This window comes from Tenrec ecaudatus, chromosome 6, assembly GCF_050624435.1.
Source record: "Tenrec ecaudatus isolate mTenEca1 chromosome 6, mTenEca1.hap1, whole genome shotgun sequence".
NCBI classification, from domain to species: Eukaryota; Metazoa; Chordata; class Mammalia; order Afrosoricida; family Tenrecidae; genus Tenrec; species Tenrec ecaudatus.
Window position 1 is genome coordinate 123663048 of NC_134535.1, and position 72089 is coordinate 123735136.

Sequence of the window (72089 nt, forward strand, 5' to 3'; positions counted from 1 at the left end):
ATTTTGTTTGCACTTTGTTTTAATGGCACAAATATTTGACTTATGCATGTTTTTTCAGCTATTTTATTAAAATCCATCTTTATGTAAAGCAGTCACCTGAACTGTGCTCTCATTATTTTAAATGTATTCAGGACATTAAGATGAAGATAATGAGCTATTAAATTGTAGTTGTTTGGATGACGTCAATCACTAAAGAAAAAATGTAAACTGTCCAGGAAAACACCTTATGGTGTGGACTTTTGTAACTTTCCTCTTGCCATTTTCTTCTATTAGATATACCTATGGAAAACCTGTGGAGGGGAAAGTTCAACTGAGCGTGTGCAGGGAGCCTCCTTATGTGTATGGTTCTTGTCGATTTCCTCTCAACTCGCTCTGTGACAATTTCACCACTCCGGTAAGATATTTAAAATTATCAACAAATTTGCACTAATCAATCCTCACCTTCCATCCACTTTTCTTTCTCTTTGTTCCCCTCATTAGATCACAAAATCATATTTTCTACATCCCTATTCCTATTCACAATTTTTTTATCTTCTGTCATGCTAGTCTTAATTTTTATTCACTGACCAAAAGAAAATTTTACTACTGAGCTGTAAATCCACTTTATAAAATTCATTTATGATTTAATATAATTCCAGACTGAAGCCTACATACACATATTACCAAAGTACTAGAACATATGTCTTCCACTTCACTTAATAACTTTGTGAATTTTAATTGAGGAGGTGTGAGATGGTTATGTCTATTTGGTATCATAAATGCGTGGTTATGTTATTTTACTCTCACTGAAAATAAGTGTGAGTAGCTGTTCCGAGAGGGACATGTAACAAGATTCTTAACTCCTAGCAAGAAAAAAAAAATCAATTTTTTCAAACTTCCAGATGGAAGCAATTTCTGAAAATGACTCACTGGAAAGGCTTGTGAAAGACCATCAGAAATGGGACACAGAAAAGCAGGGGCTAATTGTAGCAAGGGCTCTTTCCAGCGACAATATATCAGAGTTCGACGGGCACATTCACATATACAGCTTCCATCCACCACTTTACAGACAGTGCGGTACTGTTTATCCGCCAAACCAAGCTCACTGCCATTGAGTTGATGCCAACCAATAGCAACTTACAGGAAAGGGTAGAATTGGCCCTTTCTGTCTCTTACATTAAAAAAAGAAATTGAAAACCCAATACAATAGTACCGTAATTGTGTTGTCTTAATTCTCTACTTGATCTCTAGATCTAATAATGATTGCAATGACTACACAGAATCCAAAGACAAAATTTATGACTAAAGCAATTATTAAGGACGTTAATGAGTTGCAGTGCCAGTGGGAAATGCTCAGGAGAGAGTTGTTCATCAGGACACAACACAAACCTGTTCCAAGGTTCCTAGCAGTTTTCACTCCCTTGGAAGCCCCAACCCGCAGGCATGCAGCTCCAGTGCTGTGTGTCAGTTGAACCCAGCTCACAGAAGCAAGTGTCCAGGGGCACCCCACTCTAGGAAGCTTCAGTGCCAAGCTCAGCTCCCCCAATTACCTAAGTGCTCAGAAGCACCCCACCACACATGCCAGCCTCCTGCCCCCAAAGCCCCTGCCTTTACTTTCTCAGGTGGGCTGGCAAATCGACCATTCTGTCCCATGCTCTGGCTCCGAGTCCTGCTGCTGCTTTTGATGTGACAGCTGTGTTCTGGATCTCCGGAAGTAGTCTATGAAGCTATGAAACCATCCATGGTTATACTAGGACCATTTTATCTGTTTAATTTGTTTAGCAACGGTAAAGTTTAAAATTTTTTACTTCATAGAGGATTTGAACATGACTGACAAATATTATGAAAACTAAAAAGAAAAAATATCTGCTACTTATTTAATGTGTAGCATACGTAACTAAGCTAAACACTTTCTAGTCATTATCATATTTACTACTAATGACCTATTATAAATTAATAATGAACTCTTTATTACTATCCCTATCTTTTTCAAAAAGTAATAATAAGGACAAGATTCAAATTTGGGTTTTTTTATGCTAAAGTCAGTGCCTTTAGCCCTGTGTAAATTCTAATTCTACAAATATTCAAAGCATAGGAACCATAAACACATATTTCCAAACCACAGTCACTAAATTGTAAAACTCTGCCTCAAAATTGAATTAATAATATGACTGGAATTAACAAAATTTTCATTATGTTATTGTGAATAGATGTGGTTAGAGACAGACTTGTTCATTATTTTGTGGATCAGCAAAATGATGACACCATACGGACTTTTCAGTCAGCATTACAGCAGTTAATACCTGCTAAAATTATTATGAAGTCATAGGTAAATACATAAATTAGACATTCATAGAATCACAATGCATTATTTTATAAAATTTGAATCTTGATAAGACAACATTCATAAAGTTCCCAGAGGTTACACATTCCCCCCAAACCTTTATTTCTTATAATCCTTTAAATATGCAATCGTTATTTTATTGCTATTTTTATAACTTTTCAGTTAGGAAAAACCGGCTGCAGCTCTCATTTTATTAACACAAATACTTTTGAGTTATATCGGGAAGGATACAGAAGCTACCTTGAAGTACATGCGCTTGTCACGGAACACGGCACAGGTAATGATCTCTAAGCTGTTATATTCACCCAAATGGATAGCACTGTACAGTCTGAATTGCCAGCTGATGGCCAACTACACACTATTAATATAGTTAATGTTTTCCACGTCTATCAGGAGTTCCTCAAATCCCAGAGTTGAAAGTTTCTTACTCTAACTAAAACTTATTTGAGGGATGATAAAATATAGTTGCAAGTGTGAAAAATGTTGATTATAAATATTCTTATTTATATTTTTACATTGATATGTTTTTCTTAAATAATAACCTCAAATGGAACATATTCAGAAACACATATTACTAATTATATTTATTAAATATGTATTTAAAATGTTAAGAAATGGCTTAAATATTACTTGTCATCTTTGAACCTGCTCATGTTGCACAATCTGTATTTTTCTTTTAACTTTTCAATTTAGAATAAAGTGCAGATATTATAATTCCTACTTATGAACAGATTAAAGCATATGTTTTAACCAGATAGAGAGCAAAGGATGCCAGTACACAATTGCTTAAGGATAGTGAGAAATGAATGAAGAGGTCACTGAAGATAGGGGTGCTATTGCCAAGTGCAGTGAAGAAGAAGTCAGATGGTGACCGGCTATCAGAAAGAATACCATCTGGGGTCTTACAAGCTTGTCTCAAAACAAGAAGCCATCTCAGTGAGACACCTAAGTCCACACAGGAGAAGCACACCAGCCTGTGGGATGCAAAGATGGTACATAATAAAGTCCAAGAGCAGAGGAGAAAAGAGAATTAAAGCTAAAATTCTGGACACCCGGTATGTGAAAGGCTATGGGTGACGTGAAAGCCCCCAATTCATTTGCAGCATGTTCACTTGCATGAAATGTCCAGTATTCACCTCGGACCACTGAGCACAATGTCCGTAGCCTTGCTGTCAGGCAGAGGCATTGAGAAGTGAATTCCTGTAGAAATAGTTATGTTAACATCTAATATCTTATCACTCTTCTCCCTGCTGACCCGTTGTAATTTGTTCTAGTTTTTAATTATTGGTATCTTTTCAACTGAGGTTTCTCTGTTTTATTTAGCGATCGTTACTGGGGTTTTCTGGTTTGTTTTTGTATGTTTTTCTCTATAAGAAACCCAGGGTAGGTAAACCTATAGAGACAATAACTGGATGAGTAGTTTCTTTAGGTTATGGCAGCGGGCTAGAGGGAATGTGGAACTAATAGTAATGGGCACAAGAAAGAAGAAAATATTCTAAAATTGATCGTAGTGATGATTGCATGCTCTCTTTCACATGTGTGGAGTCTTGAATGCAGGATATGTGATTTATATGTCAGCAAAACTCAAATTTTCTAAAAAAAAAAAAAGACTTTAAAAAGAGAAATAATGAAAAATAGCCAAGTGACTAAGCCTTCAGGATGAACAGATTGGATCCTTAGCAAGGTGCTGAAGAGCAGCAACTCTGGTTGCAAAGGAGGACTGTTCATTTTCCCTCCTGCCAGCTCGCTTCTATACAACACACACCTGAAAAACCTGTGTACTACAACTGTGTAGGAAGAGAAGCCTTTGGGAAGGAGTGATGAGATTTGATAGATATATTTTAACCTATAAAATAACTGTGTGGCTTTTGGTGATGTTTTTCCTATTATTACTTATTTGCCTGCAGGCGTGCAGCTAACAGATTCCAAGTACATAAGTATTGATTCGGCAATGGCGAGGATTCAGTTTGAGAATATGGATACTGTCTACAAACAGGGAATCCCTTATTTTGGCCAGGTAAGAGAAACCCCAACTTCATTACGTGAACGTTCACTCATTTACTCACTTTTGTCCATTAATTCATTCAGTCCAGCAGCTATTTCCTGAGAAACACGACGTGAGGATCTCTCTGCTCTGCCTTGTGGGGTGATCTACACTGGAGATTTTCATAGGCTTGTTCGGGTTTATGCCTTTTTATCAAGATGTAATTATTAATACTAAGCTTTTAATCTCAAAGGTCCAAATTTAGAGAAATTATAGCATTACCATATATGGGGATACAATGATAAGCTCAACAGACAGTATTCCTGCTCTGACCGGCATGAAACAAATTGTTTTATAAATAATTATTTAATTGTAGATGTTCGTGAAATAGAGCATTTTATGACATTGCATGAGAGTCAGAAAACCACAGTCCACAGGCAAATCTGGCAGAGACGTGGTTTCACATGGCTGTCAGTGATTCGGTTTTGCTTGCCTGCTTGCTTTTCAGCCCCTGGTGCCCATTCATCTTTGTCATGAAAAATTGTCTTCTCCAGATGGTTCATATAAGTGGGATCATATGTGTTATTTTGTGTCTAACTTATTTCACTGAACATGATTAAATGCTGGTTTTAAAATAGTTCATACAAAGAAGTTTATTATTCTCTATGATTTCAAAAAATAATGGTCATAATTTATTCCCCTTTTTCTAATTTCGTTCATTTCTTCCTTTCATAATTTGCTTTGGTTTTGTAAACTCTTTTTATTTTTAAGTTATATTGAACGTTTTGCTGTACAAGTTGTTACTTTTATTGGTGAGTATATTTTTTATACACTTTCTTTCATTTCTTTAGAGTGTGTTATTATTATGCTCTGTCTTCTTACAATGAATACATAGGTGAACTTCACATGTCACCGAGACAAAATGGTATATTCCATGGCCTGTGATTTGCTTGACCCAAATCAAGATTTTTGTGAGTTTAGGGCTTGAGATGAAGCAGAATTTAGGAGCCACGTATATGGTGAAAAAGAGGCACCAATCTGGAAAACCAACCATGGAAAAGAATAATTTCAGTTGGAAAGTTAAAGGGGGCCAAAGATAAAATGAAATGCTTAAAGCAGACAATGTTGGGGAGAAATACATGAGCGGAGAACAGTGTGTATTTGCATTAGGGAAACAGAATTAGATGTGTGTGTGTAACAGAGAGTGTTTGTGCGTGTATGTTAGAGAGAGATGGAGAGCATGGAGAGAAAGCCATTGTTGGGTGGACTGATGCATTTTTGAGAAAGTAACTCATGCAATTGTGGGGCTGGAGAGCCTTAACTCTATAGGTCAAGTGACAGGCTGAAAATCCTGGCAAAATTTCTCCAAATCCCAAATCAGTAGATCAGGTGGTGAGTAGAGGAAGAAAGAGGAATTCGGGGAATATGTCGGTTTTAGTGTGAGCAGATTTGCCCTTGGAAAACCTCCTATTTTGCTCTGACACCCTTCAACTAATTTGATGAGGACACTAACAGTCTGAGCTGAGAGAAGGATCCGTTTGTATTAATTCCAGGTAAATATTTCATAATAGCATCTAGACTAAAATTTGACCAAACAATTGTGTTCTATATAGACTACTCAAGTGGACACATAAATCTTACCACCATGATTCAGAACAACATTTTATTTTCACTGTGATGTTCTTAAAGGTCCCATACTGGGATAGAGATTGATATTGTCATTATGTGCAGTACGAATAAGTCAGATTGGGGAGGGACTTCTGTTTGTTTGTTCGTAATTGAGCTTGTTTGTCACAAAAGACTCCAAGTCCATTTCAGTTTTACTCCTTTTTTTCTTTTTTTTTAAAGTTTAACATTATAATGTTTTATTTTTTTAATCTTTTAATTGGGGCTCATAAGGCTCTTATCACATTCTGTACATACATCAATTGAGCAAAGCACCCTTATACATTCGTTGCACTCGTCATTCTCATAATTCGCCTTCCACTTGGGTTCCTGGAATCAGCTCGGTTTCCCTTTTTTTCCCCCATCCCCCTCCCTCCCTGGTCCCACCCCTGGTCCCTTGATAGTTTATAAATAATTATTATATCTTATCTTACACTCCCCGGCGTCTCCCCTCACCCGCCTCCCCATTGCCCATCTCCCAGAGAGGAGGTTACACATAGATCTCCGAGATCGGTTCTCCCTTTCTACACCCCCTTCCCTCCTGGTGTCGCCACTCCCACCGCTGGTGTTGAGGGGTTCGTCTGTCCTAGATTCCCTGTGCCTCCAGGTCCCCACTGCACTGCTGTACATCCTCTGGTATAACCAGGTCCGCAATCTTTTTGTTCAGTCTTTTTTTAATTTGTTTTGCTTTTTACCTTGTAAATTTTGTATGTTAGTGGCTTTTCTGCTTATCAGCGTGTCGATGTTGCTTCTGTCAAAGGCATGTTCTTATGTGCCACTTGGGCGCAGTCAAAGTCATATGCATTTGTATGCACATATTACTATGTCAGCAGGTCCACCTAGACAAGATAGGCTGGACAAATAATGAGAGAAGAAAACAACAGGACCAACGGTCCTGGAGGGACATGAGAGCGTGGGAGGTAGGGGAAGGGAGGAGGTGTCGCCCAACACAGGGACAAGGGAACAGCCAGTGGTTCAAAACCAGAGGAGGGAGGGGAGGGGAGGACTGGTAGGGAGTGACCAAGAGCAAAGTAAATGAGAGGAATTACTGAAACCAGAATGAAGGCTAAACTCCTTTTTTCTTTTTAAGCTACTCAGACCCCTATGTAGGTTTGAGAGACAGGGAATGTGGAGGGATTTTCTTTTTAAAAGAAGCACACTCTATATGGTTATAAGTGGGGGAAGCTGAGCTGGGGAACAATCTTTTTATATCCCACAGTTATATACAGCTCCTCTCAAGAAATGAAATGAACAAGATCCTGTTCACCCCCTGCATCTATGTGGTTCTCTGGCTTTCTCCACCTCCACCCTTCCTCCCTCCCTCTCAATATCCTATCCCTCCTCTCTCCCCAGCCTGCCTCATCAGCCATCAACGTCTTGTCTTTGGGTGTATGAAATACGTTCCTTTTTCCTCAGTTTTCTCTTATAATGATGCTGTTATTAAATATCTGTGATTATAAGATTGACTGTTTGCTAAGTATAATGTTCGTCAGTTTTGTCCACATGTTGCAGTGTTTGAGAGTTGCCATTGTTTTTCATTGGTACATGATATTCCATTGTGTGGATGGACCAGAGTTTATCCATTCCTTTGTAATAAGGGTTTTTGGTTGTTTCCATGTTTTTGCTATTATGGAAATTGCTGCCCAAGTATATGTCTGTTCATGTTGTAGTCTTTATTTCTTGAGGTATATACCCAGTAGAGAGATTGCCGGATCAGTAGGTACTTGTATTTATATTTGTTTAAAAAGTGCCATCCGGATTTACATAGTGGTTGTACAAGTTTACAGTCTCATCATCAATGTAAAAGCATTTTGCTTTCTCTGCACCAGCTCCAGCATTTATGATTTTATGTTTTATTGAATTTTGCAAAAAGTGTCAGTGTGAGTCAATACTGGGGAGGATTATTTGGCGGGAGAGAGGGGTCTTTTTAAAGCTCTCATTGCATGTACTAGTAACACAATGAAAAGATAATCCTAGGAAGTAAATTATTTATTAGTCTGTCATGAAAGCGTTTAGGAAGACAGATTATATTTTGCTTTCTAGAAAATTTGTTTTGATGCCAATATGAAGAAATAACAGACAGTGACAACACAAGGCAGAGATTAGGTAGGAGATTATCACAATGTACAAGAAAAAATGGGAAATTGGCATAAGGCAATAGCAACCAGAATCCATATGATCTGTTGGAAAGAGATGATGTTAAGTGGATAAAATTGAGAGTGTTTTATCAACAATTAAAAATGTGGGTGAAGGAAAAGCCCAACATGTCCCAGATAATTGACTGGAAAACTAAATTAATGGTTTGCCTCTGAGATAAATAAGAAAGAGAAGATTGGATAGAGTAGAAATAATTCAATTCTGTTGGTTTCTGTTGTCATTAGACTAAAACATATTCAAGACTGAGTGAAATAGTTGGTCCTTAGTTTCAAAGAATGTCCTAGAGGGAGGAAATCGAGTTTAGGTTCATCAGGATACTGGATGTGTCTGCCCTGCACTTAGACTAAGTCGATGGAACTACTCAAGGAGCGAATGTACGCCAGGAAAGTCTACTGCCGATGGCAGATGTGGTCCACAAAGAGTAAGTCCCAAGTTCACTACGTGCTTCAGAAACATGTTTTCTCTCTCTTGTACAGATCAAATTGCTTCATCCAGACAACACACCTATCCCACATGAAATCGTCCAGCTGCACGTAAAGGACAAAGTTGTGGGCAACTATACAACAGACATCAAGGGCACTGCTTGGTTTTCCTTGGATACATCTAAGATTACATACCCAAATATCACTTTGAAAGTAAGTTAGTCAAGGACAGAAACACCGTTGAGTAGCTAAAGTTGGGTCTATGTTAAATTGTATTTATGGAACAGGCAAGAGAATAAATACAAATTTTGGTGTGAATCAAGCATCTTTCAAAATGGTTAAACACTAAGGCAAAAACCCTATGAGAAAAAGAATTGTTTCATGAATCCTGACACGAGGCAGAAATGTGCCATGCATATGTATGAACCTGAAAGAGAAGTGTCACATGGAAATCAAGCTGCTGGAAAGACAATTATATTCTCCTCAAAGGACATATTTGAGAACCCTCACCACCTATCACCACAAAGTAATGCATTTTTCTGGATGTGTTGAAGAGGGAAGTATCTTATTATCTGTAATAATTAATGATCAAGCTCTCTCAGGCATTTCTTAAAGGATCCTTAGACCTTGGTGTTGAGAGATACTCGTGGTTAGAGTGCTCTCTGTCATTGTTCATAAGAACTTGGCCCTCTTTCAGTAAAACTCTAGACCATGAACTTAGTGGCAAAAGAATCATTAAGGACAAAAACCAAACCCTACTGATGTCCAGTTAATTCTGATGCACAGTGACGAGATCACAAGTGTGTTACAAAGGAGAACTGCTGCTCAAAGTTGTTCATGACTGTAATCTTCATGGAAGTCCATGGCCAAACCTTTCTTCCTTAATGGTGGAGTTTGAACTGCCGAGATTTAGGCAGTTACAATAAACAACAATAACACACTTGATTGCTACTGAAAATGAAGAAGCAGCCAGTTGCCTTTCTGACTCCTGTGACGCCCTGTGTTCCTAATGAAAGTAACAAAATAAAATATGGGTAATCAAGTTCTTGATAATATCAAGCCAGATCTTGAATAGAAAATGAATCATGAAATCTATCTCATGGTCATTCTAGAGATTGTAAATGAAATGCATGAAATAACTCATTGTCTTCTGGTCAATTCTGACTCATAGTGCCCCTTTCAGAGAGGCCACAACTGCCCCCTGTGGATTTCAGAGACTGTAACGTCACAGGAGTAGACTGCTTTATCTGTCTCATGCAGACCAGCTGGTGGTAATTCCCTGTGCCACCAAGGATCACCAGGATACTGGGGACTTCAAAAAGTTTGTGGACCAGTAGACTAAAAAGACAATGGGATTTCCATGAATTTTTTAGACCTGTGTGTTTCCAAGACTGTAACTCTTTACAGCAGTAGAAAGTCTCATCTATTTCCCACAAAGGGGCTGGTGGTGTTGACCTGCTCAACTCACTGTTGGCAGGCCAACATGTAACCACTACTCCACTAGGGCTCCTTAGTAGACTAAGAATTAGATTTCTTAATGAAGAGTGACCGGAAATGTTCATGTAGAGATGGAGAAGCACGGCACGAAAGCATCCAATCAGATGTTATTTCATCTCTCCTTTCTCTTATCCTAAAATATCTATCAATTTGATTCTTTGTGTAGGCAACCTACAAGGACAGTGAAAACTGCAAGGTCAATGGCTGGATATTACCTCACTACCCACAGTCCGAGTACTTTGTGCAACGATTTTACTCTAAGACGAAAAGCTTCCTCAAGATTGAACCGGAGGTGGGAGAACTCAGATGCAACCAGAGGAAGTGGGTGAAGGTTCACTACCTTCTCAATGTGGAGGGCTTGGAAAGCAACACCTACACGGCCGCCTTCAGTTATGTGGTAGGCACCAAAATATTCTCCCGCCGCGAAAACGGTTTCCTGACCCTCAAATATGCCCTGACACATAACACGATGAAGTTCAGAGTAAATATTACAGCTATCACTGACATAACTTAAATTTACATATTCTTAAAAATATATACCATATTGAATGAAGGGGGAAGTGCAAAGTGGAGACCCAGGGCCCAAGTGTCGGCCAATGGTGATCCCCTCACAGAGGGGTTTAGGAGAGGAGATGGGTCAGTCAGGGTGCGATGTAGTACCGATGAACACAGCTTTCCCCCAGATCCTGGATGCTTCCTCCCCCCAACTACCATGATCCGAATTCTACCTTGCAGGACTGGATAGGGCAGAGGTTGTACACTGGTACATATGGGGGCTGGAGGCACAGGGAATCCAGGGTGGATGATACCTTCAGGACCAAGGGTGTGAGGGGCAATGCTGGGAGAGTAGGGGGTGAGTGGGTTGGAAGTGGGGAACTGATTACAAGGATCCACATGGGACCTCCTCCCTGGGAGAGGGACGGCAGAGAAGGGGGGGAAGGGAGACTCCGGATAGGGCAAGATATGACAAAATAACAATGTATAATTTACCAAGGGCACATGAGGGAGGGGGGATCGGGGAGGGAGGGGAAAAAAAGAGGACCTGATGCAAACGGCTTGAGTGGAGAGCAAATGCTTTGAGAATGATTGGGGTAGGGAATGTGCAGATGTGCTTTATACAATTGATGTATGTATATGTATGGATTGTAATAAGAGTTGTATGAGCCCCTAATAAAAAGGTAAAAAAAGGAAAAAAAAGTGACTCGGTAGGACCAAGTGATCACACCTTGATGCACTGTCTCATCCTTCCCTCTTCATCATCACCCTTTGCCATTTGGACCCACCTGGGGTCGCACCATCATCCCAACACTCACCAGCCACGCAGGACTCTAGGTTGTTCTCCGTGGCTGTGACGTTGGCTCCCACCCACAGCGACCGTGCGCATCATCACACACAATGTTGCATGCACAGTTCTGCGCCTTCTCCAGGATCTCTGAGATCATTGAGTCAGTCCATTGTTGAGCTATTGGATGAATCCATCTCATTGTGGGTTTCCTCCATTTCCTCTGATCCTCTCGCTACCAAATATGGTGCCCTTCTCTAGTGGTAATATGATTGTTTAACCGTGGGCTGTTTAGAGAATTAAGTGCAATAACATGCATGAAGTCCTTTGATCAGTATCATCTGACACACGAAAAGTACTAATTGTAGTTTTTAGTCTAATGGATTACTCACTGCTATACTATGGATGCGTAGCCCTTCATTAAGATTGGTGAGGATGGTATAAATGAATGAAGCATGAATTTCAATCCGCAAACATTTGTTGAGTGATTTTCATATTCTAGACACTGTATTGCACACAATGGAAATGGAAGAAGCAGAGCACTGTAACACTGGAGACAAAGCACCGCGTCAGAAGGACATGAGTGCGGCGATCGAGCACACACCTTCACTAAGGGGGGGCGGAAGAGCCAATGATTCGCTCTAGGCAGAGTTCAGGACAGGAAGTCTCACAACGTGGTTCTCAACTAGCAATATCAACAGCAGATGGAAACTTGTTAGAAATGGGAATTTCTCAGACTCCACCCTAAACTAGGAAAATCAGAGATAATGGAGCTGGAACCAAGCAACCTCCCTTTGACAAGTCCACTGAAACGTGGTCAGATGTTGCCAATCAGGTATTTGGAGTGCTATGACTGGTTTTCTCGTCAGCATTCATTCCTCTTGAAATAGCTTAGGTTCGGCCCTCACCTGTTTTGATAAGACCCATGCAACTACTTCCCATGCTCCTTTTTTGAACAATGGATGATAATCCCTAATGTAATTTCATGATTCCTAATGTAACTTCACAGCTTTCCTTTTCTTTAGTTTTCTTTCCTTTCTCCCTCACCCTCTTCTCTATCCCTTCTTTTCTCCCTCCCTTCATTCATTTCTTCATTTTTATCTTTACTTGTTTTCTTTTCTGTATACAAGGACTATATTTGTTCAAACGTGACAAGGATGGTTTCATGCTCTAATGGAAATGTGTTCAGTATCTTCCTATTGCTATTAAAATTAACACCAACTTCCTTTCTCATGCCTGAAAGCCTCCCACTAAGTTTGCTAAGTGCATTTTACATCATTTATTTGGGGGGGACAAATTATGCTCCGTGGTTTCTCTTCTGCCATCGGTTCTCTTTTTTCTCATCTACAACCACCACCACCTCAGCTGCCTGTGTCCCATTGTGACCTTAATAAATACTTTCTAAGCAAACCTCCCTTGATCTCCCAGACCATTCAAGATCTCTTTCCTATTGACCTGACTGGACTTCATTTCTCTTCATGACACTTATAAAAACCTACATATATGCCTAACGTGTGCACGCGTGTTTGAAAATCACCTGTTTGCCCGCTAGTCTGCAACCTCTGTGAGGTCGACTGTGCTTGGCTTATCTACCATGGCACAAGGAGGCTTCAACAAGCTTGTGGGAGACAACAAATCTGTCATCTTTTCATTCCATTTTCCCACAAAATTCCAAGCCTCCACCTGCGTGGATCTCACATAGGAAACCCTCAATACAATAGTTCAGAATGACTGAATGCAGGTTGAAGGAATTCTATTAATGAGATTTATGAACTTGAGCAAACACTTCAACCTCTTTGTGCCTTGGTTATGACAATTCTTATCTCACTCTTTTGAGACTTCAAGAAATAAATATATATATATAACCACACTCAGAAAAGTACCTGACAAGCTTGAAACATATTGGGCCGTATGCCTCTTTGCAAATATTCTACACCAGATGTATTGCCTTGCAATTGACGGAGCTTTGTTCTGGTTCGATCAGTTGCTTACCCGAACCTGGCACTCCTGAGAATTAGAGTGATTTTAGAGTTTACTGAAATAGTGATCAGAGTAGAATTATCATTTCAGGCTGTGTGAGCTTATGGGAGTTTTCATTCTCTGTAAGTCAGTGCATCTTCTTTAGTAATGCTCTCAAGTCTAATATAAAGGAAATGATTTTCTTAAAAGATCCCGTCTCCAGTCTTTGCTTGAATTTTAGAGATCAGAGTATAATGATATAAATTTATACTCATTTGCTGATGACAGTGAAGGAATAAAAACATTATTCTGGGAAACCACTCCCCTTTTTTCACAATTTCTTTCCCTTTTTAAAAAAAATTGGGGCTCATACAACTCTTATCATAATCCATACATACATCACTTGTGTAAAGCACACTTATATATATTCGTTGCCCTAGTCATTCTCAAAATTCGCCTTCTGCTTGGGTTCCTGGAATCAGCTCTTCATTTTCCCTTTTTCCTCCCCCTCCCTTCCTGCTCCCCACTCCGACATGAACCCTTAATTTATAAATTATTATTTTATCCTATCTTACGCTGCCCAGCGTCTCCCTTCACCCACTTTTCTGTTGCCCATCCCCCAGAGAGGAGGTTATATGTAGATCTCCGAGATCGGTTCCCCCTTTCTACCAGCTCTTCCCTCCCGGTATCGCCACTCTCACGGCTGGTCCTGAGGGGTTCAACTGTCCTAGATTCCCTGTGTTTCCAGATCCCATCTGTACCGCTGTGCATCCTCTGGTCTAACCAGATTTGCAAGGTAGAGTTGGGATCATGATAGTTGTGGGAGGAAGCGTTCAGGAACTAGAGGAAGGTTTTGAGTTTCATTGTTGCTACATGGAACCTTGAGTGACTCATCTCCTCCCCACTACCCCTCTGCAAGGGATGTCCAGTTGTCTACAGATGGGCATTGGGTCCCCATCATGCACTCCCCTCACTCACGATGATTATTTTCCCCCGCCTTTGGTGCTTGAAACCTGGTCCCCTCGGTTCTTCATGATCACACACGGTGTGCTGCTTCCATGTGCGCTTTGTTCTTCACAATTTTAAGTGTAGGTAAATAATTAGTTCTTGCAACTACCTCATTTCCCAGAAAACACTGCAAATATTGGGAAACATTTGATAATACCCCTTATTTCCATCAAAGTGGTAACTGATTTCCATCAAAGTGAGTAAATTTAGGAGTAATTCAACACTTATAATAGGAATGAAAAGTATTTCACCATCTCAGAGGGAACTCTTTGTTTTGGAATGCAGAAAATTAAATTGCTTTCGCTAATTTGATCATAACTCATATTTTTCAACAGTTATTAGGATGATAGGCTCAACTACTGGTACCTTGAATTTACTGATGAATCCATTAAATGTTATTGTTCAGTCCACAGAGATAAATTAGTTTATAATTCAATGAAATTTAGTTACAATTCCCTAAATTTTATCATATTTTTAATCACAGGTGATTTCAAAAGGTGTGATTCTTCTTCACGGGCAACATAATGTCAAGATCAATAATGCTGGTGAGCGTCATAGTTTTAACATAGAATTTAATGCAAACAGAATGAATTAACTGGATTGTATTTTATATGCTTTTAAATAGTTATTGTTCTTTCATTTAGGGTTGTTTTTTTTGCTCCAAACTCACCTTTGAAAATACGCAAAGTTGTATGAAAGGGGACAATCCTAAATAAACAATGTAGCAATTCATGAAGATTGACAGGGGTTAATATTCAAAGCACTATTTTAAAGTCGCTGGCCCTTCTCTTTCTCATCCAAAAAAATCCGCAAGGATATGTAGTGAAACAGAAAGAATTTCACAGTTCAACAAAATAAGGCTTTGAAGTTTGAATCCTTAAGGAATATTCAACTGTCCCTTGTTATTCTTTCTGGGAGCTGCTGGGTCAGAGGTTATCTTGTTCACTCGCTAGTTAGTGGGAAAGATGGCTAAAACTTCTACTAGACGGTTTCTGCTCATTGACAAAACAATTCTACCAAGACACCTTTTTCAGTTTGCTGCTTTGTTTTCACAGCGAGGAAAGGCATATTTTCCATCCCTATACAAGGTAGCATGGACTTAGCGCCCTCTGCAGTCATGCTTGTGTACACCTTACATCCTGGAGGAGAAATGATCGCTGACAGCGCCCACTTCGACATTGAGAAGTGCTTCAGAAATGAGGTAAGAATGAAACCCTCTCTCAGATTTAATTAATCTGTTAGAAAACTAAGGAATTGGCTGCATGCTGCGTTTAACTACGCTTTCATTATTCTGAACATGAAAGAACGCTCATTTCTTAAAGTATGATGGTTAAGTTTGGATGATTAAAAAATAACAGAATTGTGACAGCCATTGGGATATTGTTTTTATTTTTCTAAGCTCTGGCTGCCATTAGAAGGGTGAGTCACTGAGAAGATTCCCCGAGACTGTGGACGTTTGATGACTATTATACTGTGGTCTAAAAGATACCTCTTCCATATGGCTTGACAGACCCATCGCCCTTGGTCTCTTTTTACCTTCAGGTCAACTTAAAGTTCTCTAAAGACAACAGTTTACCAGGATCCGATGTCAGCCTTCATGTCTCCGCCGCCTCGAACTCTCTTTGTGCCCTTTGGGCTATAGATGAAAGTATGTTGTTATTACGGAACTATAATCAGCTGTCAGCACAAAGTGTGAGTGATTAAACCAAAGTGTATTCGCTAACCGGTGTAGTCTTACAGGGGCCAGGTGGCACAGCGGTTAAGCACTCCGCTGCTAACCTGTAGGCCATTAGCCGCTCCGCGGAGGAACACATAGCAGTTTGCTTTGTAAAGATTTACAACTTGGAAACCTGGGTCATTCTACCCTGTTCTGTGACTCAATCACAGTGGATTTGTTTGCTTCGTGTGTATCTTTACATAACAACGGACATATGTGCATAAACTAGGCAATGAAGAGACTGGCTAGAGTCCAAATGGGATAAAAAAAAATCTAAGTTTAGATGTGTAAAATGAACTCTGTTTACTCTAAGTGTATGAATTGTCTTATGGTAAAAGTGAGCAATAATTTTAAAATAACTTACTGAATGTCCACTAGTTGACAAGTAGTCTACAAAATATTCTGATATGTGTTATGTAATTATATTTTATGAATTATAAATTAATTCTATTAACTATAGTATTAATAAAGTATTCCCATCTTGGGTTCAAGGGGATTCAGTAAATCAAGTTACTAACAGAATGAACTTGAACGAGTCATGAAATAATTTTGAGAACTTCCTTTAACTGTAAATTACTCAAAACCAATTGTCTCACCAATCATTATTGATTTTAATATAAGTCAATAATCAACTGATAAAATAAGATTAAAATATTTAGAGCTCTGTTACTATACTTTTCTAATAACTGGTATAGGCATAATGGCAAATTTTCAAGATTTCTATATATAAAGCTTATAGGAAGAACTAATTTCCCTGACAATATAGTTTATTCTCTTCTATTCAGGTGTATAATGAGCTATATTACAGGCAACTATATGGCTACTATTTTAAAGGACTTAACTTAGAGGATGGCCCAAAAGAGCCATGCCTTAAGCGTGAAAAAATTCTTCACAACGGAATTTATTATGCACCAGAATGGGCTGACTTTGGAAAAGACACCTATGGCCTTGTGAAGGTGAGCTAACAATTGTTTTAAAGTGGTGAATGTATGAGACAAAAATAGTTGGAATGAAAATACAAGTTTTATATAGGTTTTAGCTAAGAATTCTCCACTTCCTTTATAATTCAGAAGAGCTATTATCTGAAAACTGATCTATAGTCCTGATATAATTATTCCTGTATGCATTATGGACTGGGTGTCTAATATAAATCCCCAAACTCTTGCTTCTATCCCCACTTGCCCCGAAATTAAAGTTATCTTAAAGAATATAGATTTTAAAGTATTTACAAAGGGGATTTTCTTCGTGCAACAATAAAATAAAACAAAAATGTGCCCAATTCAAGTTATAGGTTAGCTTTAAAAAGTAAAAACACTCGTCCACGAACCCATTCCAATTCAACGCCCCGGGTGTCGGAGGAGAACTGGTTTCCTCGGTTTTCAATGGCTGAGAAGACCTCAGGCCTTGCTTCCTAGGGGGACTGGGTCGCCAGCATTCCAGATAGCGGCAGGGCTTATTAACTGTTTAGACCACACAGGCATAGAGTACTATATAACATGAACCTTTATATTTTCCCTTCTCACTTACATTATTTCCATTCACAACTATTCATTAAGAAAACGGGAATAGCACCAAATAAGAGAAACATGGGGGATCAAAAATATCCTGTTGTTTTTGTTAAAAGTCGAGTCATTTCCAATACCTAGCGGCCCCACATACAACAAAATGAAATGCTGTCTGGTCCTGCACCTTCCTCACCACCACTGCTGTGGAGTCCCCTGTTGCAACCACGGTGTTAGTTCGTGTCTTTTTCACTGACCTCTGCTTTCCCGAGCATCGTGTTCTTCTCCAGGGACTAGTCCCCCCAGCTAGCGTGCCCTGAGTACGTGGATCAGGGCTCAAAGTCTCACCACCTTCTCTTCTAAAGAGCATTCTGAATGTAGTTCCTTCAAAACTGACTTGTTTGCTCTGCTGGCAGTCCTTAGTATTGTCAATAGTCTTTACCCACAATGAAATTCAAATGCATCGATTCTTCCGTCCTCTTTATTCACTGTCCAACTTTCCCATGCATGTGAGGCAGATGAATATACCATGGCTTGGGTGGGGTGCCCTTAGTTCTCAAAAGGACATCTTTCCTTTTTAAATACTTTAGCGAGGTCTTTTGCAACAGACTTGCCAAACGTAATACATCATTTGATTTCCTGACTTTACGTTCAGAGGTGTTGACTGGGGAGCCTAAGTAAAATTAAATCCTTTATAGTATCAATGCTTCAATTGAAAATATAAAACTCAGAAAATATCACGGAAGCATCACTAGATTTGTGACATCTAAGATTAATTAAAGAATACAAGGGAATAAAAAACATCTAGATAACAAAAAACGTGTCCAAATTGCAGCTCTAGAATATTAGATGATCTAAAATGGATTTTTGTCTTGAAAGGCACTGGGATTAAAGGTTTTTACCAACTCTCACTACCGGAAACCAGAACTGTGCAAGTATTCCAGGTACCCTGAATATGATGTTGAAGATAACGTAGGTGAGTCTTAGTATAACGTGAGGGTCAGGTAGCAGCTTGTAATCTCTTTTCCTGCATGAAATAAGTTGAAGACTTGGAAAAGTAGACAACATTAAAATATATATATATATTTCCTGTAATACCAAATGTTATAAATATACAAAATAAGAAAGCAGAGAATTCTTTATGCTTGTGAATTTATAATGAATACAAATAATATACAAACAAAATAATTGTGGATTATGTAAGTACTATGGCAGTTAATATTTAGTGAATGGTTACTGTGCATCAAGCAATGTTATACACATTTTATATATTTTAATCAATTTATTCTTACAACCTATAGAAGAACTCCACTTTACTGATGCTTAAAGTAAAGCACAATGAAGTAACTTGCCAAATGAAACAGAGTAGCTGTCAAGGATGTGATTGTAGTCTAAGCATTTGGGACCCAAGTCCATGTTTTTTCATTAAATTGTACTAATTTAAAAGTACTAATAAAATAAAACAAGCTAAGGGGAAAATGGAAGCTATGAAGAGGTGACTGAACTATCAGAAAGTTAAAAGAAGCCACGAATTATGCAAATCAACTTCTAGGCAAGTTCAAAACTAGACAAGAGAGATGAAGGCATAAAACAAAGAAAAGCTAATAGACAAAAACTATAAGAAAAGATCTCTAACCTCAGCCTCAGCCCTCTATAAAACTCTGTCACTTTAGTTCTTACACTAAAGGAAATGGAGTTACAGGGAAGAGTGGTACAAAATGATCGCTAAGAGAAGCAGAAATCTCAGGAATAGTACAGTGTGTTCATGACAACTTGGTAAATAATATGAGGTATATGGGAATTCGTGTGGAAAGAGTAAGCAATTAATTTAAATTATTTTAATTGCATTGGAGACCAAAAGGGCAAAGTAGGGAACAGGAAGACTTATCCTTTCACAGAAACACCCAACAAAACAAAAATTGTCAGAATCAATTCTGGAAGATAGCCAAAATTTTATAACATCCAAATGGATGCTGCATAAAAGTAATTTTTTTTTAAGTTTTTAAGGAAATTTAAATGCTTTTAAGAAAATCTCTAACAAACTAGATGTAGCTCGCCACATCTTAAAGTAACAGATTTCAAAAGCCACCTATGAAAAAACTATCACTTACAGTCTATTTAAGCCATTACACTAATAAACAACATCCAGCAGCAAGCAACACAACTGATTGACAAAGTTCCCATATTATCGTGTTAAAGCTGAGTTTTCAATTAAGAAAATTATAAGGCCTGCAGAGAAACAAAACTGCACGGCCCATTCTCGGACGAAGGAACACACACAGGGACAAGGGTGAGGATGGCGCAGGACTGGGCCTGATTTCATTCTGTTGTGCATGGTTGCTATGGTATCGTGCTGACTCGATGATACCTAGCAACACCTTCAAGAAGGCGTAGACTTCCAATTTATAAAACCTAGACTTAAATTAGCTGTCTCAAAAATATATTTGAATTGCCAAAAGGAATGGGGGACAGAAAAAAAACAACTAAAGAAAACCAGAACAATGTAAAAACAAATAGAAATAGTAATAGAGTAAAATTATTAGAGGGAAACACATACAAATCCTGAAGTTGAAAAGACTCACTGAAAGGAAGAATTCACTAGTTTCAGTAGCAGATTTGCGCAACTAGATGAACCAGTGAACTCAAAGACAAAGTGTTATTTTCCACTAAAGGAAGCACAAATAAAGGAAAATGAACTCAACATACAAAGGCCTGTGAGCACAACATGAAATAGGCTTATGGGATACTATCAACTGTTTCAACACATACAAAAATCAGAGTCCCAATATGGGTGGAGCGAGAAATAATGGCAAAAATCTTCTCAGACTTGATAAGACAGATTTGCACATCCAAGATACTTATTTACCTCCAAGTAAGAGCAAATGTGCCAATATCTACACACAGACACATTATAATCAAACTGTCAAAAGATAAATACAAACACTTGAAATGACATGCGAAAAGAAACCCAAAGAGTGCAGAGAAACAGATTTGGGCTGATGGTTTATTTTTGATATTTCTATCAGCACTCTGAGTAGGTCATTGTGCTGCCTACTCATCACCTGGGCCCATGCCTTCTAGGAGGTGGTGTTGTTAGGGACCATCGAGTTAGCACGGACCCATAGCAACCCTAGTACAACAGAATGAAGCAAGGCCAGTCCTGCACCATCCCCACGTTCCTGTTTCTCTGCATGGCGCCCAAAGGATCTCCATGGAGATTAATGATTAGGTAAGTTAGGTTCTCTTCAGAGACCCAGGTGATCAGTAGGCAGTACAATGACCTGCTGATAGGAATATAAAAATATATATAAACCATCATCCAAAACCCCAGGATCAGGCAAAACTGTTGGCTAATATATATTTACCTGTGCTTTATCTAGTCACCTTTACCAGTGTTCTTGGCAGGTAGCTTTGAGTTGCTGTCTAGGGTCCTTTTGTTTTAACCCGACTCTATAAATTTTCTTGCATGGAAAGTCACTAGCAAAAACTCTTTTTTTTCCCCAAAACCATTTTATTGGAAGCTATTTTAGATATCATACTATTCCATAGTTCAATAACATCAAGCAGGATTGTACAATTGCCACTACAATTAGTTTCAGACATTTTCTCCCTTCTTAAACTCCTGGATTAGTTCCCCTTTACTCCCTCCCACTGTACCCCCCCGCCCCATCCCACCCTCACCCCAGGAACCCGAATTCTACTTTTCTCTATAGGTTCATCAATCCTGGGTTTCATACGCCAAAACACATGTAACAAAAATTCAAGAGGGCTACCTACAATGTCAAAATACTTCAGATATAAATCCCAAAATGCAAAAACACAAACAGCAAAATAGATCATGCCTAAAGTGTATCAGAAGGAGGATCAGGTTAGGTTTGTCATTTTGATCTCCTATAGTCATTTCCAATCCTCTGTTTGGTAACCAGTGTACTCCCAGGCTGCCATGATGGCACCAGAGGCTTACTCCTCTGCCTAACTCACAGATGTATATTGGGCTCCCACTGTGGGGCTCCCATTGTCATTCACAGCCTTCTGCAAACCAGAACGTTACAAATGAAGCTCTGACACTCCTTCCTTCGGCTTTACATGACATAATTTAAAATCCCCGGGTCATGGGTTTTGGTGTGCTTCTTCCAATGTGGACTCAGTTGACATCTTATTTAGAGGGTTGTTTGGAAACAAGCCTTGAAGAGCCCAGACAATATGCTAGCTGACAGCTGAGCACCATCTAGTGTCTTCACCACACGTCGCTTCAGCCCTTCTCTTCTGTGTTTCCTTCTGGGGGCACGCGCCTATCATGATGCTTTCCTTTCTGAAGGATGGCTTTGCCTGATAATAGTATATGCGTAATAATTGTAAATGCAAATGTCTACATTAGCCATTATATATATATGTCAGTGGACACACAGTGGATAAAAAAGTAGCGTTAATCAGGAGGAATGAAACTGTACAAAAGCAGAACATTGTACACCATTGCAATATAGTTAGTATGAGTTCAAACTGCATTGTTATGTTTAATACGTTCATTTTAGCTACAACGGTAACCACGAAGAAAATAACTCAAGTAACTATAAATAGAAAATGAGAAATAGAAATGGAAAAACAGAACTACAAAAAATGTTTCTGTATGTGAAAATGAGCAAGAGCAAGAGCATGCTTTGGAGAAGAAATTAAATATAGACCCATCAAGAGAGACATGTATAAAGCCCGGTCATTGACTGAATTCTGACCCATAGCAACCCAATGAGGCAGAGTAGAAATCGCCCCTAAGTTTCCAAGGCTGTAAATCGTTACAGAAGCAGTTTGCTCCATCTTTCTCCTACGATGGACTTACAGCCAGCCTTTCGGTTAGCAGCCAAGTGCCTCGCCAATGCACTACCCGGACTCCCGAGGTGTAAATAACTGAAATTTCATACTGCCAAAAAATAGGAAGAGGTACCAAAAGAAACATTAGGAATAATGGAATGCATATATTTATGTCGAAGGACATATAGCTGAAGGACACTGTGCTAAGGGGAAAACCCTACAGTGCTAACAGTAAATGTTACTATTTTCAAAGTTAAAAGGGAATACAAAGCACTGCTTTGTATCTCCTGCAGAAGCATGGAAGAACTGCAAAGTCACACTGGTGGTTGGCAGCTGATAGGTACTTTTACTTTATCTTTAGTGTTTTGTTTTACAGGATGGTACATTCCCATATTACTTGTATAATGTGTCTATCGGGGTAGTATATAAAAATGTCAATGACAGGTGACAATGGAATGTATAATTCTATGTTAACTTTTTATGAAAGATTTGTAACACATCCATACATTCGGAATCAAAGTAGGATCTTCAAACTTTACTAAAAATTCTCGCAGAGGGTTAAATGAGTTTAAGTAAGGAAGTCTTTTACAACGGTGACTTAGACAGCAGTAATTCAATAAATGAAAGGTAGTAAGTCATCCTCAAAACAAGTTTATTTGCTAGGCAGTTAAAAATGACATTTTTACATATACAATAGCTTGTGATATTGTGCTTTGTCTTCCTCTAAAAGCAACTTCAAGTGGGATGGACAGTGATATGAATACTAAAGACTCTCTAGGTTCACAATCTCACACTCAGACTCTGCGGCAATCATTTCCTGAAACTTGGGTTTGGAATCTTATCACAACTGAGTAAGTTTTTTGTTTGTTTGTTTGTTTTTAATTCGAGTTTATGAAGTTAATTAATTTTTTCTTTTGAACTAAGTCAGGAATTACATTAAGTATTTCAGATATAAAAATAACTGGGTCCAAAAGCCTGAAAATTAGGAAAGTCTGTTAAAAATCCTGCGTAATCTGACCGATTTCTAACTTTTCTTTCTTTCACTTTCTGTATTCTTTTTATTTCCCCTTTAATTTTCTTATTGTCGCTTTTATTATTTGCTTTTATATAAGATGATTTTGTTGGGAGAAATGTTATATTTAAGTCCATAAAACAAACTAAAATTTTGTTTTCTATTATTTGAAATATGAAAACAGTTCTCAATAAAACATACAAAGGTAAGAGAGAAAGAACAGAGGACAGGTAACAATCTGTAGAAGTGACAAGAGTGGAAAAAGTAAAAAATAAGGAAAATTACTTTCTAAGTAGTTACCTTAAGAAATTCAAGAATAAGGCTAATGTAAACATTTAAAACTTGAAAACTGTATTATAAAGCTCATATTTCTAAAATTACCGGTAAAAATGGCTAGGTATGGCAAAAAAAATCATTTATAAGTAAATTAAACTTGCTAGTTGGGTACCAGTAGTCAACTCTGACACATGGAAAAGCAACTGTGACCCATGGTGGTTGATTTGTTTGGAAATAGGCCTTCAGGCCTTTCTTCCAACGACCTATTGGATGGACACAAACATCCAACCTTTCCATTAGCGGCTAAGTTCATTAGCCTTTTGCACAACCCAGCATCTCCAAACTAGTCAAGGATTTATACATCTCTAATACACTGAACAAGTCATTACTTTATAGATCTTAAATCTCCCCAAATTTCTAAATACATTGAGGTTAACAACCAATCACAGTCTATCAATGATAAAAGAGATAAATGAGTATTTGTATGTAAGTAAATCAAAACTTAAGGTCAACTATTACAATAATGTGTACTTGGTTAGGGATTATAAAAAAGGAATGCATCCATATAAATTAGAGTAGAGTAAAGGGTTAGGGGCTCAGAATTAAGAGCCAGTACAACTGAAAGGAAATCTCAGGTAAGGGAAACAGGGACTAAGCACATTTCTGCACATGGGGAACACGGACGTGTTTGTAGACCGGTAAAGAGGAGCCCCGATGGTACAAGCTCAGCACTTGGCAGCAGGCTAACCTACAGCTGGTGGTTTAAACTCACCAAGCTCTCCAGCAGAAAGACTTGGTGATATGCTCCCCTAAAGATTACAGCAAGAAAACACTGCAGTCCTACTCTGCCACATGAAGATCCCATGAGACCAGATCAACCCTGGCACTTCACAACACAGACAAGGAATGACAAGGAGCCAAACACAGGGAAAGGGGGCTGAAAAAGGCAGATCTGACTACTGTAGCGTACTCAGCAGTGACAGTCAAAGGATAGAAAGCACTGAGTCAATACATAGTAATTACCTAAGAGGGAAAGCCAAAAACCATTGCTACATAATCACAGAAATCTGTATCAAACACAAGTATCAAAATGTAAATTTCCTGTTTCTCAACCTTTCCCCATATCTAAACACGTTTGAAGGTGGTGTTTACATCTTTCTAGCCCCAATACCCCCACATTCCACCCCCTTCAATTTATACCATGTCAAAAATGTATGTATCCTCAAGGAACTCAGCTAATGCTGCTTTTAAATGCTTGTAGTTTGGGAAATGAAGTCTGAATGGGGAGAGATGAATATCGTAGGGAGAATGGTACAATGTTTCCCAGTGAAATTCTCATAGGCCAGCCCCAGCTATCCTTGAAGAATGAGCAAGGGTACTGTGATAGAAACAAATCTGTCCCAACCAGACTGCTCTTTCTCTCACCAATGCTGTGTTCCATTTTCCTAGAACTTGTTCATAAGCCCCATGACTGTTCTGTGTGCTTTAAGAAAACCTAACAAGATTTACCCCTTTGAAGTATTTTTTTTTTTAAGTTACAATATGATAATTTTCTGAGTTTACCCCTTTGCCTCGGATTTGGCTGGCCCTGGAGATGCCCTCCAAAGTTACTGTTTTTGTTTGCTTAGTTGGTTCTTGCTTTTTTGGAGGGCATAAAGTTATACATGGACTTCTTTATTAGTACATCACAAGGTCACATTGTGAGATACTTGCCACACCTATAATGCAACATAGAAAATACTTAATTTGTATAGGTGAAAAAGTTGCAAGTAGTACTTTTATTACTGTGATTTACTGCCAGCATCCATAATTGGAAGTCAAATGGAATCCAGTTACTAATGAAAATCAAGATGTATTATTTTACTTCATGAAACTCATAAATACCCGACTTCTATCCTGGTTCAGAACTCCTACTTTGGGGGTAAACTCTGGGCATGATTAGGACACACCTGGAAAGTTGCATCTAGAGAAGAGACAAGACCTCACTTTAGAATTCCCACTGTGGGTGCAGACACACTTCTTCACGTTCAGGCCCTGTTGACGAGAAGATGGTATTAGAAAACAAATTCATCAATGTAGACTCCAGCTCTCCTGACCACGAACAGCTTTTGAGTTCAATTAGCCTAATGAACGGTGTTTCACCTCAAAAGCGGTCGGGCATGACATGATAGGGCAGCCCAGGGGCTGAGGCAACGTGTCCACTATGCTAACGGGGTCTCTTGGGGGTAAATCCCCTTTACCAGCCACCCCTTCTGCTTCAGCATACAGGCCTCTTGGTACAGGGGGAGATGGGAGGCTGCATCAGTGCTGTGTACGACTCCTACTCGTCCTCCAGATCCAGGGAGCAACTTTGGTCGGAATCATAGGCATTTGGGTCCCCACAGGTCACGAATGGCACGATGATGCGGGTGGGGCCGTCTAGCTGGTTGAAATCTGGGTCGTAAGTGTGGTCCAGTAGGGGTTTGGTCAGGTCGGGGACGAAGCCCGCGGGAGGGTCATAGCCCTGGCAGACAACGAAGGCCTCAATGCTGGAGTTGCGGCTGCTCCTGGGCTTGGCGCACACCACACTGGAGAAGAAGACGCGCAGCTGGCTGTAGAGCAGCGTCACATCCCGGCCTCGGAAGATCTTGGACACAAAGCAGCCCCCTAGTTTCAGAACGTGGGTAGCAATGTTCAGAGCAGCGAGGAGGAGCTGGGCCTGCATGTACTCATCCACATCGTGGAGGCCAGTCACATCGGGGGCCCCATCACACACGACCAGGTCGGCGGGGCAGCCCTCAAAGTGCCGAATGATCTCCTTGGCAGTAGACAGCTGGGTGATGTCGCCCTGGATCTGTACCACACCTGGAAGCGGGGTCATCGGCTGCAGGTCCACAGCCACCACGTGTCCGTCTGTAATCTTCTGGCTCAGGACTTGGCTCCAGCTGCCGGGGGCTGCGCACAGGTCCACAGCCCGCACCACCCCTTGAAAGAGCTGGAACTCTTCGTCCAGCTGCAGGAGCTTAAAAGCACTGCGGGCCCGCCAGCCGTTCTCCGGGGCCAGGCCGTAAGAGGCGTCCTGCTTGTCCTTTGATGTCCGCCCCATATCGCGCTCTCTGGTTGGTCCGGGGACCTGCACACAAGCTTAGCTTTTAGCGCGCGAGAGAAGGCTGCTCCTTAAGCTGCTGAAGCTTAGCGAAAGCAGAGAAATCGCGGGGCTTCTGTGCGCGCGGACGCAAATGCCTGTCGCGCAAGCGTCCCGGCAACTGCGGCACAGCACCTTTGGCAATGTGATTGGCTGAGATTCGCTGAGAATCGCCGTGATTCGCTGAGACTCGCTGTGATTCGCCGAGACTCGCTGTGACTCGCTGGGATTCGCCGAGACGCGCTGGGATTCGCCGAGACGCGCTGGGATTCGCCGAGACTCGCTGTGACGCGCTGGGATTCGCCGAGACGCGCTGGGATTCGCTGAGACTCGCTGAGATTCGCCGAGACTCGCTGTGACGCGCTGGGATTCGCCGAGACGCGCTGGGATTCGCTGAGACTCGCTGAGATTCGCCGAGACTCGCGGAGACTCGCTGAGACTCTGTGATTCGCTGAGACGCGCTGTGATTCGCTGAGACTCGCTGAGATTCGCTGAGACTCTGTGATTCGCTGAGGCTCGCTTGGACCTGATCGGAACATTCAGCGTGATTCCGTCACCCTGTGATGACGTAGCGCGAAACCACGGTTTCGATTGGGCCGTTTGGGGTGGGGGGGCGGTGTTGGTTTTTAAAGGCACACGAATGACTAAAATTGTGACTAAATTGTGTGACTAAATTTGTTTGCAGCCATCGTTTGCAGGGAGATGTTTAAGCACGTCTTGTTTGATTACAAACCTGTGCATGTGTCAAGTGGAACTGCGGCAGCGAAGTGTTTTTCCTTCCTCCCTTATTATATGGTGATGGCTCCCTTGTCAATGGATCCCTGGTGTAGTGGTTAGCGCTGGGCTGCTAACTGCAAGGACAGAGTTTGAAAGCACCAGCCCGCTCTGCGGCAGAAAGAGGACGCTTTCTGAAACTCATTACAAGTCTCAGAAACTTACAAGGGCAGCTTTACCGGCCCTCCATAAGGTCTCCACGAATCAGAATTGAATCTTGTTTGTTTGGGGACAGGAGGATGGTTGTGGTGGCTTCCCTCTTTGATGTTACCACAATCTTCTCTTTTAGCTCCACAGGGAAAGCCAGTATTCCTCTTACTGTTCCTGATACCATTACAACATGGAAGGCCAATGGATTCTGCCTAGATGGTAAAACTGGATTTGGCATCTCCGCTCCGGTCTCTCTGACAGCCTTCCAGCCCTTCTTTGTGGACCTCACTCTGCCTTATTCAGTTGTTCGAGGAGAAGCATTCATTCTGAAGGCCAATGTCTTCAATTACCTAGATGGATGTGTTCAGGTATTCATTGTCTTCAGACTTCGTAGTAAATAGCCATTTCTTTCCATACACATGACGATCTTCACATTTGATTTCTGTGGGACTTGGTAAGTACCATGCGGCTTTCTCTTTCTCTTCCCCTTAAGATTTAGTCTCAGAAACCCAAAGGGGTAATTCTACCCTGTCCTAACGGGTTGCAATGGTCGGAATCCATTAAATGGCAGTGAGTGAGTGGAGTTGTTTTTTTGTGTATGTTTGCTGTTTTGAAAACGTTAACTAGTGTACCAGTCATCCAGTGTGCATTTTGAAATATCAATTAATATATCTGAGTGGCTGAATATAAAACAACTGAAGATAAACTATGATGTAATTAAGTTCCATTCTTCGTGTGTGTGTGTGTGTGTGTGTGTGTGTGTGTGTGTGTGTAATGGGTAAGTTGGAGAGTTGTGGGAATGAATAATGGAATAAAGCAATATCTAGTACCTTCAAGCTTCAACATATCTAAGGAGGGTCTTTTATGCATAAGGGCCTCTAAAAGCAGAGGGATTTATATAATAACTAAACTGGATATTATAATTTGATTTTAAATCTGCTTACCTTTCACTTTTACACTACCTGAGAATTGGCATATTTCTGATATTTGAGTGGTTCCCTGGGCTCTTGACTGCTGCGTGATATTTATGGAAAGGTAGCAGTTCCCCAGAGGGTAAAGCATCAGATTAATTACAAACGACACTTACACTCTGTAACCGAAATAAAACCTGTTGCAGTTGACTGGATTGTGACTCATATTGGCCCTGTTGGGACAGTGTGGAAGTGCCCCATTATGTTTCTAAGGCCGTCATCTTTGTGGAGAGAGACGATATGTTTCTCCTGCACACTGGCTGGTGAGCAACCAAGAGCTCAATCGCAGTACCAGGTGACCTCCCGTGACCGTGTCAAAGGGTATTACGAGCACATGTTCGGGTTTTGTGAGGATTGAACTAATATAATTGAAAAGCCTTGTACAATACATAACAAATAACAGTTGAGTCAATCTTCCCATTTTTACCTTTGCCTAAATAATACGCTGCAGTAGTATCTAAAATAATTACATGAACTGTAGTTTATCTTTAGTTTGTCTTAAGAAGCCTTGGTAGTGTTCTCAGGTAAGCAATGGGCTGGTAACAGCAAACTTACAGATCTGTTCAAAAGCACCAGTTAGTCTAAGGGAGAAAGATGAGGCTATGAGTGCCCATAAAGATTCATCGTGTCCAGAGACCTACATGGAGTCCTTGTGCGTCAGAAGCAACTGAGCAGCAGTGGGTTCGTGTGGATTTCGGCTTGGTATGTCCTATTGGCTCTTTTGCTTCAATGCGATTATTGGTATGTTCCTCAACCTCAATACTTTATTTGCACGCAAGTATTTAATCAGCATTAGTTAATAATGGTTACAGATTGACATATTCAAAATGACCAAAGATACTTGACCAATATATTCAATGTTAAGCTGATAACAGTTTTTTAAAACAAATTAAGGGTCCAACACATACCGCAGTTTCCGGGATGCAGTATTCACGGGTAACTTTTTTATTGGTAGAAAAGTAGATTCTCACATTAAAGAAAACATGTGTTTGGTTGATGTTAAGTCATTTGTGAGTGTGAAATGGGATGTGCTGTTCTAGATAATTTATGCATGATTCATAAAACATAAACAACAATGTGAGCAGGCCATGACATTGGAACTCATTTATAGATAAGAAAAAGGACCTTTAAGACTCATAAAAATTAAGGTCACTTAATCAACCCAGATTGGCCAAAACTTGTTTCAAAGTCCCCTCACATAGTGTATTGTTGTGTAAGACCTTAAACCCCACTGTCACCATGTTGATTCTGACCCATAACAATCATACAATAGAGTTTCTGAGTCTGCGTCTTTGTGGGAGTAGAAACTTTATCTTCTTCCTGCAGATAGGCTGGGAGGTTTGCCCCAGCAACCTTATGGTTAGCAGTCTAGAGCTCCTTCTTATGACATCTTTGTCCTGCTTCATACAAAATGATTAGCCAAAGGTCCATAAATGTTGACAGATCGATTATAAGGATGGGTTAGAATAATTATGTAATAAGACATTTAAGGTTTCCTCTTTGCTTCGAAGCCGGGCTTCCCACAACATGAATGACGAATGGGGGGTGGGGAGATTTCCTCTCAAATCTTTTGAACACGTACAGCTTTGTTATGGAAATATGTGGGGGAAAATGGAATCTTCTTGCTCTCCTTTCTTATCTGGCTCTCACAGATGATTGCTGTACTGATGTCATCGAATGCTTACCAAGCCAGACTTCTCCCAACGGAAGATAAGAATGTTTGCATATGTGGCAGTGAGAGAAAGTCGTATGCCTGGCTCGTTACTCCCCACACTCTGGGTAAACTTTCCAATCCCTGTATATTTTAATAGTCTTTCTAAATCCTCTTGAGAGATTATGTTGAACCATTTCTCTATTATAACTTGTTTTCTCATTGCTTTGTATCACTGCTTTCCATTGATCTATGCCTATTTGCTCTTGTATGAATTACAACTCCATGTAAAGAAAACCCAAATCCACGCAACTGGCCCAATAAGTAGCATCATGATAAATGGAAACGGGATTGAGGTTGTGAAGAATTTCATCTTGCTTGGATCTACAATCTGCATTCATGGAAACAGCAATCAAGAGACAAAACAACTCATTGCATTGGGCAAATGTGCTGCACAAGACCTCTTTAAAATTGAGGATTTGAGAATTGACGTGTGCGTGACCCTAACTGTGGTGTTTTCAGTTGCCTCCTATACACGTGGAAGTTGGACATTGAATAAGAAAGACTGAAGAAGAGTGGATGCAATTGAATTATGATGCTAGTGCAGAGTATTGAAAATACTATAGACTGATGAGAGAACCAACAAATCATTCTTGGAGAATGATCCTTAAAAGAGACCGTGATGAGACTTCAGACTACCTGGTACCTTGCCACCGCCTTCGTCTCTGTCTCTGGAGAGGGCATCGTCCGCAGTCAAGTGGAGAGGAGTGCAGGGGTTCCGTGGAGCCTAGGGTCACTGCGGGCCTGATCCGCCTTGATCACAACCAACAACAAGAACAACAATTGGGACATAAAAGTCCCTGGAAAAGGACAGTGTCCTTGGTAAAGTAGACGGGCAGCCAAAAACAGGAAAACCCTCAACAAGATGGACTGACGAGATGGGTGGCTTCAACATGGACTCGTACATGCGGACCATTGTGGTGGTGGCTCAGGACTGGGCTGGGTTTCCTTCTGTTGTGCATCGGGTTGGTGTCGTTTGGATTTGACTTGATAGCACCTCACAACGACGTGGTTAGCTGTTGTCAAGGCTACCCCTGACTCCTGGCAACCCATGCACCATGGAAAGAAACGCTGTCCCGTCTTGCTCCTATCCATGATGGGTTGCCTATCACACTGTTGTGATGCATAAGGTTTAAATTGGTTGCTGATCTGAAGGAGGTCATCAAGCCTGCTGAGCCTAGATTCCTTCCACAGACTGAACAGTGGCTACATCTAAGATATATTGGCTGGAAATTAAACCCAAGTACCCTGAGTGGAAAGCTAGAACTCAAAGCCACTGCCTCCCTTTCTTTCACAACTCAGGCTCTATTTGCCTAGGGACAAAGGTGGGAGTTAGAATTGAATCCTGACTTGAAGATTTCATTTGCTCTGTGTCACACGTGCCTCTGTCTTTGATAAAATTTCTATTTTATTTACAATTTGAATCCCCTGCTTCAGCAGTAGTCAACTGTAACCTATTTACATCATTTCTTGCCATTGAAGGTACTGTCAGCCTCACAGTTGTTGCTGAAACGTTGCCGTACCGTGTCTGTGGAAGATCACCCCTGACTCTGAATTCTACCTGGAGGGATACTCTCGTCAAACCACTGCTGGTTGAGGTATAGCCTCACAGGCTGGAGAGAAAACCCGTCTGTATTTCAAATGCTACCTTCATTAGGAAATGTATTCCTTTCAGAACCCACAGCGATAGGATGAATAGATGCTTGGCTAAGGGACAACCCAAACTATTGATCAAACATTTGGGGAGAAAGACCAAGGAGAACCATTTAGTCCTGATATATTCAATATACAGAGAATATTTAGAGTCAAATGTATAATACACTTAAAAATGAGGGAACTCATTTTGCGGCTTGAAGAAATTTTGAGAAAATTCCTGGCTTTACTTATAGAAACAGCTCATTATAAAGCTTGCAAAATCAAATGCTTCACTTCTCCATTATCTTGGGGGCTCAAAAGTTTATAGGCTCATTCTTTGAGATAACTTTATGGATGATTTATTCTCATTTAAACATTATTACTAAGTTATTAATAATCTGAATTTACATGATGTATGACTTTGGCTATTTTTTCCCTTCCTACAATTAGCCTGAAGGTATTGAAAAGGAGATGACACAGAGCTCACTTGTTTGCACTAATGGTAAGAAGACATCTTTCAGTTGTCTTGCAAAAATGACAGCATTGGATGAGACGTCTGTCGTTATTTTAGAATCTTTATTTTTTTGCTATTGATCCTCTCCAAAATATGGCTAAATTGCTAAAGATGAACTTCCTTCCTGGGAATACAAATTAATTTTGCCATAAGCCAATGCAAATGTTAAAAGTTAAGCGTTTTCCTATAACTTACTCCCCAAAACAGAATGTAAGTGTCTGACTTTCACGTAAACCTTAGCTTTCACTGAAGCCGTAGCTTCTCCCCATCCGTCATGATTTCTTCATTAAAAGTTAATTATTAGAATCCCAGAAGTCACCTTTGACCCAAATAATAGACTGGCACAGAAAATAAGCAGCAACACTTGTATTGCATGTACTCCTTTGAACAAGCAATTGCCGTATATACTCGTGTATACGCCGAAATTTTCAGCACAGTTTTAATGCAGTTTTGTGGTAAAATTAAGTGCCTCAGCTGATATTTGGGTTGGCTTATACTAGAGTATATATGGTATATAAGGCAAAATGGATAATGTTTTCCCAAAGCAAAGTTGAAATGACAAGGAAGGGCAGGTAAACTGAAGGGATGGAGACCGGGCAGAGGAGATGGACAAAGGAGTACTGATGGGCTGTGGGGATTATAACTAATGGAACCATTTATTAGCATATTGTTGAATGGGAATTTCATTTACTGTGTAAACTTACACCCAAAACAGAAAAAAATATTCATAAAAATAAAAAGAGTTTTCAAAAAAAGGGAAAAGGCAAACAAATGACCGAGCTATTATCTTCAGAAACCATAAAACAGATAAGGAGCTAATTACACATATACATATATATGAAACATCAACATAGCAACAAAAATAAAACTCAGTCATAAATAGTCAAAGGTTTAAATAGGCATTTCACCAAAGAGGACATTCAGATGATTAACAAATACATGAAAACATACTCAACATCACTAGACATCAAAACCACAATGAGATACCATTTTACTCTTGCTAAGATTTTTTTAAAGGAGGGAAAAATTGAAAAATAACAAATGTTAATGTGGATGTGAGAAATTAGAAGCCTGTTATTGATGGGAACAAAAATGGGTAGAGCTGTCAGCTGTTCTGAAAACCAGTGTGGGAGTTGCGATGGAAAACCATCTGACCCAACAGTTCCACTCCTAGCTGTCTACCCCAAAGACTTGAAATCGGAGACTCAAACGACTTACACATGAAGCCTCATTGCCGCACCATTTACAACCGTTAGTTATTGTGGTTAAAAACGTTGTCATACAATAATTCTTTCCAAAAAACAAAAAAAGGAATAATTGTTTCTACAACTTAATATATATCATTTGAAACACTTTTTGTTTTACAGTGAAGATGAGTTTCAGGTTAATAAATTCACTTTACTTTTTCCTAGGATCCACAGTGTCTCAATCAGTGTTGCTGCCATCACCAGAGAATCTAGTGAGAGACTCATCTAGAGCTTACTGGTCCGTTCACGGTGAGTCTGGAATGCAGTGCGCTGTGTGCAGGCTTTGGAGCCTCTGTTGCTCGGTGACTTATCACTTGGCTGCTAACTGAAAGGTCAGTGGTTTGAACCAACCAGCTGCTCTTGGGGAGGAAGGTATGGCAAGCGGCTTCCAGAAAGATTACAGCTTTGGAAGCCCTGGGGGCAGCTGTACTCTGCCCCACAGCTTTTCCATGAGTTACAATCGACTCGACAGCACATAACAGCAACATGTGCAGATTTGGCGGGAAAAAAATAACTAAATAACTGTACCTATTTCTCACATAGACCTGCTTGTTGGTTTTTATCAAGTTAGGGGTTCCGTTTCTAGGCTGAGTATTTAGTGAGTGAGTATTTAGTGAGTGAGTCTAACTAGACACTCCACCACACCAAGAATTTAAGTGTCAGAGTCTCCAATGATTTCTGACTCTTGCGTATTTTCCTATAGCCCATTTTAACTCTGGCCCCTAAAAATGATTATGATTATAATCATTCTGAAAAGGTTGACGTTTTCACGGATTTCATCTTGCTTTTATCCAAAACCATTGCTTATGGAATCAGTAGTCTAGGATTCAAAGGAACGTTGCATTGGATAAACTTGCTGCACAAGACCACATTAAAAGGTTAAAGGGCAAAAGTGTCACTTTGGGGACAAAGGTATGACTGACCCAAGCCATGGTAATTTAATCACCATATAGTCATGTGAAAGTTGGGCAAAATAAAATATTGTAGAGAAACATGCAAAGACCTAGCTTTAGAAAACTGAAAAGGAAGCACATGCATACTTAAACAGAAAGCAGTCAAGAAAAAATTCAAGATTCGAGTTTCAATATTGACAGATTCTACGGTGAAAATATTGAATGTTGAAGATAGCCTCAAAAACAGAGAGAGTACACTGTCACTGTACCACCATTTCAAGAGGTAGCATATGAACAAGAACCTAGGCTACTGAAGGAAGAAGCTTTAGTGAAAAACAGGGTCCAGCAAATGACGGAATACCAACAAGCTGATGAAGCAATGGAAGCGCTCCCTTAGTTGGCCTATAACTGGAAGAGATCCATACTGTACCCATTCCCAAGAAAGGTGACCCAACAGAATGCTTCAATTTTATCCGTAAGCAATATCCCTAATAGCGCATGCAAGTAAAATTTTACTGAAGTTCATCCAACAGTTGCAGCAGTACATTGACAGGGAGCAGCCAGAGATTCCGGCATGATTCAGAATGGAACAAGGGATACCATTGCTGATGTCAGATGGATCTTGGCTGAAAGCAGGGAATACCAGAAAGATGTTCACTTGTGTTTTATTGACTATGCCAAGGCATTAGATTCTGTGGATCAGAACAAACGCTGAGGGAGAATGGGAATTCCAGAATATTTCATTGTGTTTATGTGGAATCTGTGCTTAGATCAAGAGGCAGTCATTCAAACACAGCAAAAGAATACTGCCTGGTTTAATATCAGGAAAGATATGCGTCGGGGTTGTATCTTACCATACTTATTCGGCATACTAGGCTTAACAAATGGACTGAATGAATAACAACAGAAAAACTGGGTTATATGAATAACAACACACATCAGGATTGAAGGAAGACAAACAACTTGTGACATGTAGATGTCAGAAATTTGTTAGATAAAAATGAAGACAACTTGAAGCCCTTTCTGATTAAGAGAATGGATCGCAACCATCAATGTGCATTACTTAATGTAAAGAAAACCAAAATCCTCACCACTGGACCGGTAGGTAACACCATGATAAATGGAGAAAGGATTGAGCCTGTCAAAGATTTCATCTTGCCTGGAATTTTGATTGTGGAGTCAACATTCATGGAAAGAGCAGTCAAGAGACCAAACACTACCTTGCACGGGGTGAATCTACCGTACATGGCCTCGTTAAAGTGTTGTAGAGCAAGAAGGTTACTTTGAAGACCAAGATGTGCCTGACCCAAGCCATGGTACTTTCAATGGCCTCCCATGCATGGGAAAGTTGGACACCGAATAAGATGATTGAAGAAGAATGGATGAATACAAATCGTGGTGCTGGGAGAGACTAGTGAGAGTACCACGGACTGACTAAAGAACCAAAAAGCCAGGCTTGAAAGAGGTGCAGCTAGACTACTTCTAGAAAAGAGGACAGTAAAACTTTGTTTTACATACTTTGGACCTATTATCAGAAGAGACCAGTCCCTGGAACAGGACACGCACTTGGTAAAGGAGAGCAAAAAAGGTAGCAAAAAAAAGCGAAGACCCTTGACAAGACAGCTGGATGCAGCGGCTGCAACAATGGGTTCAAAATGACAATTGTGAGGATGGTGCAGGACCAGGCAGTGTCTCATTCTGTTGTACATGGAGTCGCTATGAGCCTGCATCAAGATTATGGCTCCTAACAGCTACAGGATTCTAGTCAAATTATTGCTCATTCAACTCAAGCTCACTGCCTTGAGTCTATTCTAACACATGGCAACCTTATGGGGTAAAGTTGAACTGCCCCTATGGTTTCAAAGACTATAAATCTTTTTTTTAGATAAACCATTTTATTGGGCACTCTTACATATGTTACAGCTATCCATACGACCATTATATCAAGCAGACATGTACAAATGTTGGCATCAACAATTTCAAAACATGTTTCTTCTTGAACCTTTTGAGGGCAATTCCTCTTTATTTCTTCCTTCCCCTACCCTTCCGCCCCCATGAACTCTTTTATGGGAGTAGAAAGCTTCATCTTTCTCCTCAGAGTGGTTTGTGGTTTTAAACTGCTGGCCTTGCAGTTAGCAGACCAAATGGTAACCTGTCATTGCCATCAGACTCCTTCCAGCCAAATGCGATTCTTTTCAAATTAACCAGGTTTTCCACTCCTGGTCAGAGTAGCAGCCTACCCTGTAAACCCACAGGAGCAGTTCAAGTTTGTGTTAATGAATCATGACTCTGAATAGACTCAATGACAGTGTTATTCTCTTTTTTGACCGGTTTGTTCTTAATTTTTTTCTTTTCTTTTTTTTAAACGTTTTATTAGGGGCTCATACAACTCTTATCACAGTCCATACATATACATACATCAATTGTATAAAGCACATCTGTATACTCCTTGCCCTAATCATTTTCTTTTCTTTCTTTTTTTTTCTCCTTTTCTTTTTTTACATTTTATTAGGGACTCATACAACTCTTATCACAATCCACATATACATACATCAATTGTATAAAGCACATCCATACATTCCCCGCCCCAATCGTTCTAAAAGCATTTGCTCTCCACTTAAGCCCTTTGCATCAGGTCCTCTTTTTTATTCCCCTCCCTCCCCGCTCCCCCCTCCCTCATGTGCCCTTTGTAATTTATACATCGTTATTTTGTCATATCTTGCTCTATCCGGAGTCTCCCTTCGCCCCCTTCTCTGCCGTCCCTCTCCCAGGGAGGAGGTCACATGTGGATCCCTGTAATCAGTTCCCCCTTTCCAACCCACTCACCCTACACTCTCCCATCATCGCCCCTCACACCCTTGGTCCTGAAGGTATCATCCACCCTGGATTCCCTGTGCCTCCAGCCCTCATATGTACCAGTGTACAACCTCTGCCCTATCCAGCCCTGCAAGGTAGAATTCGGATCATGGTAGTTGGGGGGAGGAAGCATCCAGGATCTGGGGGAAAGCTGTGCTCTTCATCGGTACTACCTCGCACCCTGACTGACCCATCTCCTCTCCTAAACCCCTCTATGAGGGGATTTCCAGTGGCCAACACTTGGGCCTTGGGTCTCCACTCTGCACTTCCCCTTTCATTCAATATGGTATATATATATGTATATATATATATATATATATATATATATACACACACATACACATATTCTTTTTTTTTTTGCATGATGCCTTATACCTGGTCCTTTGGGCACCTCGTGATTGCACTGGCTGGTGTGCTTCTTCCATGTGGGCTTTTTTGCTTCTGAACTAGATGGCCGCTTGTTTATCTTCAAGCCTTTAAGACCCCAGACACTATCTCTTTTGATAGCCGGGCATCATCAGCTTTCTTCACCACATTTGCTTATGCACCCATTTGTCTTCAGCGATCCTATCATGGAGGTGTGCAGCCAATGATATGATGATTTTTTTGTTCTTTGAATGCCTGATAACTGATCCCTTTGGGATCACTCGCTCACACAGGCTGGTATGTTCTTCCATGTGGGCTTTGTTGCTTCTGAGCTAGATGGCCGCTTGTTTATCTTCAAGCCTTTAGGACCCCAGTCACTATCTCTTTTGTTAGCCACGCACCATCAGCTTTCTTCACCACATTTACTTGTTCACCCACTTTGGCTTCAGCAGTTTTGTCGGGAGAGTGAGCATCATAGAGTACCAATTTAATAAAGAAAGTATTCATGCATTGAGGGAGTGCTTGAGTAGAGGCCCAAGGTCCTTCCGCCACCTTAATATTAAACCTATAAATGTAGACAATTAGATCTATTTCCCCATCCTCATATATATGTCTGCATGTACCTGTCTTTGTCTAGACCTCTATAAATGCTCCTTGACTCCCAGCTCCTTCCTCCATCTCCCTTGACTTTCCTCCTGCCCCACCACCATGCTCCGTCCCCACCTGGGCTACAGCTATACCTCTTCTCTAAGCAACCTTACCCTTGATAGTTCCCCATCAGGCCTGCCACTCCCCCCTCACTACCATTTTGGGTCCCATGTTGTTCCCTTGTCCCTGTGTTTATTAACACCACTTCCTTACCCTCCTCCCCCTCCCCCACCCAGAACTGTCTGTCCCCCCGGAACTGTCTGTCCTATTGTTTTTCCTCCAGATAGTTCATCCAGTCTGTCCTATTCAGACAGAACTGTGGAGACACTAACATGCACGAAAACAAGACAGAGGAAAACAAAGCAACAGTATACAACCAGACAATAAAACAACAAAAACAAACCACTGACAAAGAACAAAACAAAACACTTCACAAAAGAAGGCTTGTAGTTCGTTCAAGGATCGTTTGCTGGCCCTTAGGAGTGTTTTCCAGTCCAGTCTGTTGGGGCACCACGCCCTGGCCCCAAAGTCCACTTTCAGCATTCCCTGGGGACCTTGCTACTCCATTCCCTTGCTGTTCCACTGCATCGGCCAGTGCTTTGCCTCGGTGTGGTGCGATCAGGTCAAGTGCAATTCCCACACTGTGTCTCCGGTGCTGTCCCCTGTATCGCCCTTAGTCACTGATTGGCATCATTTCTCATAATGGGGCCAGCCATGTTGTTCTCTCTGTGGACTGGCTGCTCTACTCAGGAACATCATCCTCACGGCCTCATGGGCCAGGTTGTGCTCCACTCTCTCCTCCTGCCCCTTCATCTGCTCCCGTGTGCTCTGATCCGATATGTCCATCTCCCGGAGCTGCAGAATCAATGTCGTCCTTTGAAACAAATTCTTTTCGGTGGAGGGGCAGGAATCCACTTAATTTTTGGTGCTGGGGCCAGCCTCCCAGACCTCTCCACTGGTTCCCTACTCCATGCCGGGATATTGCATTCACACCCTGCGGCACTGGGTTGAAGTCTGGTCCCACTTTCCCTGTGGAGATATAAACAATACCCTCCCCTTGGGTGGATTAGTGCCCCATGCCCCCACTCCCCTTTTCTTCCTTGTATTCATCCTTTTGTTTTCCTTTCCCCACCTCCTCCACCATTGTCTACCATGTGCATCCCTGGTTTTGGTCTGGTCTCTGCCATACTACACAGTCTTCACCCCAGAAATGTTTGTATACAGTAGCTTTTTCCCCTATGCCACTTTTGCATTTAAAAAATTAAAAAAAAATTTTTTTAATACTTACCTCAGCGGGCTCATGTTGTACTTGTCCTTTTATGCCTGACTTACTTTGCTTAGCATGATTTCCTCCAGTTCTTCCCATGCCGCTATGTGCCTCATACGTTCATCACTGCTTTTTAGTGAGTGATGCGTAGAACTCCATTGTATGTATATACCACAGTGTTTTAATCCAATCGTCAGTTGATGGAAATTTGGGTTGCTTCCAACTCCTTGCAATTGTGAACTGTGCCGCAATGAACATTGGAGCACAGATGTCTGGTCTTGGTTTGTTTCTTGCCTCTTCTGGGTATATGCCCAGTAGGGGGATTGCTGGGTCATATGGTAACTCTATTTCCATCTGTTTTAGGTATCGCCAGATTGATTTCCATAGTGGCTGTACATACTTACAGGCCCACCAGCAGTGGATGAGAGTTCCTGTCTCCCCACAGCCCCTCCAACACTTGTTGCTTTCTGATTTTTTGAATTGGGCTACCTTTGAGGGTGTCAGGTGGTACCTCATTGTTGTTTTAATTTGCATTTCTCTTATGGCTAAAGATCAGGAACATTTTCTCATATGTTTGTTGGCCATTCGGATTTCTGTCCCTGTAAAATTTCTGTTCAAGTCCTTTGCCCACCTTTCAAGTGGGCTATTGGTTTTTTTCTTTTTGGAAGCTAGCAGAGTATTGTAGATTTTAGTAATAAGACCTTTGTCTGATGTGTCATTGCTAAAGATGTTTTCCCCGTCTGTGGAATCTTTTATTACTCTCTTGGTGAATTCTTTAGATGTACACAAGTGTTTTATCTTCCGGTTTGTTCTTAATAATCTTACTTCATCCTAGACTCTCTCGAGGAATTTTGATTTCCATAAGCTTTTCTGGTCTACTCTTGGCTGCTTTAGGACACATCTATACTTCAGTTCTCAAAGTAAGATCTGATGTCTTGCTAATCCTATGATGTGGGCCAAACACATGAGAGAGGGAGGAAGATTCAGATAAGATATAAAAATAATTGCCTTGAAATTCATAACACAGGGGTCTTGAACACAACCTAATATTGCTTTTCTTATCGATTTTGATTAAAGATTTTGTATTAATTGGAGTTTTCTTTCCAGGGGATATTCTCGGTCCTGCCATGCAAAATTTAGGGAATCTTCTCCAAATGCCTTTTGGCTATGGCGAGCAGAATATGGTCCTTTTCTCTTCCAATTTTCATATTTTGGACTACCTGAGCCAAACTCAACAACTGACGGAAAAGATCAAATCCAAGGCTATCGCATACTTGATCAAAGGTAAAGCCTTTCAACTCTTTTATTTCAGTTCAGTTCTTGCATCCCAGAACTTTTCTCATGTGAAGTACATTGAATGTCTTTGTAACTATTTATCTATCTATCTCCATTTATAGTGAATGTGAATGGCCAATTTATCCAATTTTCCTGCTGGATATAACTTTGACATTTAAATAGAGTTGTATCTCCTTTCTTGTTCTAGGCTATCAGAAACAATTGTCCTATAAGCACCCAGATGGATCATATAGCACCTTTGGACCTCAAGATCAACAAGGGCGCACATGGTTTGAATTGATTTATACTTTATATGAATTTTATTAGAAGTTGTACATTTTTTTTTCAGGTAGGAAGGAGTCAAGTATTTAAGAATTAGAAAAAACTATAAACCTTCTCCCCCCAATGTTTATTGAAAACACTACACGTGTTTACCTAAATTCATTCAAATAGCATTCTTAGAATTCAGGTTAAATAATCTTATTCCCATGTTTTATTTATGACAAATGCATGATAAGTAAACAATTCATTAGGCAAAAAGGCAACTCAACAGATAAAGATAAGAAATATGAAAGCTAATTTAATGTATAAGCACATTATTATAACCAGAGTATTAATATTTTTCCAAATCAACCTTAAAGGTAACGACAACAGCATGCTCATTGACGGCAGTACTGAGAAACAGTGCTGTGTAGACACGTACCTTCTTAATGAGATAGGAAAAACCTTTGCTTAAGCACATAGTTCTTGCTACAAGTAGTGAAAGAAGTACTAAAAAGCAATTAAACTAAGCATTGATTTTGCTAGGATTATAATACTAAATGATAGTGTGATTAGTGACACAGGAGTTAAGTTTCTAAAGTTATTCCTGATATTCATAACATTTATCTACAAGCTCATCTCTGCACCTAACTACTATGTCCTGGGAACAGTAATGATCTGTTGAGATGTATAATCACAAATGCTAACTGTAATCATCATCATCGCTTTCTATTGAGTATAGTGAATTCCTGTACAATCCACTGAGGTCGATATGTAGCATTACACTACCAATTTTAAGGTGAAGAAATACACAGGAAAGTTAAGTAATTTACCCAAGATCACCCTGCTTTTTATGGGGCAGAGCTGGAGCATCCTTTCCAGGAGTCTGGGTTTGTACCCGCGACAAGATTTTGCCTCTCACTTAAACACGAAAAAACTTCATGAAGTTTTAAAAACCTCACAAAGCATAGGAACTTCAGGACATTTAGAGTATCGTGAGGAATGACAATTAAGATAAAAAGTTTGAGTGCAATATGATAACAGATATAGTAACAATAGACCCATGATTCTAAGGGAGTGCATAAGAAGGACGACTTTTCCCAGAAACTGTATGATGTACTTTGGCTTCAAAGCGTTTATGGGAAAATTCCACTATCTTTGAATTCCAGGGTTTTTAATGATGAACCTTTTAAAGTCCCTTTGTAGATTCAAGCTAAATGCAGTGCAGGTTACGCACATTGGTGCTTATAGCCTAGTGCTTGCATGTAAAGAATGTCAGTCTACAGGAGGAAAGAGTACATATATGAATAATCCTAGCTTGGATGATTGAATCCGCTGGACTTTAGCTCGTCTGTGAAAATGAGGGATAAATGTCTCATCTTGGCTCAAAGGAACTCTTCTGGTCACCTGTTGGCCCTTTCTGTTAAGTCAGTTCCTACTTTATAGCATTTTCATGGCTGTAATCTTAATAGAAGAACCAGAACTTCTATGGGTTTGAATTGCCTTTAGGTTAGTGGTTAAGGACAAACCATGTGTGCAATCCAGGTATTTTGCCTATTTACAATATGAGGGGGTACCTCTGCCCCCCACCCCCAAAAACAAAAACAAACCGGAATTGCGCTGGGCAAAACAGAGGTACTTTAGTAGTAAGTATTTTTCCCACTAGGTGAGCATCCCAGCAACTCGCTCTGAGTTAGTGCACCTAGTGGTGTCACCCAGGAAGGTTCTCTCTAGTCACAGTGAATGTTTTGTAAAAGTTTCGCTGGAACCTCATTTTTTTGTAATGGCCGATTTAAGAGAACAGTATGCGGCTGTGAAATTTTGTTTCCTGCTCGGGAAAAATGTCACAGAACGGCGGTGATGTTGAGCACAGCTTACAAGGACAGCGCTATGAGAAAACTCACATGTTGAAGTGGTTTTCTCATTTCAAAAAAAGGTGAAATGTCGATAGATGACAAACCTTGTTCTGGATGTCCACCAACTTCCCCAAGCATGTCAACTCATAGTGCACTTGAAGCTCGTTCCACCAGGTCACACTGTTAATCAAGCTTTCTATTTAGAAGTCCTGAAAAGATTGCTTAACAGTGTGTCGTCGGGGGCCGGGGGGCAGGGAAAGGCCTGATTTGTGACAGGCGGGACTGATTTTGCCACCACGACAATACACCTGCTCACACGGCTCTCAGGGCACCAGTTTTGGCAAAACAGCATTGCCTCTCTGATGCCACGCGCCTTACTCATTTGACCTCACTCTGCGTGACTTCTTTGTCCACGAATGAAGAGGGACAGGAAAGGACAGCGCTTTAACGCTGCAGAAGGAGTGGAACAGAAAACGAAGGAGTCTGTCGGCCATCCGAACAGATGAGTCTGAAAAAGGTTTCCAATGATGGAATTGCAGCTTAGAACAACATATTAAATGTATTGGAGGGTACTTTGACAGTGACAAAGTTGTTTTTAAAAAAATTAAATACATAGCTTTGAAAATATATTCAGCTGTTTGGGGGAGTCCCCATCATACATTACTAACTGATGTTAAGAAAGGCCAAATAGAGGAAGAACTTAAAGTGAAGGAGAGAATCCGGGAAGCCATCATAGGCCAGGTAACACTTCATCTGGGACACGAGGGATGAATAAAGAAGCCCTCACTGACCTGGAGGCCGACGCACAGAAGCAGCCCCATCTGGAGAGGTGAAAGGGGGCACATAACAAACGGGCTGCGGTGTGGCAAGAAGGGGTGAAGCTCACATATTAAGTCAGGATTAGGGAAAGGGATTTTCAAATAGGAGACTCAACAATCCCGTAAAAAGGCACAGTTTTCTTTGAATATTGCCTTTATCTGTCCACATTCGTTAACTCTCATTGATTGCGTGCTGTTTTCCAGGATCACCCCATTGGTTTACAAGTATTTTGCAGTATCTAAGCCCTACATTTTTATCGATGATAACATCCAGTCTCGGACCTTTATTTGGCTCATGAATAATCAGCAAGCGGATGGCTGCTTCTTAAATGTTGGCCCTGCGTTCCACAGTGTCTTGAAGGTAAGGGAGAAATCCTGTTTTACAGATTGTTTTGTTCTTTGCTCATGATCATTCGGTGATTCCCAAAGATTTCATAAAGTCACTAACCTCAGATTTCTGCCAACATAAATTACAACACAGACACCTAGAAAGCCTTTCTTCTTCACAAATCCTTCCACCAGATTAAAAGTTCTAGAAGAACGGATGTTGTCCCACAGTAAAGGAGATGGTGGCAGAGGTGGAGTGTGCCAGTGGAAGGATTATTAGTAAAAGTATGAATGAAGTATAGCATGATTACAGAACCCGAATCATTACAATATTTTAATATATTATCATCCAGGAAATGCCTTGCTACTAGAGTTTAAAGATGTCAATTCAAACTGTTTTAGCTTTTACTTGTTAGTATGCCATAAGTCAGTGCTAATGAATAAATTAACCTTTTATCTTTGAGTTTTTCCCTACTTTCCATTTTCTTCCTAATTAGTATGGTAATATTTATTTGCTGAGACTAGTTTAGTAGATTAAGAAAAGGAATTAATCAAAATATTATTCATATGACAACTAACAATAGCCACCACAATATTGTGTATATTTTCTTTCCTTCAGTTTTTTTCAGTATATAATCATGTTTTCCATAAGTATTCTCTATTAATGTTTAGTCTTTTTAAATGGAATATTTTATATAATGGCTGTCATTATTTTAATAGCTGTCATTAAAATGATTTTAAAACAAATATAGCAGCTTCAAAATATTTTATATTATGGATAGACTGTACTTGCTTGTTACTGTTGTGTTTTCAATAATGTGTGTGAACAGTCTTACATATAAATATATTTCCCTGGTGATTGTTGAAGTAACCCTGGTGGCTCTGTGGGTTAAGCGTTGAACTGCATGGTTTGCAGTTCAAACCCACTAGCCGCTCCTCTGGAGAAAGATGGCGCTAGCTCCTGTAAAGATCTAGTCTGCGGAACTCTGAGGAGCAGTTCCACTCTGTCCTTTAGGTCACTCTGAGTTGAAAACTTAACTCAATGACAGTGAGTTTGATGTTTTTTGTTGTTATTGGTTTTGTTTGTTTTAATGATGAATATTAGGATATATATTTATAAATTAAATTTTAAGGGTTCTGAAATAATGTCATCAAATTGTTTTCTAGTATAGTTATGCCAATTTAAACTCTTACCACAGTAGCATATTTCACTGACTTGCTCTACTACTGTTTGTGTTGAATAATATAAGTATTAAAAACAAAAATCTTCACAAATGCCGGAGCAAAAAAAATGAAGTGCTTCGTGACTACTTTTGTTTCAGGGCAGGTCTGGAGACAACTATTTTTCATGTGCTTGTTTTCAATTCGTATTTTTCCCTTTTCATTTCCCATCAGTCTTTGGGGGTTAATTTTATCTTCTTAACAACTAATGCTATTAACCTAAGAGTGTCTGTTTCAGTGTATAATCTATGTATGATCTGATCCTATATTCTAAATAGTCTACATTTATCATAACACCTCTGTGTTAATTTATAGTGATTTTTTGAACCAAATATATTAAATTGTTTTCCATGCTTGGTAGAATTTCTTCCTGCACTGCAGAGTCTGTTCCATTCGTCTACCTTTTTATTTTGCACTGCGCGCTTTTAATTGTTGTACAGTTGTAGTGTGTATTTTCTATGCAATTTTGAGGATGAGGGTGAGTGTGAGAGAGAATTTACAGGCACTCTCTACCACCTGATTCCAAATGCATCCTCAGGTCCATAATTTTTTTTTAAATGATCCTTCAATTCCTTTGCATACTCTTGATTCTTATTCACTATTAGGTAATTAATAAACAGCACTTTTTGAAGAAATTTTAAAAATTCACCCCAGAAGGGGGAGAATACATAAAAAAAGCAACCAGTTTGAACTTTCAAAGTAGATGGCATGAACAAGAAATGCATCTCTCCTTCTGCATTTTCACCCCGAGACTGACATATTGCCGCTATGTTCTATCCAGGGACAAGATGATAAGATTTCTCTCACTGCCTATGTTGTTAACGCACTGATTGAAGCTGGCCACCCAATCTCAGTAAGTAACCCACTTCTGATGTGCCTAACTGGCTTCTCACGAACCCAAAACATTTGACAGCAACAAAACGTGGACAGGAACTGGAACTGTGTTTGTAGCCACAACATAATGCCAAAGAAATATTCCTCTAAGCAGTCAAAGCACACCCGACATGTAGAAATCAAACCGTATGTGTAGACATTCAAAGGAATGTGTCGCATGCAGGACTGATCCTCCAGGGATGAACAAGCCCATCTACAAATCGTTGTCTTTCTTTTTTTCTCTCCATGTCTGTGCAGTCTGCGCCGATTCAAAGGGGCCTCCAGTGCGTGGAGGCTGCAGCGAGGGCGAGAGCCACGACCACCTACGAGCAGGCTCTCCTGGCCTACACTTTCAGCTTAGCAGGCCAGGAGGGCAAACGGCAGTTTTTGATCAACAAGCTACAAGAGACGGCAAAGAAGCGAGGTGAGAGCGGAGAGCCTTTCCTGGTGACCAGTCGCTCCTGGAGCAGCTGCGATGTACTTAGCACGAATACAAACATTTGTGTTCAATATGACATATGTAGCAGCAAACCAGCAGTGAGGTCCAGCATAGCATTTCGGCATGGCCAATACAGCAGCATCCATTGTGTTCGTCACGGGTTCAACCACCCCCACTATGCCTTTCCAAAATATTCCATCGTCATTCAGCAACCCCTCCCTGTTTTCCTACTTCCTCTCCTCTTCCCCTAATAATTGCAAAGGAACTTTAGACTCTAACGTGGCCAGTTCTAGATTGCTCATATTTCTGGGATCATGCTCTATATGCCTTTTACAGACTGGTTTATCTCACCCAACGTCATGGTCATTCATGTGGTGGCGCACATCAGGATTCACTTCTCTCGATGGCTGAGCAATATTGGCCTCACCTTTATTTGGCATAGTCAGATTTATAACCTTCAAAGACACCCCGTCTGATCGCATTTGCGTGTATATCCCATGCTTTGACGCCAACACGACTGAATCTCTTGCTTTTTGTTGTTGTCAGATGGCTTGGTGTACTGGGAACTGGAAAAGAAGCCGTCTGTCGAAGAGGCCGCCTTGGGCTACCGTTGGGCGTCCTCTGCAGAGATAGAGACCAACTGTTACGTTCTCTTGGCCCTTCTCTCCCACCCTCAGCTGACCTCCGGAGAGCTGTCCTATGCATCGCAGATTGTCAAGTGGGTGTCAAGGCAGCAAAACTCCCGTGGACGTTTCTCATCCACCATGGTGACTATCATTTTCACATCTTTCATTCGAGAAAAATGGAGCTATGGCTTTGTATTGATGGTGTTAGTCGTTGGATTTAGATAGTACCTGTACCCAATCAGATGAGTCTGATGTCATGATGTCACTAACCGGCATTTTGCTGACTTTGTTTAAAAAATGTGCTATGCTTTTTTTTTTTTTGAACTTTATCTAGTAACAGTCTCTAAATGTTTATTCAAAATTAATTTTGTTTTAATGTTTTAAATGAGAGGTTAAACATCATCAAAAATTTGGTATGTAAAAAGGATACTCAAAATTAAAGGTTATGATACAAAGGGAAAAACTTTTTAGCACATGGTTCCATCGATTTCCAATATGATCAATGGGTGTGTGAATACCTTTCACTATATAACTTCAAAATAATTGTGAGCATCTTTTGATCTGAGGCAATAAAAGTTGTAATTGTGTGTAAAGTAAATCGCCCACATTTAATTAGGTAGAATATGCGTTTAACTTCCTTGTTTATTTTATTCATGGTGCCTGGAAATATGACTGAAGCATGGCCTGACGGCGATGTTAATCTTTCTCTGGATTATTTGTAAGGCTCCAGAATAAAGTAAAAACATTTTAGGGAATGTAATGCTCTCTCCAAGTTTTCATTTGCTCTTTACCTTTTATCAGACTTCAATGATACACATGGTTTTCTTTTGATTTTCACTTAGTGTGTTCTCTCTAAGACTTCTTTAACACCATGCTACAAGACACACTCAACACAAAACTATTTTGAAATATGTATCCATATCTCCGTGTGTTATTATACACTAATTTATTACATTTCAATTATTAAACTATCTAGGATTTTAAATGGCCAGCCAGTTGTCATATGTCATTTACTTAATAAAAGTAAATATCAATGTCTTTTTCTAGTTATTTGAAATACAGACTTATGGTGTTAAAAAGTTATATACGTATGTATACATATATCTTGTGTATGGTTACCTTTTTAGGCTTTCTATTATTTTCCAATGCATTTTTGACTTGGTTTCGGTTTTTAAGATGGGTGGACACAGTGGCTCAAACATGGTGGTTGTGAGGGTGGTGCAGGACCAGGCAGTGTTTCTTGCTGTTGCCCGTAGGGTCTCTGTGAGTCAGAACTGACGGACAACACCTAACAATAACAGTGTGTTTTAACATCTGATAGAGCGAAGCCTGACTCACAAGGCACTTTGAAATTTCTCTGGTCTCATATCACATTTTTATTCTATTACAAGGTATTTTGTTGTTGCTATTGTCTGTATTAGTTTAATGCTTAACTAAAGACAAGCTTGCCATTGGCCCATTTATTTTTAGATCTATATAACACAATAGTTATGAAAAAGACTATTGCATTTTAGATGGTTTTAAAATGATTTTAGCTGTATTTAGCTTACATGCATACATAGTATGCTTTAATATAATTTACACCATTTTTCTTTTAGGATACTGTGCTGGCTCTCCAAGCGCTGACCCTATTCCAAAGGCTCACTTTCTCTAGAAACAGACAAAATTCAGTGCTTATTTTCTCTAGCCAACCATTCCAAATGGGCTTCCACGTGAACAATCAGAACCGTTTGCTGCTACAACAGATTCCATTGTCGACAACTAACAAGAACTACACAGTGGAAGTGAGCGGCTATGGTTGTGTATTCGTACAGGTAAATTGAGAGTTTCCTTTCTACTCATGAAAATTTCCAAATACACATAAAAATGCAGTAGTTCAATGAGTACTTAGATTGAAATGCTGCCTGAACCATCGCAGGAGACACCTGAAGGGGTTGAAACAATTGCACTGTGAGAGAAACACTGATTGTCATTGATTTCATATATCCACTGTACTCCAAAAGGAGAAGGTCACAAACACAAAACTCATGTGCTACCCCTGCAGGTGACTATCCCTCTGATTATTTTTTTAATTTTTCTGGCAAGCAAGGAGAAAAAAATTGAGCATTTCCTCTTGCCTTTTCAGAAGGGCAATTCAGTATCCCCAGATTCTGAAGGGAACCCCTTCTTTGTAGAGCACCAGCTAACAATGACAGAAGGTAATTTAGAATTAGAAAATCACCACTCTTGGTCTTCAATCAATGGGTAACTCGGGCTAAGGTCATCGCCTTAATTCAGTGATTCAACTTAGTCCACCTAATTCAGTGATTCAATTTAATCCACCTTAATTCAGTGATTCAACTTAGTCCAGGATAATCACAATACACCTCCTGATAAAGGTAGCGAATGAGCCATCAGTCTCTAGGACTAGAGCGGGACAATAAGTGAAGTGACTCGGAATAGGCAAGGAAAAAGAAACCTGATAACTCCAGAATGAGAAACATTCACAAAGGAACCTGGCCTGGTTTCTTGAACAAGTTTATGTCGTGACCAGTACAAAAGATTGACAGAGCTACTGAATTACAAAAGAACTATCAATCAAGTTCAATACATGATCTTGGATTGAATTCTGGGCTGGAAAACAAAGCAAAGCAAGCAAAATATATTTCTGAAAAGTAACTTGGTAATCATAATACATCATAATAAAACTATTGTTAACTAAAAAAGAGAACCCTCTATTTTGTTCATTGTGATCATGACACTGCTGCTTTAAGATGGAATACTCGTATTATTATGGTTTTGGAGATCCACTATGATATCCCTAGGGCTGTGATGATGTCTTTAATTTACTTTAAAAAGCAAAAGTGAAGCAAAGTTGTCGAATGTGAGCAACTGTTGAATCTAAGTACTCATTGGACTATGGTTTGTTTGTTTTTTAAGAAACCAAAGAAGCATACAAAGGTCTAGTTTTATTTTGCACTTTATCTAGGGCACACAGTTTTAAACATTCATGTTTAATATTATTTATTCAGCTGTGTCACTATCAGGTAAGGGTGGGACTGCTAACTGCAGGGTCATTGGTTCAGACTCACCATCCGCTCCAATGGATAAAGGCTGGCTGCTTCCATAAAAACGGATAGTTCTGCACCCTTTTATAGAGCCACTGGGTTGGAATGGTCTTCATGCCAGTGGATTTGATTTGCGCTTAATAATTGCAGTCACATGTTTGATTATGCATAAGTATCTATTTCCTCAACCACTGTTGTTTCTTCATTCTAATATCAGGGATACAGTTGGATAGCATTTACACATGTATTAATCCTAGGAAATCGTTTTAAATAGCAAAGCAATAGTACTAACATATAAAACTACTAAATCAAGTTTCAGTCTTTTTAAAGAACTATATGTGTTTTCATAATATAAACCACTCAACATAACCGAAAAGCTGAGCTCGAATATTTTTTCTTTTTTAATTATGCTACCAACTTGATACTGTTAGGTTCATTCATTTTATATCTTCAATTTCATTACTTGGTTTAGATTTCATTTAAAGGCAGCGGAGAGAGACATTATGTTATCTCCATTTGAGGTGTGCACACAATGTTTCTCTCTGAATATTATATTCTTAATTCTGATCCACTTAAAACTTAGGGTAGAAGTCTCCATAAGTATTTTCTGTAGACACTACCGTGTTGGGCATCTGACTACATTAGAAGTATACACTGAGTGAAATAGTGATGGGCCTTTCAATTAGTTCCTTTCTTTGACTGTCACACAGAGCACTAATGCATAGCACAGTGCGCTCACTATTGTATGCTTAGTGTGTTTCTGAAATAGAAATCTTAGATCGGGTCTCTAAGCTTATTTTCAAGTCTTACTGTTCTCGATTCAGATCCACAGTTCCCTTCTTGATTCATTAACTGTCACGCTGACACTGCTTTGGTTCCTACTCTTCTAACAGTATCTGTTATAATTTTATCAGTTTCTTAAGGGAGGAAGAAGATCATTTTAATTGTTACCCATGAGATACAGTATTTCCTGTGTCTGCTCCCACTTACCACTCTTTATCTAGATTTCCTCACATGTAAACTTGAGACCAAGTCATTGAAGAGATTTAAGTTATTAAATGAAAAGCACTTAAAAGTATATGCTTAGTAAATATTAGCTATTATTTCTAGATAAGACATAGGAGACACTAACAGAAATAAAATTTTACTTTCAATTTTAGTAAAAATATTAATGATTTTCAAGTAATACATTTAAAAGTCATGAATTAATTAATAAATCATATATTTTATATTAATTATAGGCAACCCTGAAATACAGCATTTTCCTCCCCAAGAAGTCAACCGGGTTTTTCCTTTCTGTGAATACAGCCAATGCGGTGTGCAGAGGATCATTCGATACAAAGTTTGATCTTGTTGTCACAGCCAGGTATCAATGTCTTCATCTTTTTTAATTTCTTAATTTGCATGTGTCTACCTCAAATGGAGATAACATCATGTCTCTGTCTGCTGAAAATTCCAATTGTTTTCTGTAAGAAATTTACCTGCCTGGATTCCCTAAGGGAGTGTTGTTTAGATTGTGTGAACTGTGTAAAATAATCCACCACCATCACCATCAGTGATGGACAACCCCATGTGTGTCTGCCTGGAACTGGGCCTCTTAAGAGTTTTCAATGGTGGAATTTTGGGAAGTAAATCAACGAGCCTTTCTTGCAAGGTGCCTCTGGGTTGATACTAGATGAACAACAGCATCGTGACTTGGAAAATACAAAGGAAAGAAGGAAACTGTAGGGAAGAAGTTTAAAAATCCTCCTCAAGAGATCGGTTTCCCTACATTTCTTATTTATGGATTTATGAATTGACATGGTACAATTCTGCACCTTCTATTCTGTGAACCAAAATGCTGAAACAATAATATCATCAAGTTCAGTTTTCTGGGTCCCCTTTGTATGTTATTTCATATTGACATATCATTAATTCTGTTTATTATGAGACTATGCTAACTTCAAAACAAAGAATAATATAAAGGTTATGAAAATAGACAACAATTAATAACTGACTCCAACAAGTTCCCTTTTTGCTTCAGTTCAGGAGTTATGTGTTTGCCCTAGCCACCTTTAGCAATATCTACGTGCCACTAAGTTACCCAATTTGGTTACATAATTGGTTGTAAATCCTATAAGCAAAATGACTGAATAAGGGCTTCACTTCCATATGGAATTTTGACACTCTGAAGTATCATGAAAATATTCATAAATAAAAGTTAAATCTCAATAGAATTTTCTGCATGTTGTAATTTCATGTGATATTTAACAATACTGAGGCTATTGGTTCAATTTTAGTCTCAGGAATATGACAGAACGTCAAATCTTGGCCACGTTTGTCCTCTAACTAGCCGCTTTGCATGTGAACACATTTTTCTTAAGTTTAAATTTTTTGCCTTTTAAAAATAGCTCTTTGGGAAGGCGCAGCTCTTCCAACATGGCAGTCATTGATGTGAAGATGCTTTCGGGATTTGTGCCTGATAAACCATCTATTGAAAAGGTAAAGAATTAAATAAAAGGTAAAGAATTAATGAAAATAACTCTCACCCCCCGAAGAAGTCCATCCCTTCTCCCCCCCACCCCCCCCCCACAAAAAAAGTCACCTTTGCCATCGAGTCGATTCCGACACAGCCATGTCCTGCTTGGCAAAGTAAAGGGTCAGCTACAAGGAAGGCCTTCAAGGAGAAGGGTGGGCGCAGCGGCTGCAAACAGGGCATCAAACTTGCCAACAGCGGTGAAGATGGTGCAGGGGCAGGCAGCGTTGCCTTCTGTTGTGCCTGGGTTCCAGGCATGACTACAAGTCAGAATGGACTCGGGGACACCTAGCTCCACCAACATAGGGTTTTTACAGGCATAAATCTTTATGGAAGCAGCCTGTGGTCCAGACTCCAGCACGTAACCCATACCACCGCCTGCAGGGATATCTGTAATGTGGGAGGCCCTGAACTACGCCGTGGCCACAGGTTGATGGAGAAAAGGACACAGATCCTCTTCTCAGGAAATAAAATTTAAATCTCATCTATATCCAGTAACACAACAGTATTGGGGATTCTCAAGCTCAGTTATATTTTATATGGTCAAGATAAGTAACTGCGAGAAATTAAGGTAGGCAGATGCATTATGATTATTGTCCATATTCTACTTATCAAAAATTCATAAACTAATGCTGATAGATTTAGCCAAAAATGAAGAGTAAATTAATATCAAAGCTTAATATTGTTCCATAGCTAGAGGGGAAACATAGGAGGGATTTGTAAGGGTTAAGGAAACCACAAAGCATAATGAAAAAAATCTTTGGTCTTTTTGAATACTTTGGCATTTGTATTACTGCTTTATGACTCTTCTGCACCTTTTCCTTCTCTTTTTAGCTTCAGAGAGATGGTCAAGTACAGCGAGTAGAAACCAAAGCCTCCCACGTGTTTTTCTATCTGGAGAATGTAAGTGTTCCGTTGATATTCGTTTTGCATGCGCAATGCATGTGTCTAAGATTTTTAAAGTTTTTTTAAGGACTCAATTATAAAAATCGCATTGTGTAAATAATTCTGAATGTTTGAAATGGAGAGAAAATAAATTTCAATCTACCTAACATTATTTATTTGTTACTAGATTACACAAAGGAAAATACAATTCTCATTCTCCGTGAAACAGGATGCACTTGTCACAAGCATCAGGCCAGCATTCATCCAGATCTATGATTACTATGGAGCGGGTAGGAACTTTACTTCACTTTAGTGTTCTCTTTATTTTGTGTTAAATTGGACATATACCAAGCTCCTCTTTTTCTCTGCTATTTAATATTATTCTTGAAATTATCTTCCCTTATTTGGTGTCTTGTAACTTTCAATGCTATGAATACAAAGTCTCCAAAGCAAACGCAGTTTAAGATTATGTCTATCCATAAGAGCTCAATTTTCCAGTCATTTCGCCAAAATGTTCATTTAGATTACTGCAGCATGGTAGATTTGGGCAACGCAAAGTTAGTAGCATGATTGTTGCTTTATAGTTTCTTTGTGCATTCATCAGTACAGGGGCAGCAGGCCCGGGGAACCTGGTTCCGTTTCTGAGCAATGCATTTCAAACAGCAATTGTCCAGATGTCAGTGTAAGCTTGTGGGTTGCTAGGATGTTGAGCGTGTTGTAACGGAGCTTCCAGACTAAGAAGAAAGGCTTGGTGATGGACGTACTTTAAAAACAACCAAAGAAAACCCTCTGGACCCACAGGAGTCCAAGCTCATTGTTCCTAGTTTGCCACCAGTTTGGGATTAATTCAATGAGTGTTAAAGACAAATAACAACAGTGATGTGGTATAGAGGATGAAGAAAATCATGTGGTTACTGGAATAGAGGGGAATATATATATATGACTGAAGATGATAGCAGTTTCTTAGTAAAAACATTTTTTAATTTTTTTTATTTTTTAAGACCCCGCGCCCAGTAAAAACATTTTAACAGGGATTTTTTTTTTTTTTAAACCACTACCATTTATTATTCTTCCCAATTCTATGAAGCAGCTGGGCCGGCTGATCTGGGCTGGGTTGGTAAATCTCTGCTCCCACTGCTCCGGGAACTGCAGTCAGCTAGGAGGTCAGTTAACTGGGTGATCTAGGGGACCCCCACACCAGATTCAAATACCCGGTGTCTTCCAGGTTCTTGCTTGGGGGCTAGCCGGGCTTGCTAGCTGAATTCTCTTGTTCATGCTTCAACAATCTATGCATTTGAATTACGATGTCAAACAAATATTCAAAGTACCATGGACTGCCCAAAGACGATCCAAATCTGTCTTGGACGAAGTATAGCCAGAATGTTCCGTAGAGGCAAGGATGGCGAGGCTTCATCCAGCTTACTTTGAACACGTTGTCAGGAGAAACCAGCCCCTAGAGAAAGACATCATACTTGGTAAAGCAGAGGGGCAGTGGAAAAGAGGAAGGCCCCGGACAAGACGGATGGACACAGTGGCTGCGACACTGGGCTCAAACGGAAGAGCAACCAGGAGCAGGACGCAGAACCAGGAAGCGCTCTGTTGCTCCTAAGGTCACGGAGTCAGAGCAGACTCTGGCACCTACAACAAAAACATCTTTCCACAGACTAGACCGGGCATTGACCTGCTCAGTCACCTGAGTCATCCACCTGTCTGCACTCCTGTCAAGGTCATTCCTTCTTGAAGTGACCCTGTCAGGCAGAGGAGAACTGAGACTAGGAGCAGGCAGCTTTACCTTTCTTCCAGGGACAAGTACTTAACGCCCTGTGCCACCAGGGAATCTCACATGTTACCGAGTTCAGTGGCATTTTTAAAGAAAGCATAGGTAAGAATATTTTGCTGGGTATTTTGACATTTCTGTTTAACTGTGTTTCTATTGTGGTGGTGGAAGTGGCATTGTTTTAGCCATGCATTAGGAAAGCTAAGTTCTTACTGTTATCTCAAAGCCATTAAGTTACAAAGCAGAACTTTAAATGGGGTGTTTTCACTTAAAAGTATGATTTACCTGAGCTGGATCACTGCTTTTAAAATACACGTATTATGCCTATTAAGAAATTGATGTATAGATCTAATAACTATCAAAATATAAAAATAGCAGTTAATTACAAGTCAAATTATCTTTTTAAAAATTATTTTATTGGGGGCTCATACAACTCATCACAATCCATACATACATCCATTGAATGTCAAGCACATTTGTACATTTCTACATTTGTTCTACTTAAGCCCTTGGTATCAGTTCCTCATTTTCTCCCTTACTCCCCACTACCACCTCCCTCATGAACCCTTGATACTTTATAAATTATTATTATTTTGTCATGTCTTACACTGTCCTAGGTCTCCCTCCCTTCACCCACTTTTCTGTTGTCCAACCCCAGGGAGGAGGTTATACGTAGATCATTGTAATCAGTTTCCCCTTCTACCCCACCTTCCCTCCACCGTCTGGTATCACCATTCTTATCACTGGTCCTGAAGGGATCATCTGTCCTGGATTCCCTGTGTTTCTGGTTCCTATCTGTATCAGTGTACATCCTCTGGTCTAGCTGGATTTGTAAGGGGATCATGATAGTGGGGGGAAATTGTCTTATCCAATAATTAACTATGTTTTAGGTTTAAAAAGTAGCAATCAGTGTTATCTACATATAATACATATATTGAAAAATACTTCAGCAAAATTAAAGTTTGAGAAGTATTTATTTACTATTTATTAGTTATCTACTAGTGAAGAACCAAATTCACTGTCATCAGATGGAGTCCTACTCGGAGGGACCCCATGCTGGTAGAGCAATGGTTACACACTGGACTGCTCACCGCAAGGTCGGCAGTTTGGAACAGCCAGCCGGAGACAGTGGGAGCAAGACAAGGCTGTCTACTTCTGTAAGCAGAGGCAGTCACAGAAACCCACGGGCCAGTTCTGCCCTGTCCTACAGCGCCATTATTAGTCAGAGTCCGCTGGTCACATACCAACTTGAGGTACTCAGCATTTTCTTAGGATAGCTTTACCTGTTGCCAAAGATATGGGTGACTCTGTATTTACAGTCCCTCTAGTTTTATTAAAAATCTGAACTCTCTGCCTAGAACATAAAGTCCTAGACTCTACCAGGTTTTAACATATATTATATTCAAAATGTCATACCTGAAATATCTAAGAATAACCACATGCGTATGCATGATGAAATATAATATAAGTCAGAGGAATGAAAGTCTATTGGAGAGATGTTGATCAAAGAAACCTGTTCGCAGCATATATTAAGGGGTGTTGTTTCTGAGCAGAGGTAAAAGGCAATGATTATTTTCTCTTGAGTAACATTGTGAAATTGTTACTGATGGGAATTACTTTCTTCCAGATGAACATGCGTATTCCGAATACAGCACACCATGTCAGCAGATGTCTTTTGCAGGCTCCTTGTTCTAGGATAAGGCGAAAGACGACACCTTGAAACACAGCTGTTTGTTGAGTGACCACCACAACTTGTTTCAACCAAAGAAAACCATCCCGAGTCTTGTATGGGGTGCTTATGCCGTCCGTCTCCCCGGGCACCGCCACACGTCTGTGCACTACCGAGGACTTCTTGCTTTCTGCCCTGGCCCTTCTCCGAAGCACTAGCAATCAGTAAGACCCCTGCGCAGATACAGGGGTGAAGGACAGGCTTCATGCTTCCCTCCTGGGGTGAAGGTCAGCCAATAGGGGACAGGCCTGCCTTTGCTCAGAGAATTCCGAAAGCATTCCAAATGCTTCTCCTGGATCTCCTTGAAGCTTAGCTCTCTCTTTTCCAGAGAAGCAGATTCAACAGCAGACTCCTAAAGTAACCTTTTTCCTTACCTGCCCCAATCTTCCTGCTCCCTTACTCCCACTCTCTGGAACCACCGCCAGAGTAAAGTATCTGCCCACAAGGTCTTGCCCTAGACTCTGCTTCCAGGGCCATCCAAGGAAACCCTACATATTAAACAATCACAAACTAAGTTTTTTATTTTGTAGAGAATATCTTAATATGCCGATACTTTAGTTTTGGTATTTGTTTTTTAAAAATAATTTCTTTATGTTATTGAAGAACAGATTTTGTATAATACTTTAACATAATCATGTTTATTTTCATTGGAAACTGAAAACTACTTTCAAATATATTTTTAAGATAAAAGAAAAAAATGTGTGCTTTTTGTTTTTTTAATTATTTACTTTTAACAGTTTCAGTAGCATACACGTTACATATCATACATTCTGACTTCACTACAAATCGATAATCTGCCCTAGCATTTACTGTGTGATAAGGAAGCTTTTTTTCGTTCCTGGTCCATAGTCAGAGGGGAGTCCCCTAAGTCTTACCCAAAGCCTGAGGGTGCATTTTTGGCTCTCACTGTCAAACATTGTTCACAATTAGGCTCTAGTACCAATCCTTCAGCCAAGGCTAGGCTGGTGAGCCTCTTCACTTAGATGACTGCTTGTTTTAAGACAAACCTTGTTTTGGCTTGTTTTCTAACCTTGTTTTAAGACCCCCCCACACTATTCTTTCTGATAGCTGGATAATGTCTGCTTTCTTCACCAAATGTCTGTTGTTTTCAAATCACAAAAGTTTGGGGCAAATTGTTCCAGAAGCAATAGAAAAGTCATCCAGTTTCTCTCAAGAACTTCCAAATGCCCTTCCCGACCCGGCTTACACAACCGCAGCAGTCTTCACCTAGTAACTCAGGTCTATGGAATGGTAGCACGTGCATGGAGATGCTCTGAAGTGAGTCTGAGATGGGCAACTTCTTCGTGTCTCCCTCTCTTACGCCTCCTCCTTTTAAAAATGTAGTCTTCCTAACTCCAAAATAAATATTCTGAAAAGAGAAAATATCTAGTTTTAATTTCCCAGACCTCTTCAGTTGCTTCCCATTACACTTCCAATAGCAAGTCTGTTTCAGTCTGATGTACAAGATGCTACCCCTACCTTACCTCTCCACTTTCATCTGGTTTCACTAATGAAACATAAAACATTCTGAAATTTGCCTTAAATAGTTAAAATATTGGAACATATTTGTTGCTTCAAGATCTTGATTATAAAAGCTCACAAGCACCTGTGAAATATCTGGAGATCCTTGAACAACATGAGATGCAAAGAAGCCCAGTGTGCATGGAAAACTAGGTTTGTCAAAGGGGCAGGAGTAGGCAGGAGCTTGAAGCTTTTTTATACTATCTGGGTGATTGTACAATCCCATATGGATTTTCAAAAACAGGGTACTGTATTCCCTCATAAGAATATACTTCTCATTTTTACATATGTTCTTTAAAAAATACATAGTAATGTCTCTCAAAATTACATAATTATTTGAAAAACAGTCATGAGAAACAAAAAGGACTAAGTTGCTTTAAGTCATTGCTACACACTGAGTCATCACTGTGTGTTGATTATACTATCTTTTCACTGCAAAATAAATAAAGCTCAAGATTGTTTGTAACTCTGATTGACCTGTCATTGGCCTCTGACTTTCTAATCAAAGACTGGAAAATCAAATAAGCTGCATGAACTCTAAATAAATTTTTAAAGTCTTTATTTTAATATCAATACAGATATTAGCCATTGTCAAAGTTGATGACATAATGAGATACAAAGGTCACTATATAATTATGAAGCTTCAATTGAAGAAGCTATAACTATATACACTAAATGAAAGGCCATCAAAATATATTAATCAATTTCTTATAGAAATAAAGAGGCAAATAGATCATAATATAATATTAGTATAACTCCAAAACATCACAGTCAACTAAAGATTGATCAAAAAGAAAATCAACAAAGATACAAAAATATTAAATAGCACAATCAACTGGATCTCATAGATAAAAATATAGGATACTTCATCAACAAAAATTCATTTCACTTTCTCCTCTAATGCCCACGGAAGCTATTATAGAATAAATCATATTCTAAAGTATATTTTAGGCCATACAGTAAGTATCAATAAATTTTAAAACATCTAGATAATACAAACCATCTTTTCACATCATAACACTGTAAAATTAGAAATCTACCATAGAATGATCATCTCCAAAAAATCAAATACATGGAAATTGAATAACACTTTACTCAAAAGCCACTGAGTAATTTAAGAAATAAATAATATAATCAAACTATCCCTTGAAGGAAGAAATAAATAATATAATCAAAGTATCCCTTGAAACAAACTATCCCTTGTATACAACGTATACAAACTGGGACATAACAAAAGCAGTACTCAATGGGCAGTTTATAGCAATCAGTAAGACACATAGAACTGAAGCAAACACCTAAACACATCAACTACAATAACTGGAGAAAGTGTAGTAAAACAAACCACCAGGTACTAGAAGAAAAGAAATAATAAATAGTAGGGCAAAAAATAAATGATTATTCAGAAAATCTAAAATTTATAGGAAAATCAGTAAGATAAGAAGTTAGTTCTTTGGAAATATTGACAAAATTTATAAAACAAAAGGAATGAGAAAAACAAAATCTGTGAATAAGAAATGAAATAGATGATACACAACCAAACCAAATGAGATAAAAAATATATAATATCACAGCTTTATGAAAAAAGTGTTTACCAACAAATTCAAAAATCTAGAAGAAATGGATACATTTCTAGAAATGCATTATTTACCTAAATTACCACAGAATGAGGTAGAAAATCTCAGCAAGCCTACAACTTTAAAAGAAATAAATCTAGTCATAAAGAACACTCAACATAAAAAAAATCCAGTCCTAGAGGGTCTCAAGGGAGAATTCTATCACACAGATAGAGAAAATGTAATACCAATTTTATATAAACTATTCCACAATATACAAATGGACAGTATACTACCAAATTCATTTTAGGAAGCAACAATAACTCTGATACCTAAACCAGGCAGACATCACCAGAATTGAAAATTGCAGACCAATATTACTAATTAACGTAGATGCCAAGATCTTCAATGAAATACTAGCCAATATAATTCAATTGAACATCAAAAACATAATACATCACGATCAAGTGGGATTCATAGCAAATATGCAAAGATAGTTTAATATTAGAAAAAACAATATAACTTATCACAAAAAAGGAAACCATAAGATTTTATTAATTAATTCAGCAAAGGCAGTTAATAAAATCCAACATTCACTCTTGATAAAAGCATTCAATAAAATAGGTATAGAAGGGAAATTTGTCAACAATATAAAAGCCATGTATGCAAAAGCAATAGACTGTAATGGAGAGAAATTGAAATCATTTCCTCTTGGATCGGGAAATAGGCAAGATCGTCCTTTGTCACTAGTTTTACTTAATATAGTTCTGGAAGTTTTAGCTAGAGCCATAAGACATCAAAACGATAGTTAAAGTATTCATATACGCACAGGAAAAATAAAAATTTCTTATTGAAGACAACTTGACCCAATATAAACCAAGCCAACTCAGTGTGATCAAGTCAGTACATATGCATAGCAACCCCCTCTGGGTTTCCTAGATTGTAGCTGTTTAGAGAGTAGAAAGCTCCATCTTCCTCCTGCGGAGCTGCTGGTGGTTTCAACCTACCAACCATGCACAATGCAGCCCAAGGCCTAACCATTACACCACCAGGGCTCCTATGATTCTACATAGAGAGGATGCCAATGTTTCAATTAAACAATTGCTAGAACTAATTGAAAATTTTTGTAGCTTGTGTTATTAAGGATCATGATACCATAAGAGATATTAAAAGAAAATTACCATTTACAATAAATACACAAAAGATAAAATATTAGGAATAAATCTTATGAAAGAAACAAAAGATTTATACAAAGAAAACTACAAAATACTCCTTCAATATATGGAAAGGAGTTTACACAAATGGAACAAGTTACCATGTTCCTGAATTAGCCGATTAAATAATGTATAAATGCCAATATCACCAAAAATACAAATTCAGTGCAATTCTGATCTAAATCCCCTGACTTTTCAAAGATACAGAAAAACTAATTACTAGCTTTATATGGAAAGGAAAGAAACCTAGGATAAATACAGTAGGATCCAGACCTACTCACTCCCAGACCTAAAAATACAGTAGGATCCAGACCTACTTTCACTCCCAGACCTTAAAACATACTATACTATATAGCCACAAGAATTAAAAGCCTGGTATGGTAGAATGGTAGATATGAAGGCCAATGGATTAGAACTAAGAACCCAGAAATGCAACTGAGTACCTCTAAACATCTAAGTTTTGGTAAAGAAATGTGTGTTAGTCTGGGTAGAATGGAGAAACAAATCCATGGACACACATGTGTATAAGGAAGAGGTTTATATACAAAAGCAATTGTACATTAAGGAAACATCCCAACCCAGTCCAGTCCAAGGCCATAAGGCCGATATTAGCCAATATGTCTGATATCAATCTATAAAGTCCTCTTCAGAATCACTAAACACATGTGATGAAGCCAAATACAGGACAATCACAAGCCAATGGTTAGAAAGTCTTTGGGTCCAGTGGCGTTGGGTTCATAGCATTGTGAATGAAGTGGAGTGCAGAGTGGGAACCCAGGGCCCATCTGCGGGAAATTGGGCATCCCCTTGCAGAAGGGCTGTGGGGAGGAGAAGAGCCAGTCAGGGTGCAGTGTAGCAACGATGAAATATACAATTTTCCTCTAATTCTTGAATGCTTCCTCCTCCCCACTATCGTGATCCCAATTCTACTTTACATACCTGGACCGGAGGATGTACACTGGCACAGACAGGAACTGGAAATACAGGGAATCCAGGACAGATGAACCCCTCAGGACCAGTGGTGAGAGTGGGGATACCGGGAGGGTAGAGAGAAGGTGAGGGAAAAGCGGGGAACAGATTATAAGGTCTACATATAACCTCTTTCCTGGGCGACAGACAGCAGAGAAGTGGGTGAGGGGAGATATCAGATGGTGTAAATATGACAAAATAATAATTTATAAATTATCAAGTCTCAGGGGGGAGTGGAGAGGGAGGGGGAAAAAATGAGGCGCTAATACCAAGGGCTCAAGTAGAAAGCAGGTGTTTTGAGAATGACGATGGCAACATATGTACGAATGTGCTTGACACAATGGATGGATGTATGGACTGTGATAAGAGTTGTATGAGCCCCTAATAAAATGTTTAAAACAAAAAAAGAAAGCCAGTTCTAAAAAATATATGTGTAGATATACAGGATATATATCTTCATTCAAGGCATTAATACAATATGACCTACTGATAAAGCCAAGCAATTTGATCTGGCATGTTACTATTGGCAGAAAAACTAACTCAATATTACCCTCCCTCCGCAAAGAAAACACACAAATCTATTGCTACCAAGTCGATTCTGACTAACTGCAACCCCAGAACAGTAAATGTGTCCCATCGGGTTTTCTGAACTGTAGTTTTTCAGCACATAGTATTTTCTCCCATGGAGTGGGTGATAATTTCAAATTGCCAACCTCTTAGCAGTTAAGCACATAACAACCTCTCAGTTAGCAGTTAAGCACATAACACTGTGCCACCAGGGTCTCTAATGCGACATTATCTTAGTTAAATCATAGCACATTTTCCTTGAGCAGTTATTGTTGAATATTAAACACCTGCACATAAGCTAATTTATTCATTGTTGTTTATTATTTACATTTTAAGAGAGAACTAGCCAGTGTCACACTTTATGCGCACATGATTCATTTATGTGCTCCACAAATAATTATGGATGCTTGTTATCACTGGATATCGTTCTCAGTGACTCGTAACCATGAACCAGACAAAATCCCTGGCTTAATATGTAAATACATTAGATACGTGTGAAAAATGGGCAAATGCTATGAAAGAAATATTTAAGGCAGAGCAAGAGCAATCAGCAGGAGTGCCATAAGATGGAGGGGGTGGTAGACTGCAGTGCTAACTAAATGTTGAGGTGCTAGATGAGCAAAGCTGTCGGTGAGTGAGTTAGTTACGTGAGCATCTGCAAGACAAGTTCAGAAGAAACTGCCTCAAGGACTTTGAGGCAGAAAGGTTCCCAAATGCTGGAGGAAAACAAGAAGTTCAGAAGACAGTAGAATGGAGAGAGAGTAGAATGGCCAGAAGTCAGGTCGGGGGAGTGGCTGAGAGTCAAAGGAGGCTGTGTGCAGCCTGGAAACTGCCATTCTTCAAGACCAACGTTCACTCTATTTGAAAAGGAGATTATGCTGGGGAGACATTCTTTGGGCAGCAGGTAGTAAACTGAACTGAAGAAAACTCTACATCTTTCTTGAGTGAAGCAGGTGTGGCAGAAGCAGCATAATTACAGTTCAATCTAATAGCTCAATCAGCATGTCACACCGGCTTACTCTTTTAATTAACACGGTAATATTAAACTTGAGTCTTTGTAAGATGAGCAAATAATGGTATTGGTTAAAAAAAATTAAACACAACTTTCCTTATGCCACTTCATTGTTTGTCCTGGCTCAGAATTTGGGTAGGGAAATGGTGAAGAATAGAAACAGATGCTGTAGTCCACTGAGTTTTCTCGCCCATTCTACTATGCCAGGTTCTCACCACGTGAGAAACTACACCAGATGAATCAATACATTTTCAGGTAGACAAGTCATCACAAATAAGATTCCTGCTTTTATTACTCTTTACAAAGGGTGGTATAATTCATGCTTAGTTAATAGGAGTTTCAATTTTCATTTTACACGTGACAATGATTCTAGGGATACTTCCCCCAGTGTACACTAAGAGGAGAAGGGCACTTTCATTCTCAGCCCGCTCGCAGTTGCTCAATGCCCTGTAACAAATGCCAATGTGGAAATGAAGCTTATTTAGAAATATGTCCAAAGGTAATGATGTCTTTCATAGAATTCAAAAAGCTTTCGGTTTCAGAATTTCAAAAATCTGTTATAATATCAACATGGCCTCTGTGTTATCAGACGTTATAAAGCCAACTATGTTCATGTTTACTTTTGATCCCCTTGTCCTTGTTTATGGTAAATGCTTAATTCTATCATTATATTTGCAACTTAGCTTTTTTTTACAGTGTTCTTCATGTAATAGTAAGATGTTTAAACTTTTAATTTTGTGACCTAAGTCTTTATGTTTATCATTTTTATTAATGAGGACCAGCCAGACACAATAGGAAAATTTTCTAACAAGAGAATGTTTCTTCAGTGTGGGGATTGCACCCAATCTGATCCCGCCACACAAAGCAAAACACTGGTATAACAGAACAGCAAGGGAATGGAGCGGCGAGGTCCCCAGGAAATGCTGAAGGTGGACTTTGGGGCCAGGGCATGGTGCCTCAACAGACTGGACTGGAAAACACTCCCAAAGGCCAAACAATCCTTGAACTAACTACAAGTGTTTCTTTCTTTTTTGTCATTGGTTTGTTGTTGTTTTGTTGTATATTGTTACTTGGTTTTGCTCTGTCTTGGTTTTGTGCATGTTATTATCTCTTCAGGTCTGTCTAACTAAATAAGATAGGCTGGATGAACAATCTGGAAGAGAAAACAACGGGACCAACAGTTCTGTGGGACATGGGAGAGGGGGAGGTAGGGGGAAATGTAGTGGTGTTAACAGACCCAGATATAAGGGAACAACAAGTGATCAAAATCGGTGGTGAGGAGGGTGTGAGAGGCCTGGTAGGGCATGATCAAGGGAAATGTAACCAAGAGGAATTTATGAAACCCAGGTGGGGACTGAGCATGATAGTGGGACAGGAGGAAAGTCAAAGGAAATAAAGGAAAGAGCTAGGAGGCAAAGGGCATTTATAAAGGTCTAGATAAAGACATGTATATATGCAAATATATTTATTTATGGGCATGGGGAAATAGATCTATATGCCTATATTTATAGGTTTAGTATTAAGGTAGCAGAAGGACATTGGGCCTCCACTCAAGCATTCCTTCAATGCAAGAATACTTTGTTGTATTAAACTGGCATTGTGTGATACTCACCTTTCCGACACAACCGCTGAAGACAAAGCGGGTGAATAAGCAAATGTGGTGAAGAAAGCTGATAGTGCCCGACTATCAAAAGATATAGCATCTGGGGTCTTAAAGGCTTGAAGGTAAACAAGTGGCTATCTAGCTCAGAAGCAACAACGCCCACATTGAAGCACACCAGCCTGTACAATCACGAGTTGTCAAAGGGATCAGGGATCAGACATCAAAGAACAAAAAATCTTATCATAGTGAATGAGAGGGGGAGTGCAGAGTGGAGACACAAAACCCATTTGTAGGACACTGGACATGCCCTTACAGAAGGGTCTCAGGGAGGAGATGAGCCAGTCAGGGTGCAATGTAGCAATGATGAAAAATATAACTTTCCTCCAGTTCCTAAATGCTTCCTCTCCGCCCCTCCCCAATATCATGATCTCAATTCCACCTTGCAAGTCTGGCTAGACCAGAGGACGTACACTGGTGCAGATAGGAACTGGAAACACAGGGAATCCAGGACAGATGATCCCTTCAGGACCAGTGGTGTGAGTAGTGATACTGGGAAAGTAGAGGGAGGGTGGGTTGGAAAGGGGAACCTATTAAAGGATCTACATGTGACTTCCTCCCTGGGGGACGGACAACAGAAAAGTGGGTGAAGAGAGATGTTGGACAGGAAAAGATATGACAAAATATAATTTATAAATTATCATGTGTTCATGAGGGAATGGGGAGTAGTGAGAGAGTGGGGGGTTATTGAGAACCTGATGCCAGGGACTTAAGTGGAGAGCAAATGTTTTGAGAATGATGAGGGCAATGAATGTACAAAAGTGCTTTACACAATTGATGTATGTATGGATTGTGATAAGAGTTGTATAATCCCTAATAAAATGATTTTTTAAAAAGAGAGAATGCGTCTTGTTATTACACATCCTACTCATTTCAAAATTTACTGACACTGGGTTTTTTTGCTTTAGTTGACTAACAGATCTCACTATTTGTGGCTAAATTTTTCTTTCTTTTTAATTAAAAGCTTTTATTGGGGGCTCGTACATCTCTTATCAAAATCCATAGATTCATCCATTGTGTCAAGCACATTTGCACATATGCTGCCATCATCATTTTCAGAGCATTTTCTTTCTACTTGTGCCCTTGATATCAGCACCTCATTTTCCCCCTTCCTCCCACTCCCCACCCCATCCATTCCCCCTCATGAATCCTTGATAGATTATTATTTTCATATCTTACATCATCCTCTGTTGCCCTTCACCCAATTTTCTGTTGTTCATCCTCTGGGAGGAGATCAAATGTTGATCTTTGTGATAGACTCCCCTTTTCTCCCCCTACCCTCCTCTAATCCTCCTGGAATCTCTATTCTTATTGTTGGCCCTGAGTGGTTTATCTATCCTGGATTCCCTATGTTGTGGCCTCAAGTGTGCATGTTCTGGTCTAATCTGATTTGTAAGGTAGAACTGAGGTCATGTTAGTGAGTGGAAGGAAGCATTAAAGAACTAGAGGAAAATTATGTGTTTCATCAGTACTATACTGCACCCTGACTGGCTCATCTCTTCCTTGTGACCCTTCTGTGAGGGGATGTCCAATTGTCTACAGATGGACTTTGTGTCTCTACTCCATTATCGTCCCCCGTCACATTGGGTATGGTTTTGTTCTGGGTCTTAGATGTGTGGCTAAATTCTTGCCTGAGTTCATTATGCTTAGTGCTCTAAACTATTGATTTATTCAGTCCTTATACAATCAGTTTTATGTAGCAAAGGTCACCTGTCACACTGAGGAATTTCTGAAATAAATCAGGAACTATAACTGGTAAGGTAGCCTTGCTAGCACTTAAAGGAGATTTTGTGACACAGTGGACTGAGTGAGCAGCTACCCTGAAGGTCAGTGAGGAACAGGTGTGAATCCAGATGTGGGGAATCCAGGTGTGGGGAACAGGTGTGGGGAATACAACTCCACACCAGCCCAAGGCTGAATTCTATGAGAGAGAGATGGCACATGCCTCCACCCTTCTTTATTCTGACACTGATTGTGCCCCCTCCCCCACCCAGCCACACACACACTCCTCCACTGCCAGGGTCAGTAGTGTGTTTCAGTGACCACACAGAACTCACATACAATACTCACTAGGATGGAGGCTTATTAGAGAAGTAAACAGGTCATAAGTCAAGATAAAAAGTGCAAAACATACAGCTCTTAATCTACATATGCATATCCTCTTCTGAACCATGCCATCTGACACTTCATCTCTGGTCCTGGGCCTTGCAGCCACGCAGCTCCTTTCCTGTCTTGCTAGGGAACATGTTACAAAGCTCTTTAGGGCTGATAAACTCCCAAAGAGGACCCCGCTTTGTAAGCCAGCCTCCGGCCCAAAGCCACTGGGCTTTACGAGGAAGCGTTTCACTCTTCTTTCTTGATGGTGATGGGAATCTCTCACCTCCTGCTTCTAAGGTGGCTCACTTTCTACCCAGAGGAATGGCAAAGCTGACCACCTCCCTCACTAAAGCATTCTACATCTTTTGTGTATGCGCCCAACTAGTTATTTAGTGAGATTTACAAAGACTATAAATAAGGCGATGGTAAGTAATTTCACATCACTATAGTTGGTTTCTGAACTCAACAGCTGCATCATAGGAAGGAGGTGAGTCCATTGGCTTCTGTAAAGATTTAGAGCCTTGGAAACCCTAGAAGGCAGTTGTGCTCTGTCCTGCAGGGTCGCTTAGTGTCAGAATCCACTCCACAGAAGCGGGGTGGGTATATAGCACTCATTATGTGCCAGGTACTAACTGTTTCATATATGTTACTTAAAGTCATCCAATCCTCTGGGAATTTCTACTAACAGCGCTGTTTCCTTGTTTTGCTTTGTTTAATAATAACTCATTTTACTGGGGGCTCTTACAGCTGTCATAACAATCCATACATCCATTATATCAATCACATTTGTACATATGTTGCCATGATCCTTTTCAAAACATTTTCTTTCTACTTGAACCTTTGGTATCAGCTCATCTTCCCCCACCCCTCCTCCACCCTTCCACACTCATGAACCCTTGATAAATTATAAATTACTATTTTCATATTTTACACCATCCGCTGTTGCCCATCACCCATGTTTCTGTTGTTCGTCACCAAGGGCAGTAGGGGTGGAGATTGGTTCGTCAATTATTGTGATAGGTTACCCCTTCTCCCCCCACCTTCCCCCTACTCTCATGGTATCCCTTCTCCCATTACTCTTCCTGGGGGCTGGGTATCTGTGCTGAGTTTCCTGTGTTGAAAGCTCTTATCTACACCAGTGTTCATGCTCTGGTCTAGCAAGATTTATAAGGTAGATCTTGGGTCATGTGGTAGTCACCTAATCTGGTGTCAATTTAAAAATTAAGAGTGTTGGGGTGGAGTCTAGGCTGTCAATCTGGAGATAACCAATGAGACTTCTGTGTGAGAATTCTGGGAAATCTGGTACGTCCTCCTTGGAGGTGAAAGACACCTCTCTCTCTCTCTCTCTCTCTCTCTCTCTGCTACTCCTGGGAGACATTGCAGCTGACAAGACACATGGATGCAACCAGACCTCTGAAGCTGGAGAAGCCATAGAGAGACCCCCTGCCAGCTCTGAGATGCTTACAATGCTACTGGACCCAAGGACTTTCTACCCACTGGCCTGTGATCATCCTGCATTTGGCTTCATTGTATGTGTTTCATGAGTCTGAAGAAGACTTTATAGATTGGTATCAGATATATGAGTTAATATCAGATGTATGGCCTTGGACTGGACTGCGTTGGGATGTTTTCTCAATGTTCAATTCCTCTTGTGTATAAACCTCTCCCTTATATACATATTCATGTTTATGAATTTCTCTACTCTACCCAGACTAACACAGGTCATGATAGTGGGAGGAAAGGAAGCATTAAAGAACTAGATGAATGTTGTCTGTTTTGTCGTTGCTAAACTTCACCCTTGCTGGCTTGTCCCTTGTTTGTGACCCTTCTATGAGGGGATGTTCAATTGTCTACAGATGGACTTTGGGTCTCCACTCTGGCCCCCTCGTTCACATTGAAATGATGGTTTGTTTTCGGTCTTCTGATGCCTGATACCTAATCCTGTTGACACCTTGTGATCACACAGGCTGATGTGGTTCTTCCATGTGGGCTTTATTGCTTCCCAGCTAGATGGCTGCTTATTTATCATCACGCCTTTAAGACCTCCTGTGCTATGTCTCTGAAAGCCAGGCACCATCAGCTTTCTTCACCACATTTGGTTATGCATCCATTTTGTCTTCAGTGATCATGTCAGGAAGGTGAGCATCACAGAGTGCCAGGTTATTCAAACAAAGCATCTTGTGTTGAGGAAGTACTTGAGTAGAGGCCCAATGTCTGTCTGCTACGTTAATACTTAACTTATAAATATATGTATATAGACCTATATCCCTATCGCTTTATATAAATATATTTACATGTGTACATGCCTGTATTTATAGCTCTATAGATGTATTTTGACTCCTAGACCTATCCTTTACTTCCTTTATTTTCCTCCTCTACCACTATTATGATTGACCTTAATTCAGTTCTCAGTAATTCCTCTGAGTTATTTTGCACTTGATCAAACCTCAGCAGGCTTTCATTGCCCTCCTTGCCATTGATGTTAGATCACTTGTTGTTCTCTTGTCCCTGGGTTTGTTGGCTCACCCTTTCCATTCTCTCACTTCCCCCTCTCCCCTGTCTCCCCAGAAATGTCAGTCCCATTGTTTTAGCCTTAGGATTGTTTGCCCTGCCTATCTTATATAGAAAGACATGAAAAAAGAGAGGGAAAAAATGAAAACCTAATCCTCTGGGAATTGCTATGAACTTAACTCAATTTTGCAGATGAAGAAGCTAAAGTACGGAGAGGTTATATCATTTGCTCCAGGTGTCATAGTATAAGATCTAGAATTCCGAGACCGGGAGAAAATGGCGACCTGATAGGACTCACCTGTCTGGAGCTCCTGCTGGGAGACCAAAAAATTAGGAGGTAAGGTGGAGGTGGGGTCCTAAAATTAGAACTAGGGTACTAGGTCTCTCCTGAACCCCTTTTTTGTGTGTGATTTCCCACTCAGAAAGCAAACCAAGAACGCTTTAAAGTGCTCTAGCTTTGTTGAGCCCACGGGCATGAGCTGCACCCTTTCCGGAAACAGTGATTTCTCCAGGCTGACACACTAAAGGGGACAGAATCCCAGACATGAGGAGAACCCCACGCTGGAGCTCTCCACGCGGGTGACTGCCTTGAGCTCACAACCTGGGGAGTGGCGGTGGCGGGTACCCAAAATTTAGATTAGAAGAAAAAGCAGATTTTTACCTGAGGTAGATCACGGTGTGGGAAAAAATAGGGGGATAGTTGGAGTCCAGGGAGTGAATGTAGTTCCAATTGGCCAACAAGGAAACAACCCCCCTGATAAACTGGATCTCCCCCTCTGGCGGTCAGCCTGACAGCCCCCAAATTGGAGCACATCACGAGCATAATTAAAAAAGGATGAAATATATATATTATTGGTTAAAAATTCAAACCCCAGTCTGGTTGCTCAGCTCCAAGGAGTGGGGGGGAGGGAGGCTTTAACATAAATCAGCATAAGAAGAAACCTAGCTAAGGAATACCAGAACTCAGCTATAGAACCTGGCGGCTTTTTGCATAACAAAGACCCGCTGTAGCAAGCCTTAGCTTCAAACAGCACACAGCTGCAGCCCAGAGACTGTGGGAGACAATTTAATTTGATTTTATTCTAGCTGACCAGAGGAATAAAGAATAAAAAAATAAAATCCTCTGATCTAGTAGGCCACCAGCAGTCTAGATAGGACAATCAGCCCAGCTTCCCTCTCAGTGATTCTACACATAGCTGGGGAGGCCCTGCCTGTCCTGGAGCCCTAGACAGGGCTGTGGGAGCACCACAGCCCCCACCCCTGCTGCAGTGCTACATACAGCACAAGGCAGGTACACCAGTGAATTCCAGAGCTCAACTGACACCTGGCCATGGGTGCGATCTTGCCTTTGAAAGTAATCCCACACAGCATCTGTGGAACCCTACATCAAACAGGTACCTTGCGAAATAGTTGGAACTCCTCACGGACAGGTGATCAAGTCTCAGTTATCTCCTTACCTACTACTCTATTTCTTCTCTTTTTATTCACTAGCCCATCTATCTTTCCCTATGCAGTCAGTCTCAATGAGTTCAGGTTTGTGTTGGGTTTTTTCTCTCTTTCTTCTTTTTCC

At 40.0% G+C, this 72089-nt stretch overlaps 1 protein-coding gene and 1 pseudogene across 2 annotated transcripts; one reads left to right on the top strand and one right to left on the bottom strand.

The window, feature by feature from the left end:
* Positions 1 to 25355: 25355 nt before the first annotated feature.
* On the bottom strand, positions 25356 to 26873 carry LOC142450310 (tRNA (cytidine(32)/guanosine(34)-2'-O)-methyltransferase pseudogene; annotated as a pseudogene).
* A 329-nt stretch (positions 26874 to 27202) lies between these two features.
* Positions 27203 to 58099, top strand: LOC142450309 (ovostatin-like). Of its 2 annotated transcripts, XM_075552085.1 has the most exons (18): positions 27205 to 27701; positions 27798 to 28112; positions 30282 to 30408; positions 31823 to 31938; positions 32426 to 32477; positions 33902 to 33985; positions 40874 to 41050; positions 41250 to 41331; positions 44181 to 44337; positions 46306 to 46377; positions 46656 to 46821; positions 47383 to 47603; positions 49061 to 49276; positions 51751 to 51875; positions 52900 to 52990; positions 53859 to 53927; positions 54097 to 54199; positions 57314 to 58098. In XM_075552085.1, exons 3-18 carry the CDS (start codon positions 30282 to 30284, stop codon positions 57379 to 57381), a joined length of 1926 nt encoding a protein of 641 aa, XP_075408200.1. In that variant the 5' UTR covers positions 27205 to 27701; positions 27798 to 28112; the 3' UTR covers positions 57382 to 58098. The 2 variants fall into 2 exon arrangements, with proteins under 2 accessions (XP_075408199.1, XP_075408200.1); XM_075552084.1 differs by having other exon boundaries at positions 27203 to 28026; positions 57314 to 58099.
* The last annotated feature ends 13990 nt before the right edge of the window (positions 58100 to 72089 follow it).

Coding starts and splice junctions, on each gene's coding strand:
- LOC142450309 (XM_075552084.1), top strand. CDS start 27,748: ATGGTTGTGGTGGCTTCCCTCTTTGATGTTACCACAATCTTCTCTTTT. Junction 31,939..32,425: donor TCAAACCACTGCTGGTTGAG/GTATAGCCTCAC, acceptor TCCTACAATTAG/CCTGAAGGTATTGAAAAGGA. Junction 46,822..47,382: donor AGAGACGGCAAAGAAGCGAG/GTGAGAGCGGAG, acceptor TGTTGTTGTCAG/ATGGCTTGGTGTACTGGGAA.